Source organism: Pistacia vera, unplaced genomic scaffold (genome assembly GCF_008641045.1).
Source record: "Pistacia vera cultivar Batoury unplaced genomic scaffold, PisVer_v2 Contig160, whole genome shotgun sequence".
NCBI classification, from domain to species: domain Eukaryota; kingdom Viridiplantae; phylum Streptophyta; class Magnoliopsida; order Sapindales; family Anacardiaceae; genus Pistacia; species Pistacia vera.
The window spans coordinates 2,418,073-2,490,161 of NW_022195685.1; the positions used below are offsets into that span (position 1 = coordinate 2,418,073).

The following is a 72,089-nucleotide window of genomic DNA, read 5'->3' on the forward strand; positions in this document are numbered from 1 at the left end:
AGCCACTTTTGCACCCAAAATGGGTGTACTTTGTTAAGCGATCTATGACCACCAAGATTATCGAATGTCCCGCTGAAATTGGAAGCCCTGTGATAAAGTCCATAGCTACTTCTTCCCATATCAATGCTAGAATTGGCAATGGTTGCAGTAAACCCGCTGGAGAGCGCGTCTCATATTTCCCTTGCCGGCAAATTTGACACTTATTCACAAAGGAAGTGACATCCTTCACTAAGCTACGCCAATAAAATTCAAGATGACTCTACCCAAGGTTTTGCGAATGCCGCCATGGCCAGCCACCGGGGAAGAATGACATTCTTCAATAATTTGTTGCGTAACCCATCATCCTGCGGCACCACCAATCCTTATAAAATAGTAAGGAATCATGCATTGAATACCCACCAGCCATAGTTGGATTTTCCTGAACTTCCTTAATCAACTTGACACACTTATCGTCTTATTTTAGAGCCTCTCGTCGTTGCTGCAGAATATCAAAAACTAGTGTAGAAAGTGTTCACATTGCAAGGGACGAAGCCTCTCTAACATTCTTTTCTGTGTCCTCCGTGTCATCGTGACTACGTGATAGAGCATCAGCTACCAAATTTTCTTTCCCTGGTTTATAATGCACTGTGAAGTCATGTCCTAATAATTTGATGAGATACACATGCTACTCAAGAGTTTGAATCACTTGTGTCAGTAAATTTCGTTAGCTTTGCTGGCCAGTGCGGATTACAAATTTGCGACCTAAGAGATATTGCTGCCATCGCATTACGGCCTCCGTGACAGCATATAACTCTTTAACATAAGCCGAAGCTCGCTGCAACCTTGGTGTCAACTTTTTACTAAATAAAGCAATGGGGTGGGACTCCTGCATCAATACCGCACCAACCCCTGTACCCGAAGCATCAGTTTCCACAACAAATAAATCTAAAAAATTTGGTAATGTTAGGATCGGCGTTATGGACATTGCAGTTTTCAACTTTTCAAATGCCGCTTGAGCCTCTAGGGACCAATTAAATTTGTCCTTCTGAAGAAGGTTTGTGAGTGGCGTAGTGATGGAAGAATATCCCTGGACGAAGCGACGGTAATATCCCGTCAAACCGAAAAACCCTCTCAAATTTTTCACACTCCTCGGGGTAGGCCAGTCCATCATCGCCTTAATTTTAGAAAGATTCAGTTCGACTCCCTTCCCTAAGACAATATGTCCTAAATATTCTAGTCGAGTAGCTCTAAACAAACATTTTTCCTGTTTGGCAACCAAATTATTCTCTCGCAAGCATTGGAGGGCTATGGATAAGTGACACTCATGTTCGGTCACATTGCGATTATACACCAGGATATCGTCAAAATAATAATAATAATAAATTTCCGCAGAAAAGACCAAAAAAACGTGATTCATTGTGCTCTGAAAGGTTGTTAGAGCATTCATGAGTTTGAAAGGCATAATCACAAACTTATAATAACTATCATGAGTTTGAAACACTGTTTTATAGATGTCGCACTCATCCATTCGAATCTGATGATAGCCTGAACTTAAATCGATCTTGGAAAAAAAATATTGGCATCATAAAGTTCATCCAAGAGTTCATCCACCGTGGGAATGGGGAATTTATTCGGAATGGTAATCTTATTTAAGGCGCGATAATCCATGCAAAAATGCCAAAAACCATTCCTCTTCTTAACTAATAGTACTGACGAAGAGAATGGACTGCGGCTTGGTTGAACCAACCCACTACCTAACATCTCAACGACAACACTAATATTAGAACTCAAGCCCAAGGGAGAGCCCAACCCAAAAGACCGGCCTGATAGGTGGGAGAGCCCCTACACTTAAGTACCACATTTGGTAGATCTGAGATGCCGATGTGGGATCCTAACATTGCACCCCCCTTCAAAAGCCGATGCCCACAATGACTTTCACTCTATGACATTGTCTCGACGGTAGCCTTTTCCCCATTTGAGCAGCTTCACTCACCTATCAGTTATTCGATGCAACACCCCCTCCCAAGGAGAGCACACTGCACCTTAATTTAACTTATAGGTAGCCCTTTCCGCAGACCAACTCTCAACGAAAGCACCAATTGATAAATATCAGATCTGTTTTATGTGAGGGAACAGTACCTCCAGAATAATAGACAAGAGGAAGTTTTGGATAATTCTTCAATACCTTTTATTAAATAATCTCACCCTTAAATAAGCAACAATCCTAACATCACAAGGGCTAGAATTCCCAATTAAACAAGTCCAAATAAACCACCACACCAATGGTACTGACAACCAACCAAAACCAAACTCTAATTACTCAATTGAAAACAACTATCACTTAAACTAAACAACCAAATTAGGCATGGCAATGGGGTGGGGTGGGGCGAGGATCTCATTCATCGTACCCATCCCCACCCTCAAAATCATTCCCCACCCCCGCCCCATCCCCGTTACGGGGATGACAAGAATTCCCCTTCCCCTCCCCAAAGGAGAATGTTGGAGGCCCGTCCCCGCCCCGTTAATTTTATATAAACATAAATTAATTTGAGCATTACCAAACATAATAGTTAATTCTTGTCCACATGACAAACACTTAAATTAATCGTTTAAACATAATTAATTATACATAAATATGGGCCNCCACAACGACTTTCACTCTATCGACATTGATCTGACGGTAGCCTTTTCTCCCTTTTAAGCGGCTTCACTCACCTATCAGTTATTTGATGCAACACCCCCCTCCCAGGGAGAGCACACTGCACCTTAATCTAACCTATAGGTAGCCCTTTCCGCAGCCTAACTCTCAACGAAAGCGCCAATGGATAAATATCATATCTGTTTTATGTGAGGGAACAGTACCTCCAGAATAATAGACAAGAGGAAGTTTTGGATAATTCTTCAATACCTTTTATTAAATAATCTCACCCTTAAATAGGCAACAATCCTAACATCACAAGGGCTAGAATTCCCAATTAAACAAGTCCAAATAAACCACCACACCAATGGTACTGACAACCAACCAAAACCAAACTCTAATTACTCAATTGAAAAGAACTATCACTTAAACTAAACAACCAAATATACTAAATAACTGTGATTAAGCAACGTAATCTCTTGACCACTTCGGCGGCTGCCTGTTTCTCTTAGGAAGATTGTCTGAACTCTTAACATAAACACACATAAATAACATATATGAAATTAATTAAATTAATTTGAAATTAATTAAATTAATTTAAAATTAATTTTTTAAAGCATATAATTCAAATCAATAATATTTTACTTATAACTAAGTTATATAACCAGACAATTGCTCAATTCAAACACTTTTATTGTCAAACTTCTTTCAACTTTGTTAGAGTCAAACTTCTTTCAACTCGGTTGAAAACCAGTTGATTGATATGAAAAACAATATACAAGGAAACTCAAAATCTATACACAATTAATTTTTAAATATATATGAAGAATAAAAAATAAATTATCTTTTAGGTTTTGATAAACTATAAGAAACAAGAGTCAAACAAGGTTTTAATGATTTTTTTCTCTTAAAATTATTATTTATAGAAGTTTTAAATATAGTTATTTTCACAAATTTTTTATTTTTAGTGTCTATTTTTGAGTAAGGGTCAAATAACAACACTTTATAATAATAATACTAGTATCACAAACATCTCTCACTAACTCATGTGATAACTCGTAATTGGTTTGGTCAGATAGGATCTATTGTTGGGTAAATAAGACTTATATAAATTGACTAATTATAAACTGATTCGTCACATTTGTAAGAGAAAATTAAAGAGAAATGTTTGCTAGTATAATATTACTTTACTTTATAATATTCTCCCGATTGAATCGCAAATATATTGTTTCGCCGAGATACAGATTAAGGGGTCAGTGGGCCGTGGGCTGGGTCCAGTACTATAAATTCCGGCCTTAAAAACTCTCTTGTTTTTCTGGCAAATTCTCTCTGCCTTAAACCGAATTCTAATCTAATGGAACATAAAAAACAAAGAAACAGAAAGTTTTTCTGATCACGATTTCGAATTGGTAAAGTTTTTGTGTTTGAAGAAGAATGAATTGTAATTTAAAATTTTGCGAGCTCAATTTAGGGATTTAATCGTTCACAATCATGTGGTTTCCCTTCTGGAGATCCAGAGATCGATTCTCCTTGGAAGAACTCAGGTTTCGTTTCTTAATTTTTGATCTATTTTTATTCAGTTCTATCTTCAAAATTGAAGCCAAATTGCGGAACAAAATTTTTAATTTACTTAGAGTTTTATGGATCCTCTCTTTTTGATTTATTTGAGGTGAATTATTGTGCAGATATTTAACTGATCAGCTGCAGAAAGTTCAAATTGTTAATCAGGTTAACAAGGTGAGAAAATTTTATTTCATTACTTGTAATTTAGTCGTTTTTCTATGTTTTTAATGTGCTCAAGTTGTATTATTTTGTGAAGGATTTTGTTATCGAGGCTTTGAGATCAATTGCGGAGTTGTTAACATACGGGGACCAGCATGACTCGGCTTTTTTCGAGTGGGACTTCTCTATGGTTATTGTATATTGATGTTTATGTTTTGTTTTTTGCAATTTATGAGATGTTTATTATGTGTAGATTTTTCATGGAGAAGCAAGTCATGGGGGAGTTTGTTCGTATACTAAAAGTTAGCAGAACTGTGACTGTTTCACTTCAATTATTGCAGACAATGAGCATTATGATCCAGAATTTAAAGAATGAACATGCTATTTGTGAGTTGGTTCTTTAAGGAAGAATCTATTTACGTGTGGATACTTTAGTTCCTTCATGAATTTAATGGTTTATCATGTGGAAATTTTTGCAGATTACATGTTTAGTAATGAACATATCAATTACTTAATTACGTATTCATTTGACTTCCGCAATGAAGAGCTGTTGTCATACTACATATCTTTTTTAAGGTTTGCTTAACTAACTCTTATGTGGTGATTATACATTTTATTTGTTTACATTTTGTTTATCTTGACTGTTACAGTTTTTGGCCTTGTTATGCTGACTGTGTTGTCCACTGGCATGCATTGTGTTTATGGCAGAGCAACAAGTGGAAAGCTAAACAAGAATACAATATCTTTGCTTGTGAAGACTCAAAATGTAAGCTAAGCTATCTGCTTGTTTATGTATTGAATTTATTCCAAGATTAAATCCATTCAAAATCTGGATGAAGTTAAGGTCAGATCATATTGTTTTCTTGGTCAAAACTGTTGAGTATTTGGCTGGCATCGCTGTAATAGTTTTTTATGTTGATTTATTGGGTATCCATTCAACTGAGTAGTACAGAGAGCGGCACACTTGAACACCCATTACTTTATTGAACGATAGTATTCCAAAATTGGCATCAAAGGAGGTCGTAGGTTTCCAACTTAGCAGTGCATAGCATATTTTCTAAGACAATTCTTTGGCCACAGTGAATGATCTTGTTATATTAGTATCACATTTCTTCCTCATCGCCTTTTCTATCTTTGGTATGATTATCTAAACTTTTGTTCGTCTAGGAGGAAGTAGTTTCTTTTCCACTGTATACTGAGGCAATACGGTTTGCTTTCCATGAAGAGAACATGGTTCGCACTGCAGTACGTGCCCTAACACTTAATGTATATCATGGTCAGTTGTTTTATGTCATTTCTTTTTTACTTCTTCTTTAATATTCTTTGAAAGGTTAATTTCATCTGCCCCTGTGAATTCGCTAAGTCTTAAGTGTCCCTTGAAACTAAAAACCTCCTTGAAAAATATCAAAAACCCTATTAAATATCAAAAAATTGCTGGGGCACTTGAGACTTAATGATCTGTCAGGTTGGTGAATGAAATTAACCTTTTTCTAAAATTTAATTATACTATAGTCTATCAAATTTAATAAACTGCAATTATACTATAGTCTATCAAATTTTATTCTCTGATGCCCTTACTGTTTTTTCAGTTGGAGATGAAAGTGTCAACCGATATATCACTAGTGCTCCACATGCAGATTATTTTTCAAATTTGATTTCATTTTTTGGGAAGCAGTGCAATGGTTTAAATAAATTAGTCTCACAAAGTCTTAAGTAAGAACTAGAAGTTTTGATCTTTTATCGACAATGAACGTAATGTGCTTATCTCCTAAACAAGTTTCATTTGGTTATTGAAACAGAAACCCATCCCCAGATTCAACGTCTATAATTCTTGCTGCTGTGGATGAAATTGAGGACAATCTTTACTATTTTAGTGATATTATTTCTGCTGGAATCCCTGACGTTGGAAAGTTAATAACAGATCACATGTTGCAACTTTTGATACTTCCATTGCTGCTCCCGTCTCTACGGATAAATGCTGTTGATGTATGCTTCTTTACTCTTTCTATGCTTCCTTTCCTTTATTTTTGATCTTTAATTATCTTCATTATGGACCTGTTTGCAAGTTTTTAACAGTATTTTAGTTTATATGCTTGCCACCTGTTCCTTTTTAACGTTTGTAGCTTGACAATCTAGGAAAATGGCATTGGTGCTGTCACTTGCTTGTATCTACTTTGTTGCATCTTGCGCATTGTTAAAATCAAAGATTTGTCAAACATGATTGCTGCTGCTCTTTTCTGCTCACCAGAAGCCTACATTCAGAATTTTGAAACTAAACAGAATGGGTATATGCCTGGTCATGATTTTGTTGGTGAAAGGCAACAGCAAGATAATAATTGTCAGACTGAAGTGGACACTGAAGATGCTATAAAGAAGAATAACTTTAGTTGTTCTGATTTGACTTTGAGGTAACATGTCATTGGTTATGTTGAATTTAAATGATCAGTTTCCATTACCTTTTGATTACAAGCTTAATGTGATTCATGTCTTTGGTGCCGATAGAATAGATACCCTCATAATAATGGTATGGTTTTACATAATCATCACCAAACTAGTTATTGACAATAGTTTGGGGTTTTTTTTATCTCTTAAAGTCACAAATAGCATTCTGGTTTATCAAACTTAGTCTTTACTTCTGGAAAGCTTCTATTCTTCACTGACATTGAGGATTTCAAATGCTTATATCTTGTGCTTGTGTTTTTATGATGGAAACTATGTGTTCTGGACTAATAGTTTTCATTTGATAGTTCTGCTATACTTGTACATAATTATGTGTTTCCTCTGTACTTTTTCTTTGCCTTCCAACTATAGATTTAATTCATAAAATAATATTTCTTTTACTGGCTAGTTGAGTAAAAGCTCAATGAATTTTGCTTTAAATTATTGGTGTGATTGGATGAATGTTGTGAGAAAAGTTTGAAACTACATACTCGTTTGCAACAAATTCATGTTTTAAATATTAGCTTCAAATATGTTTCAAATCTCATCTTCAATATTTATTGTTTTATGGATACTACTGATAAGGACCATGAGCATTAATGTAAAGGATGAGTTGTCAACCTAGTCAATTATGTTCACTAGTTTTGTTAACTTCTGTTCGAAGTTTCCTTGTCAGTCAAAAGAAGAAAGGGTGGTGGATATGACATCCTGAATTATTGATGTGATATCATCATCTTCCAACTAGTCACTTTTGGTCATATTGTTTTCTATTATTTGTTCGTTTTCATATTGTTTTTTGTTAGAACTTAAATAGTATTGTTAGGTACTTACCTACAGCTTAAGCTTTTTGGTTTAGTGGTAACATGTAATTTATTAAATGGGTTGTATTGGGTTTTGGAAAAAAACTGAGATTCTTTTAATTATGCCTTTTAAGGTCCCTGTCAAAGAGAAGAAGAGGGGGATGGGCGGGGAAAGATTTGTGGAGTTACCATTTAACAATTTTAATCATTACTCAATGCTTCTTTCCCAAATAAATTCTCTGTGCTGTCCAGGTTTTAATTTTTTTTAATTTTTTTAATTTTTTTAATTTTTTTAATTTTTTTAATTTTTTTAATTTTTTTAATTTTTTTAATTTTTTTAATTTTTTTAATTTTTTTGGGTAAGTTATTGAAAGTAGTTTGGCATTGGTCATTTTACTTATTATCAAAGGACAATTTCTTTCTTTATACAATCTCTTTTTCTTTGTTCTTATGATTGAACAATCCAGTTATTCTGTTCCACACTTTCTTTTGTTGAGTGTTAGCCCAAATTAAAGTTTTAATAACAAGAAGTCCTACTTTTTAGTATTAGTAAAGTTTTAATAACAAGAAGTCACTCTAGATAAATTAAGAGGTATTTAGTAATGTCAATTGAGAACCATAATTTGTGCTGTACTCTTGCTGCCTATAAATTACAACATACATTCCCTCTATCTCTTTCCACATAGTTTAATTCAATTTTATTTCGTTGCTGTTGATTAATATTTTTATTAACTAGTGCTTTTGTCAGCTCCTCCCCTCTCTCTTATCCTATTGCTTGTTTGTATGTTGATTGTTGTCATGGAGAGTTTTGTCTTTTATTCTCTTAATACCCAACTCATTTACTACTTTTGAGTAATGACAAGAATTATATTTTCCAGTTTACTCAACTTCTCTTGAATATGGTCAATTGCTATCAGCACTTCTTTCCTTTTAGTATCTTGTATGATCTTAACATTGACATATATATTGTGTAGGGAGGCTTTGCTTTCTTATATTACTAGTGGAGATGATGTACACGTGTTGGGTTCTCTGAGTGTGCTGGCAACATTATTGCAAACAAAAGGTTATATTATTGAATTTATTCATCTTACTTCACTCCTCTCTATTTTGGTTTTCTGATTTGGTATCTGCATTCATAGAATTGGATGAATCAATGCTAGATGCCCTTGGCATTCTTCCTCAGCGGAAACAACACAAGAAACTCTTGCTAGTAAGTTGTAGTGAAGATTAATCTATTCATTTTTTTCAACATATATGATCTGAATTGATATTATATTATGTACCAGACTTATAATTTCTTTGGTTTAAAGTAGAAAAAAAAAATAATTTGGTACTTTAGTGTTCTATTAATTGTTAGCTTAATAAGCGTTGACTTTATTACTTGTTCTTGAATAGATTCGAATGAGATATTATGCATGCATTGACAAAGGAGTTGTTTTTTGATAAAACTTACATTGAAATTAGAATCTAAGCCAAGGACTTATATATTTCTAATCCTATCTTGATATATGTGAATGAGTTAATTATAAGACTAAGAAGTAGTCAAAGACCAGTAATTTGTTTTTATGGTTCTGAAATTGAAGCTACCTATTTTATAAGAATCCTTGCTATTAAAATCAGTAAGTTGACCTTGCCAATTCCACCTTTTTCTCTTTGTTTGGGGGGTGGGGTTATGGGTGGGTAGGTAAATTTTAGATGCTAAAGCAGCATGCTAAGAGTAATTTATTTTATTATTATTATGGAAGATGTGTGATTTTGTTGGAAGAAAAGAAACATGGAATCACAAATCTTGAAAATAGCCTATAAAGAAGGTAAGTATAAAGCAAGTCAAAATCTATTGTCTTACCAGTGGAAGTTTGCAAATTATGTAGTAATTGCAACATGCTTATAGACGAACATATTTAGAACTAAATTAGGCAATTATCCTGAAGCATGAAGAAGTATTGGTTGAAGAAACTTTCTAGTCTTGAGAAACATTTTATTTTTGTGAAACATTTGGAATACCAAGCATTACAAACTCCAGATGCCATATTGGGTAGAAATGGCTTTGCTTTTCGGTTTATAAGGCTAGGTAAGCAACATCATCTGTTAGGCTAATCTTTTGGCAAGTGCAAAAGTAGTATCAAAGTACGCCCAGGTGTTCACATGCTGTGTAGGCTATCCAAATCAACAAGGGGTAAGTTAGTCTCCTTATACAAGTTTCCTAAACCGACCCAGGGATCATCAAGGGGTGAGGTTTCCTAAACCAACCTATCCAAATCAACAAGGGATGAGTTATTCTTGGTATACAAGTTTCCTAAACCGACTCAGGGATCAACTAGGGGTGAGGTTTCCAAAACCGACCTAGGGGTGAGTCGGACTGGTTAGTGATAGTGTCAAATGTGAGGACGACGTCTTGTGATAGGGCGGGGTGAGGTTTCCTAAACTGACTTAAGGGTGAGTCGAATTGGCTAGTGATAGTGCCAGATGTGATGCCCCTTCTAAACTGACCCGTGGATGAGTTTTGGTCTTTGGCTTATAAGGGTGGGTAAATAGCATATACGCTAGTCTTTTGGGTAGTTGGCCAATACTCAGCCCATAACATATGGCACAAAACCTTTGCACCAAGCAAATAGCTGTAAGCATATGCTCATTCCTAAAGAATAGCTTCAATTAGTTAATAAAATTTAGAAGTAATTATCTTCATTATGGACCTGTTTGCAAGTTTTTAACAGTATTTTAGTTTTATGCTTGCCACCTGTTCCTTTTTAACGTTTGTGCTTGACAATCTAGGAAAATGGCATCGGTGCTGTCACTTGCTTGTATCTACTTTGTTGCATCTTGCGCATTGTTAAAATCAAAGATTTGTCAAACATGATTGCTGCGGCTCTTTTCTGCTCACCAAGCCTACATTCAGAATTTTGAACTAAACAGAAGGGTATATGCCTGGTCATGATTTTGTTGGTGAAAGGCAACAGCAAGATAATATTGTCAGACTGAAGTGGACACTGAAGATGCTATAAAGAAGAATAACTTTAGTTGTTCTGATTTGACTTTGAGGTAACATGTCATTGGTTATGTTGAATTTAAATGATCAGTTTCCATTACCTTTTGATTATGAGCTTAATGTGATTCATGTCTTTGGTGCCGATAGAGTAGATACCCTCATAATAATGGTATGGTTTTACATAATCATCACCAAATTAGTTATTGACAATAGTTTGGGGTTTTTTTTATCTCTTAAAGTCACAATAGCATTCTGGTTTATCAAACTTAGTCTTTACTTCTGGAAAGCTTCTATTCTTCACTGACATTGAGGATTTCAAATGCTATATCTTGTGCTTGTGTTTTTATATGGAAACTATGTGTTCTGGACTAATAGTTTTCATTTGATAGTTCTGCATACTTGTACATAATTATCGTTTCCTCTGTACTTTTTCTCTGCCTTCCAACTATAGATTTAATTCATAAAATAATATTTCTTTACTGGCTAGTTGAGTAAAAGCCAATGAATTTTGCTTCAAATTATTGGTGTGATTGATGAATGTTGTGAGAAAGTTTGAAACTACATACTCATTTGCAACAAATTCATGTTTTAAATATTAGCTTCAATATGTTTCAAATCTCATCTTCAATATTTATTGTTTTATGGATACTACTGATAAGGACCATGAGCATTAATGTAAAGGATGAGTTGTCACCTAGTCAATTATGTTCACTAGTTTTGTTAACTTCTGTTCGAAGTTTCCTTGTCAGTCAAAAGAAGAAGGTGGTGGATATGACATCCTGAATTATTGATGTGATATCATCATCTTCCAACTATCACTTTTGGTCATATTGTTTTCTATTATTTGTTCGTTTTCATATTGTTTTTTGTTAAACTTAAATTATTGTTAGGTACTTACCTACTTAAGTTTTTTGGTTTAGTGGTAACTGTATTTATTAAATGGGTTGTATTGGGTTTTGGAAAAAAACTGAGATTCTTTAATTATGCCTTTTAAGGTCCTGTCAAAGAGAAGAAGAGGGGGATGGGCGGGAAAGAATTTGGGGCTGGGTCCAGTACTATAAATTTGGGCCTTAAAAACTCTCTTGTTTTTCTGGCAAATTCTCTCTGCCTTAAGCTGAATTCTAATCTAACGGAACATAAAAAACAAAGAAACAGAAAGTTTTTCTGATCACGATTTCGAATTGGTAAAGTTTTTGTGTTTGAAGAAGAATGAATTGTAATTTAAAATTTTGCGAGCTCAATTTAGGGATTTAATCGTTCACAATCATGTGGTTTCCCTTCTGGAGATCCAGAGATCGATTCTCCTTGGAAGAACTCAGGTTTCGTTTCTTAATTTTTGATCTATTTTTATTCAGTTCTATCTTCAAAATTGAAGCCAAATTGCGGAACAAAATTTTTAATTTACTTAGAGTTTTATGGATCCTCTCTTTTTGATTTATTTGAGGTGAATTATTGTGCAGATATTTAACTGATCAGCTGCAGAAAGTTCAAATTGTTAATCAGGTTAACAAGGTGAGAAAATTTTATTTCATTACTTGTAATTTAGTCGTTTTTCTATGTTTTTAATGTGCTCAAGTTGTATTATTTTGTGAAGGATTTTGTTATCGAGGCTTTGAGATCAATTGCGGAGTTGTTAACATACGGGGACCAGCATGACTCGGCTTTTTTCGAGTGGGACTTCTCTATGGTTATTGTATATTGATGTTTATGTTTTGTTTTTTGCAATTTATGAGATGTTTATTATGTGTAGATTTTTCATGGAGAAGCAAGTCATGGGGGAGTTTGTTCGTATACTAAAAGTTAGCAGAACTGTGACTGTTTCACTTCAATTATTGCAGACAATGAGCATTATGATCCAGAATTTAAAGAATGAACATGCTATTTGTGAGTTGGTTCTTTAAGGAAGAATCTATTTACGTGTGGATACTTTAGTTCCTTCATGAATTTAATGGTTTATCATGTGGAAATTTTTGCAGATTACATGTTTAGTAATGAACATATCAATTACTTAATTACGTATTCATTTGACTTCCGCAATGAAGAGCTGTTGTCATACTACATATCTTTTTTAAGGTTTGCTTAACTAACTCTTATGTGGTGATTATACATTTTATTTGTTTACATTTTGTTTATCTTGACTGTTACAGTTTTTGGCCTTGTTATGCTGACTGTGTTGTCCACTGGCATGCATTGTGTTTATGGCAGAGCAACAAGTGGAAAGCTAAACAAGAATACAATATCTTTGCTTGTGAAGACTCAAAATGTAAGCTAAGCTATCTGCTTGTTTATGTATTGAATTTATTCCAAGATTAAATCCATTCAAAATCTGGATGAAGTTAAGGTCAGATCATATTGTTTTCTTGGTCAAAACTGTTGAGTATTTGGCTGGCATCGCTGTAATAGTTTTTTATGTTGATTTATTGGGTATCCATTCAACTGAGTAGTACAGAGAGCGGCACACTTGAACACCCATTACTTTATTGAACGATAGTATTCCAAAATTGGCATCAAAGGAGGTCGTAGGTTTCCAACTTAGCAGTGCATAGCATATTTTCTAAGACAATTCTTTGGCCACAGTGAATGATCTTGTTATATTAGTATCACATTTCTTCCTCATCGCCTTTTCTATCTTTGGTATGATTATCTAAACTTTTGTTCGTCTAGGAGGAAGTAGTTTCTTTTCCACTGTATACTGAGGCAATACGGTTTGCTTTCCATGAAGAGAACATGGTTCGCACTGCAGTACGTGCCCTAACACTTAATGTATATCATGGTCAGTTGTTTTATGTCATTTCTTTTTTACTTCTTCTTTAATATTCTTTGAAAGGTTAATTTCATCTGCCCCTGTGAATTCGCTAAGTCTTAAGTGTCCCTTGAAACTAAAAACCTCCTTGAAAAATATCAAAAACCCTATTAAATATCAAAAAATTGCTGGGGCACTTGAGACTTAATGATCTGTCAGGTTGGTGAATGAAATTAACCTTTTTCTAAAATTTAATTATACTATAGTCTATCAAATTTAATAAACTGCAATTATACTATAGTCTATCAAATTTTATTCTCTGATGCCCTTACTGTTTTTTCAGTTGGAGATGAAAGTGTCAACCGATATATCACTAGTGCTCCACATGCAGATTATTTTTCAAATTTGATTTCATTTTTTGGGAAGCAGTGCAATGGTTTAAATAAATTAGTCTCACAAAGTCTTAAGTAAGAACTAGAAGTTTTGATCTTTTATCGACAATGAACGTAATGTGCTTATCTCCTAAACAAGTTTCATTTGGTTATTGAAACAGAAACCCATCCCCAGATTCAACGTCTATAATTCTTGCTGCTGTGGATGAAATTGAGGACAATCTTTACTATTTTAGTGATATTATTTCTGCTGGAATCCCTGACGTTGGAAAGTTAATAACAGATCACATGTTGCAACTTTTGATACTTCCATTGCTGCTCCCGTCTCTACGGATAAATGCTGTTGATGTATGCTTCTTTACTCTTTCTATGCTTCCTTTCCTTTATTTTTGATCTTTAATTATCTTCATTATGGACCTGTTTGCAAGTTTTTAACAGTATTTTAGTTTATATGCTTGCCACCTGTTCCTTTTTAACGTTTGTAGCTTGACAATCTAGGAAAATGGCATTGGTGCTGTCACTTGCTTGTATCTACTTTGTTGCATCTTGCGCATTGTTAAAATCAAAGATTTGTCAAACATGATTGCTGCTGCTCTTTTCTGCTCACCAGAAGCCTACATTCAGAATTTTGAAACTAAACAGAATGGGTATATGCCTGGTCATGATTTTGTTGGTGAAAGGCAACAGCAAGATAATAATTGTCAGACTGAAGTGGACACTGAAGATGCTATAAAGAAGAATAACTTTAGTTGTTCTGATTTGACTTTGAGGTAACATGTCATTGGTTATGTTGAATTTAAATGATCAGTTTCCATTACCTTTTGATTACAAGCTTAATGTGATTCATGTCTTTGGTGCCGATAGAATAGATACCCTCATAATAATGGTATGGTTTTACATAATCATCACCAAACTAGTTATTGACAATAGTTTGGGGTTTTTTTTATCTCTTAAAGTCACAAATAGCATTCTGGTTTATCAAACTTAGTCTTTACTTCTGGAAAGCTTCTATTCTTCACTGACATTGAGGATTTCAAATGCTTATATCTTGTGCTTGTGTTTTTATGATGGAAACTATGTGTTCTGGACTAATAGTTTTCATTTGATAGTTCTGCTATACTTGTACATAATTATGTGTTTCCTCTGTACTTTTTCTTTGCCTTCCAACTATAGATTTAATTCATAAAATAATATTTCTTTTACTGGCTAGTTGAGTAAAAGCTCAATGAATTTTGCTTTAAATTATTGGTGTGATTGGATGAATGTTGTGAGAAAAGTTTGAAACTACATACTCGTTTGCAACAAATTCATGTTTTAAATATTAGCTTCAAATATGTTTCAAATCTCATCTTCAATATTTATTGTTTTATGGATACTACTGATAAGGACCATGAGCATTAATGTAAAGGATGAGTTGTCAACCTAGTCAATTATGTTCACTAGTTTTGTTAACTTCTGTTCGAAGTTTCCTTGTCAGTCAAAAGAAGAAAGGGTGGTGGATATGACATCCTGAATTATTGATGTGATATCATCATCTTCCAACTAGTCACTTTTGGTCATATTGTTTTCTATTATTTGTTCGTTTTCATATTGTTTTTTGTTAGAACTTAAATAGTATTGTTAGGTACTTACCTACAGCTTAAGCTTTTTGGTTTAGTGGTAACATGTAATTTATTAAATGGGTTGTATTGGGTTTTGGAAAAAAACTGAGATTCTTTTAATTATGCCTTTTAAGGTTCCTGTCAAAGAGAAGAAGAGGGGGATGGGCGGGGAAAGATTTGTGGAGTTACCATTTAACAATTTTAATCATTACTCAATGCTTCTTTCCCAAATAAATTCTCTGTGCTGTCCAGGTTTTAATTTTTAATTTTTTTTTAATTTTTTTTAATAATTTTTTTGGGTAAGTTATTGAAAGTAGTTTGGCATTGGTCATTTTACTTATTATCAAAGGACAATTTCTTTCTTTATACAATCTCTTTTTCTTTGTTCTTATGATTGAACAATCCAGTTATTGTGTTCCACACTTTCTTTTGTTGAGTGTTAGCCCAAATTAAAGTTTTAATAACAAGAAGTCGCTCTAGATAAATTAAGAGGTATTTAGTAATGTCAATTGAGAACTGTAATTTGTCCTGTACTCTTGCTGCCTATAAATTACAACATACATTCCCTCTATCTCTTTCCACATAGTTTAATTCAATTTTATTTCGTTGCTGTTGATTAATATTTTTATTAACTAGTGCTTTTGTCAGCTCCTCCCCTCTCTCTTATCCTATTGCTTGTTTGTATGTTGATTGTTGTCATGGAGAGTTTTGTCTTTTATTCTCTTAATACCCAACTCATTTACTACTTTTGAGTAATGACAAGAATTATATTTTCCAGTTTACTCAACTTCTCTTGAATATGGTCAATTGCTATCAGCACTTCTTTCCTTTTAGTATCTTGTATGATCTTAACATTGACATATATATTGTGTAGGGAGGCTTTGCTTTCTTATATTACTAGTGGAGATGATGTACACGTGTTGGGTTCTCTGAGTGTGCTGGCAACATTATTGCAAACAAAAGGTTATATTATTGAATTTATTCATCTTACTTCACTCCTCTCTATTTTGGTTTTCTGATTTGGTATCTGCATTCATAGAATTGGATGAATCAATGCTAGATGCCCTTGGCATTCTTCCTCAGCGGAAACAACACAAGAAACTCTTGCTAGTAAGTTGTAGTGAAGATTAATCTATTCATTTTTTTCAACATATATGATCTGAATTGATATGATATTATGTACCAGACTTATAATTTCTTTGGTTTAAAGTAGAAAAAAAAAATAATTTGGTACTTTAGTGTTCTATTAATTGTTAGCTTAATAAGCGTTGACTTTATTACTTGTTCTTGAATAGATTCGTATGAGATATTATGCATGCATTGACAAAGGAGTTGTTTTTTGATAATACTTACATTGAAATTAGAATCTAAGCCAAGGACTTATATATTTCTAATCCTATCTTGATATATGTGAATGAGTTAATTATAAGACTGAGAAGTAATCAAAGACCAGTAATTTGTTTTTATGGTTCTGAAATTGAAGCTACCTATTTTATAAGAATCCTTGCTATTAAAATCAGTAAGTTGACCTTGCCAATTCCACCTTTTTCTCTTTGTTTGGGGGGTGGGGTTATGGGTGGGTAGGTAAATTTTAGATGCTAAAGCAGCATGCTAAGAGTAATTTATTTTATTATTATTATGGAAGATGTGTGATTTTGTTGGAAGAAAAGAAACATGGAATCACAAATCTTGAAAATAGCCTATAAAGAAGGTAAGTATAAAGCAAGTCAAAATCTATTGTCTTACCAGTGGAAGTTTGCAAATTATGTAGTAATTGCAACATGCTTATAGACGAACATATTTAGAACTAAATTAGGCAATTATCCTGAAGCATGAAGAAGTATTGGTTGAAGAAACTTTCTAGTCTTGAGAAACATTTTAGTTTTGTGAAACATTTGGAATACCAAGCATTACAAACTTCAGATGCCATATTGGGTAGAAATGGCTTTGCTTTTTGGTTTATAAGGCTAGGTAAGCAACATCATCTGTTAGGCTAATCTTTTGGCAAGTGCAAAAGTAGTATCAAAGTACGCCCAGGTTTTCACATGCTGTGTAGGCTATCCAAATCAACAAGGGGTAAGTTAGTCTCCTTATACAAGTTTCCTAAACCGACCCAGGGATCAACAAGGGGTGAGGTTTCCTAAACCAACCTATCCAAATCAACAAGGGATGAGTTATTCTTGGTATACAAGTTTCCTAAACCGACCCAGGGATCAACTATGGGTTAGGTTTCCAAAACCGACCTAGGGGTGAGTCGGACTGGTTAGTGATAATGTCAGATGTGAGGACGACGTCTTGTGATAGGGCGGGGTGAGGTTTCTTAAACTGACTTAAGGGTGAGTCGAATTGGCTAGTGATAGTGCCAGATGTGATGCCCCTCCTAAACTGACCCGTGGATGAGTTTTGGTCTTGGGCTTATAAGGGTGGGTAAATAGCATATACGCTAGTCTTTTGGGTAGTTGGTCAGCACTTAGCCCGTAACATATGGCACAAAACCTTTGCAACAAGCAAATAGCTGTAAGCATATGCTCGTTCCTAAAGAATAGCTTCAATTAGTTAATAAAATTTAGAAGTAAATTAGGCTATTGTAGTTGGACAGTCTTCACAAATCATGAAGAACAGGGATGGCAAAAATGCGAGTTTGTGTTGGCATGAAATAGTTCAACCCAAGCCAAGCCAACCCATTATTCAAAAACTTTAAGAATGAGTTGGGTTGCTGAGGTGTTTGCGAGTTGCAAGTTACCCAACACCTAAATTTTAATATATATTTTCAATCTGATTTTTGTATTTTAAGTTCAACCTATTATACATACTCATATTTTGATTTCAAACCTAATATATTGCAACTAATTAAAATATGGAATTTAAATGTCTTTTTGACTTTAATCTATCACTCAATAAACACAATTACTCTCAACATTGCTAGATAAATATTAAGGTCCTTTTAGTTCAGTTTTTGTATTTTTAGTCCATCTTTTGTATTTTGAGCCCAACCTGCTAAACTACCCATAGTTTTTTTTTTCTTTTTTCTTTTTAAACATTAATTAATTTTTCAAATAATTTAGTATAAGTTGGAAGATATATAATGTTGGAAATATAAACAAGCAGATTTTATTCTATAAGGTGAAAATATACGTCTAACAATTCATACTTCCTTATATTGATATTGTTTTAGTATCATATGTAACTAATAACAAAATATATAAGTCAATCTCTCGATTTGGCAAGATTTAATTTTATATTTTGAATACAAGATTCAAATTTTATAATATTCTTTGATAATTTTGTTATGCAATTATGTACATATGATTACCCTACATAATTTTGTTCTAGGTCTATTCAGGTCCACATCTTACTTGCAACTTTAATGAAATTAGAGACGGATATTTTTGTGTAAAGGTGTTTGCTGTATGAAATTAAATTTTTATTTTTATTTTTCTTCTTTAATGAACTTAAAATAAATGTTTCTTCTGCTATTTCATCAGCTTCTCATGTTGATTGCTTATTTAATTGATACGTAATTCTTTTTTGTTCTTTTTGAATCTTACAGGAAGCTTTGGTTGGTGAGGTCTCTGGTGAAGAGCAACTTTTTTCATCAGAAAGTAACATGCTAAGGGATGGTATTGATAGTGAACTTGATGGCTATTTACTTAAGATGAAGGTATTATTGTTACATGCTTTTCCACGCTGTCTTTCTCTCCCTCTCTCTTTATTTGCAATATTGTCTGTGTCCTTTGCAATCACCAATGCAATTCTATTCCTTCAAATCTGTTATTGTCACAATTAATCGTCTATGTTGAAGTTGTCATTACCAAGAGATGTAGGACAAGTATACTAATGTTATATAACATCTTTACTTCCTGAATTTGTTTAATATTTATTCATCTTTTTTCCCCTCCTTAGAAACACAATTGGACTCCTGAGTTTCATTTGAAATATTTTTGAGTTATTTGCAGATACAAGTTTATTAATGTAGGACAAGCTTGAGTTATTTTAATTTTCTTGTTTTCAGTCACGATTATGTTCCTATTTTAATTAGGTTTCATAATTTAGGAAAAATTGATTTAATTAAGTCTGGGTTTCCTATTGATTTCTTATTAGATTTACTTTTCTAGTTAGGGATTTTAGTTCAACTAGGAATTTTATTTACCTTATTCTAGTGGTATTAGTAATAGTCTACTATAAAAGGAGTCATTATGTTACGAATTATTCATGTTTTATCAATCATTTTTAAGGTTTCCTTTGGGATTTCTTTTTGTTGTGGATTCAACATCCTAAGAAAGCTATGTGATAGCTTTTCTTTTATTTGTTTTCCGTTTCCTCTTTGTCATATGCATTATTGGTGAAGTTTTTTGCTAGTTATAAGGATGGGCTTGTCTTAATTTCATTGTTATAACCATGGAAACGTGTAATAGGGAAGTGTATCTGTTTAACTGTGGTTAATGAAGTTCAAGGCCTTAATTCTCCATGAACTATCAAATGTTGCAGTTTTCTAGGTAGTTTTAGTTTTAAAATTTCACAAATTTCAGCACATTCTCTCCTTGTGTACATTTAGCTTGTTCTGATTTTATGTTTTTTTTTTTTTGCTTGTTTTTAAGAGATGCCTGCCATATATTTTATAAGAATTCTTTTCTTGAAAGTATATCATACGTTATACTTCTTCTGTAACTAACAGGAACAATATGGAGTATTACATTCTTCTCTGAATTTGGGAACAAGCCCTCGTGTAAATAGACAACAGGTATGTTACATGCATGAGTTGAAACACCATTTATGAAGATGAAGTGTGGTGAAATGAAATCATAGCTACTTACTTATTTGGCAAATTTCATTAATATGATGAAAATTGAAACTACGGAAGTTTACATTATATAAACTGAAACTGCAGGAGTTGCCAGTGATTTTACCCACTGATTTATAAACATATTGAAAAATTTTGTTCAGTTTGTAATCAGCAATTAATTATTGTCATGGAATATGTTCTAGGTGCTTGATGCATTGGTTAGTCTTTTTTGCCGCTCAAATATATCAGCAGAAACACTGTGGGATGGTGGTTGGCTATTGCGCCAGTTGCTCCCTTATAGTGAGGCGGAGTTCAACAGCCATCATCTAAAATTGCTGAAGGTAAGTTGGGAGCATAAAATAGATATTTGGAGTCGCACAGCATTTAAAGTATCGATATTCTGCTAGTTTAAAATATAACAATTAAACTTCTGTTGACAGTTTAACTGAAATGAATTACAAGCAGTTATTAGAGAATATGTCTGAACTATAATTTATTGCATACTGAACTGTATACTATTGCATTGGCAATTTTTGGGAGATACTGCTATTGCAGTAATACACATAATGTACTCTGTTTGAAGTGACTTGAATTGATGCCCTATTGGATCTGTTCTGTTCTATTATGTTTTTCTGAGGGATGCCTTTGTGAGGAGAACTTTAACTGGATATAACTGCAAATACCCTAAAGTCTGAGTTGCTACAAGAAGAATCACCCCAAGGAGGGCTTACATCTTGCTTTTATTGTTTTGGGACTTATTAGTTTGATTGTTCTTTCGTTTACTGAGAACATTCACTTTAAAGGCCTTCTCATATTATTACCTCACAGAAATTTGTAACAACAAAGAAACTTCTCACAATGAATATGACAAAGTGTATATTCTTTGTATTGAAATAATAATGAGTCCATCTATAACTGGTTGAATTTTGACGTTATCTCTTAGCTTAGGCTTATATGCCACTACTATCAGGTGTTTCACTGGTTTGCCTTGGATAAGAGTGGTATCATTGCAATAATTTAAAGTAGTTTTTTCTGTTCTTTTCTTGTGGTTTTTTTAGTTTGACTGTTCTTACCTGGAAATGGTGAACTTTACTTTTCTTTATATGACTCTTCTTTGATTAATTTTTATGGTATATATTTTGTAAAATCAGTTTGCAATATATGTCACTGACACAGTAGACTTCTTGTGCACAGGATTCATACAAGAATTGCACTAGTGGTCTTCTAAAGGAGATTAGAGGTGCCTGGTCTGATCTAATTATGACAGTGATTTGTAATGAGTGGAAAAAGTGCAAAAGAGGTACTTAATGAAACCTTGAAATGCTTTGAATGATGAGTGTGGGTTTCAAATGCTTTTCTAATGTTCTTGACAAATCAATTTTGCAGTGATTGAAGCTTCATCTCCTCAGAAAGAACCCAAATGCATACTTATGCCATCACAGAAGTCTTCTTTTGAAGGTAGAATTGGACAACTGTTTGTAAATTAATGGTCTCAATTTGTGGATCTTGAAATATAACTTTTTTTCTTCTGTGGTTATTTATGTGGTTCGGATTGTTAAAGCCAAAATTCATTTAGCATATCTGTTGCACATACAGATAATATTCCTGGTGAATCATCTTTTTCTGCTGGTGAAAGACTCTGCGAGTTGGTGAAGGTTTGTGTCTCATTTTTGCTTAAATGGAAGTGCAAGACATTATTTCATATACTTTTTGACTGTAAATGCTTAGAGTTAGAAATTTGCAGTTCTCTCCCTCATGCTAACTCCGACCGTGCCTCCTCTTTATCCCTTTACCCTCCCCATTATCCCATAGATTTCACTGTTAAATTTGTTGTGATTCGGTAGATAAATTACAATAGTTCACCCTTACTTTTTTAATTTTCCATGATAGTCTTCTGTGAACATTATTCATTAAATTCTATTAGCACTTGTTGTTTGTGTGCATGGTTTCATTTGTTAATACTTCTTACCTTTTCTCTTTTAGGTGTTTGTACTTCTTCTTCAACTTCAAATTTTCTCCCTTGGTAGGGCTTTGCCTGACCAACCTCCTATTTATCCTCCATTTGATGTCCCCGAAAATTCTCGTGCAAGAAATGCTGGTGTAGATATTTCGGGTCCAAAGCCAGGCACAGAATTAAAAATTGGTTAGTTTTCTAACTGACTGTATAATATACATTTATATGTATACACTTGCACACATACACATACACACACGCATGCACACATATATATACATTTGGGTCCAGACAATAAGCTACAGACTTGAAGCGTGAACCTCTCTCCGTGTTTTTTTTCAGTTAACTTTAGCTTTAGGTAGACTTGTGCTAATAATAGATTTACTTTTGCATTCAACATAGTGTTGCAATTGCAGAAGAGAGGTCTGCATTTAGATCCACACTCGAAAAGGACGATATATATGTCTTTACAGTTTTTACGTAAATTATTACACAAGTTTTGGCTTAATAGATAACAACACTTTGAATAGTTGGGATTAAATTTGACTCGTTACATTTTTCTAGGGTACATTAATTATGGCTAGGGTACATTAATTATGGATATTAGAGGTGATCTGAGCCTTGTAAATGCATCAATCTAATATGATAATTACTTACCTATTTGTGTATGTGATGCAATTGATTATTATACATTTATAGAATTTTTAACTTCTCGTAGTTATTTTTTTGTTCCAAGAGTTACACTGCATTTCATGGTAAAATCACTCTGGTCACTTCCATATGCAGTTGATGCTGTGCCTTGTAGGATTGCATTTGAGAAGGGTAGAGAACGTCATTTTTTCTTTCTAGCAATCTCTATGGGCACGTCTGGGTGGGTTGTCCTTGCAGAAGAAACACCTTTGAAGCAGCAGTTCGGGATTGTTCGTGTAGCTGCACCTTTGGCTGGCTCCAATGTATGCATTTTTCTTTCTTTTCATCCCTGTTAGTTTATGTACTATCTATGGAGCATAGAAATCTTTTAGCTTGAAAAATAACTTCCCAATCATTCATCTTACTTAATCCAGTCATTAAGATCTAAAGTACAATATGTAAGAGTTATTGTTTTCAATTCTATAAGAAAATGTGTCATTTTTATTTCATAAGTCCTGACACACATTTATATTGAAATTGAGAATCATTTAAGTTCATTTAGTCTAATCGCTACCAATTGTGTTATAATTGGTGCAGAAAGAGAAGGTGTATGTTGATCATGTATCTCTGTGTGAGTTTGTTCATGCAAGAAAGCTAGCATTACGTTGTGCTTGGATTCCATTGTTTAACAGTACATGCAGAGAGTTTAGTAGCATGATGTTCAAAGACTCCTAATTTCCAGGGAGAGATCCTAATAATCTGAGTGGGATAGCTTCCCCCATTAGTTTTAGAGAACAGGTGGGGTGACTTGAACATATTTAAGGATTAAAAGAAAAGATATATATTGAGAGGGAAATTGAAATATCGAAACATGTGAATCAACATGACCTTGTTGGTTGTGCTTCGTAGAAAGCAAAAGATAGAGGATGCGAGGGAGCTTGTTGGTTGTGCTGTTTTACTAGCCAATATCCAATGCAACAGTTCTCCGATTCTTAGATTGTTAAAATATTTAAGCCATGAAAATGTTTGACTGTCATAGTGATCTACTGATTAAAAACTGTAGGAAAACAGTAAGTTCTATTAATTTTATACTGTTTGATGGATATTGTGGTAACTCCTTTTGCTCACTTCTTTGGTGTGTGAATTTTAACTCATCAGAATGGTAATAATGTTTCAAGTGTCTAATATTTCTGTTGTCTTTCTTCCTCCAGCCTAGAATTGATGAGAAGCATACAAGATGGCTACACATGCGGATCCGTCCATCTATTTTACCCTTTATGGATCCTGCTACATCTGTTAAAGTGAAAACAAAAGCTTTACTTGATGGGAGATGGACCCTAGCATTCAGGGATGAAGAATCTTGCAAATCTGCTTGTTCTATGATATTGGATGAGTTGAATCGACAAAGCAATGAATTAGAGAGAAGACTAAGACCATTAATAGACCTCGAAAGAGCTTTAGATTCCCTTGATATTTTTCCAGTGTCATCGGAGGCTTCCTCTTCCAGTATAAAAGCTTCTAATTCCTGGTAACTTGCTAACAGGTTTGAGTTTTGCGGCTAGTAGCTTGTTTAATGCTTGGGGTGGAATGTATTTTGTTTTCACCCTTTTGTATATGTTTTAAGAGGCAATCTTAGATAATACCTAGAATTGTATATTAGCTCCATTCATATTTCATTGTATACTAGCTCTTCTTGCCCTGCCATGGTCTGTAATTTATATCGGCCAATTCCATTCTTTAGCTATTTCTAACCTAGGCTTTTTTATTTTTACCCAATTTTGTAAGTTTTGTAACATCACTGTATATTTGAGGCAATCCCATTAGTAAAAGTTTTTGTGCATTTTTGTTTCATCCTTCTCCATGGGGGCTTATTACTGTACTCACTTGGGTTGAGTTAAGATCGCATTTAAGAGTCTGTTTGATCGGTTGGTCAGACACACAATGAATGAACGCATTGAATACTTTTCTTAAAGGATTGAATTGCAAGGTCATGCTAGATCCTAGATAGCCTAGTTAGTAAATTTGTGTATTATTTGCGAATTTTCATATTTTATCAGTTCAGTCCTATTATTCGTGAATTATATGCCTCAGATGTTTTATTCGCGAATTATTTCCGTATTATTTTCATATCTAAATGTTTGTCGAATTTTTACAAACGTATTTTTTACTATTTGTCATATCATATCCGTAAAATTCTTCTACTCGTATATTTGAAATGCTATATTGATTTTAACTAGGTGGTCTATGAAAGTACTAAAACTAGTATTGATATTATCGTATTTTTCAAAACGTATTATTGACAATGTGTTGTATAAAACCTGTATATACTCATACCATATTTTTTCCGCATTCGAATTTTTACAAACGTATTTTTCACCATTTGTCATATCATATCCGTAAAATTTTCGTACCCTTGTTTTTGCTGTACCGGTATTTACTATCTAGCAGCTAGAGTATCAATTTTGATGGCATTTGATGGGATATCTCAGTTCTCACCCTTGATTTCAATCGAAGTTATAAAAATTAAAAAGAAAACCGGTATTGCAACCCATGCATTTTCCCATATTTGTAACCCGACGCCCATCTTACCTAACCCAATTTTGGGCCTGAAATCAAATCCAATTTCAGTTCACGATCTCATTCTTAATTTTTAGAGGGGAAGTGATTTTTAGCCTCATCAAACTGATCAGTATTCTCTATTTTTAAATGTTTTCTTTTGGACAAGTTTAATCTAAATGAAAATTACTATAAATAACATTCATACTCTATTTTATATTTTTGGTTTAATTTTTACATAAATCCTAAGTTCCGATTACTATAAGTAATCATGCTTGATATGCTATTAAAGAAAGATAAAACCTGAATTTTGTCGTTGAATCCATCTTAGATGATTTTGTATTGGCTTTAAGTTGATCATTGTGTTACTCATTTTGTCTCCTGACATAGGTTTGGCTCTAACTGTGTGATTTTCTGGCAGATTACGTCTTCTCCTAGTAACGAGGACCATTTTTATCACCTCGGCTCTAATAAGCCTTATTGGACAACCTATCCTCCCACATTATAACCTACCAAAATGCCCCATTAAACAATTTGGGCTCGCCGGTCTCTCAAGGAGGGTTAAGAAAATAAATCTTAATACGAGACCCATTATACCTTGTTAAAGTGTGAGAAGCCTTGGAATCACTTCGGCCTTTGTGGGCGACCTTGACTAAAGTGGGCAACAACAAGGGTGTAAATAAAAATCTTAATTAAGTTTGAAATTAGGGAAAAAGGGAAGTGAATAGTAAGTTTCAAATTTGAAATTGGGAATAAGGAATGTAAACAAAACCCTAATTAAGTTTGTAATGTTTGAAATTGGGGAAAACAACTAATTAAGCATGACTATTTTAGGTATTAAAATGGGACTTATATATATATATATATATATTTTAAATAAAAATAAAAAAGAGGTGTATTTAACAATGGGGGATACTGATAAATTAGATGAGAGCTAAAAAACACTTTCATTTTTAGAGTGATGTCTCATTAAAATCTAAATCTCTTTATAAGCCCAAATCATAATTAATATCATTTTAAAAGTTGAATTATAAATCTTATATTTAATTCTGAAATTTCCCTTCAGTAATATTTTTCCTCTTATTTTTTTTTTCTGTTAACCCCACCATCCGTATTTTATTCTCTCGAGTTAAATTTTTGTTTCCGTTTTCATTTCTTAATTAAGAAAATAAAACTCTTTTATGGCATATCAATTACCATGGGATGAATGTTGAAACAATTTTTATTTTTCATCATTCTCCTATCAATAAAAAAAATTAAACAATAGTTTATACAGGGTTAAACGAATTTCTTAAATCAAACCTTATGTAAGAACAGTTAATGAGAATATTTATTACTATTTTATTTACATTTTTGATTCCATCTTTCATCTTTTTTTTTTTTTTTTTTTTTTTTTTTTTTTTTTTTTTTTTTTTTTAAAGAACTTGACAAAATAATTTCTGTACAAAGAATTTCAAACTACCATTTTTTTTTTTAAAAAAAATAAAGAGTTTATTTGTAGAGAAAAAGACGGTTTTTAATATATGTGGTGTACTAAAATAATAAATGTCATATATATATATATTCTCTATAGTGATATTTTATGTACGTAGTCATAAAAAATTCTAGTATTAACTTGGATTAGTTATAAATAAGAATAACTTCTACATTATAATAAATTATAATTTTTCAAGGTCTCATCTTAAGGAATTTGTTTCCATATAATAATAATTATTTGTATATTGCAAAAAAAAAAAAAAAAAAAAATGATGTTTTACAATAAAAGTTTAAGATGAAATAAAATATTTATTTAAAGTTGTTTGAGATAATGATTTGTGCTTTAGAGTTGTTATCACATCTTTGAACTTGTGAATATATAATAACTCGTTAGCACGAACATCTTCTTATTGAAGCCAAAATATTTCTAGGTTCTTAAGCATGTTTATAACTTCTTGATAGGAAACTTTTTTATATTTATTGTGATACCTAAAGACCATGAGTATCTTCTAACCACTTCACAAGATGTTTTTGCTTTCAGTTAAGGTTTGATTCTTTTATTTTGAACAACTCAACACAAATATTTTCGATCAATTGAGTTCGTGTATTAACATTGTGTGGCATGGTTGATTTGTTAGTGGAAGAAGAAAACATATAATTTGAATTGGTTGAAGATTGCATGAGTTAGTGTTATAGTGCAATGTATTTATAGAATTTATATTGAGAGAAATATTAAAGAGAATACAAAATTTTAGACTTTAAGATGACTTTGCATATTCCCAACACTATACTAGTTTTTTGAAACTATGTTTATCTTTTTTATCAATATTTATACCTTAGATTTAACATACTACATTAATTAATTATTATGTAGTGCATACTTTACTTTTATACTACTTGCATTAAGGATAACTAAGAGTCTGTTTGGTAGATTATTTGAAAAATGTTATTCTGAAAAACTATTTTAAGTTGAGTTGAGTTAAATTAAATCGAATAGAATAATATTTTGAGAATGTGTTTAGTTAGAGGTGGAAAAGCAACCCGCCCGCCCCCTCGACCCTACCCGACTCGCGGCAGGTTAAGCAAAGTGGCGGGTCGGTCCTGACCCGCTCGCCAACATTGGCAGGCCGAAATTGGCTAGCCCAACTTGGACCGCCAACTCTAACTCGCCGGGTTAGGCCGCGGGTTGGGCTGAGTTAACCCTCTTTTTGATTTTTTGATTTTGTTTTGTTTTGTTTTGTTTAAGTTTAAATGTTTAATTAACTTTTCAAATAAATAATTAACAATTTATAAATGAATAAATGTAATTGTTTTTAGTTAACTTCTTTTCAAATATCAATAATTAAATTAATTTTTTTTTTTTTAACACTCCAAATATTAATTCAATTTTAATACATTAAAATTGTAATATAAGAAAAATTAAATTTATTCATTTATTAAAAAATAAAATAAGAAATTACAATAATTATTGCCTCGTTAAAAACCTCACCAAGAAAAACCCAATGAGACAAAAACTTGGTAAGGAAAAAAGAGTGCAATAATTGATAATTAATTTACAAATTACAATTTACAAAACAACTAATTTTGGGGCTCACTAGANCTTTTTTTTTTTTTTTTTTTTTTTTAAACATGACAAAATAATTTCTGTACAAAGAATTTCAAACTACCATTTTTTTTTTTTTTAAATAAAGAGTTTATTTATAGAGAAAAAGATTTTTTTAATATATGTGGTGTACTAAAATAATAAATGTCCTTCTTGATATCTTTATATATATATATATAATATAACTTTTCTATAGTAATACTTTATGTAGGAATAACCTTTACGTAGTCATAAAAAATTCTACTCTTAACTTGGATTAGTTATAAATAAGAATAACTTCTACATTATAATACATTATAATTTTTCAAGGTCTCATCTAAGGAATTTATTTCCATATAATAATAATTATTTGTATATTGAAAAAAAAAAATGCTGTTTTACAATAAAAGTTTAAGATGAAATAAAATATTTATTTAAAGTTGTTTGAGATAATGATTTGTGCCTTAGAGTTATTATCACATCTTTGAACTTGTGAATATATAATAACTCGTTAGCACAAACATCTTCTTATTGAAGCCAAAATATTTCTAAGTTGTTAAGCATGTTTAGAGCTTCTTAATAGAAAACTTTTTTATATTTCTCTATTATCATCCTTAGGATTGTGATACCTAAAGACCATGAGTATCTTCTAACCACTTCACAAGATCTTTTTGCTTTTAGTTATGGTTTGATTCTTTCATTTTGAACAACTCAACACAAATATTTTCGGTTAATTGAGTTCGTGTATTAACTTTGTGTGGCATGGTTGATTTGTTAGAGGAAGAAGAAAACATATAATTTGAATTGGTTGAAGATTGCATGAGTTGTGTTATAGTGCAATGTATTTATAGAATTTATATTGAGAGAAATATTAAAGAGAATACAAAATTTTAGGCTCCGTTTGGTTCACTTTTTTGCATTTTTTAGAAAAGTTTTTCGAAAAAAGTTAAAAAAAGTTGAATTGGGCGGGTATTATGATGTAGAATTTGAAAATTAATAAAAATACCCCCTATGTTTGTTTATTTACAAAACACCCCTATAATAAAACTTTGAAAGTTAACAAAAACACCCCCAACCCACCCATTGAATAATCACAGTCGGCCACCACCGCCGGAGGGTGGCCGGAGTCGCCATATCGGCGCATGACCAACTGGATCTTGTCGGTCGTACGTCGATATGGCCTTTGTCGGCCAGATCCACGGTAGATCTGGTCGGCCAGATCTACTGCTAGATCTGGCCATTGACGGTTAGATCTGGCAGCATTTGCTTGTCAACGACGGCCAAAGATACGGCCGTCGTTGATGGTCGACGACGACCAAAGATACAGCCGTCGTTGATGGTCAATGGCGACCATATGTTGGTCATCGTTGACGTCGGCTAGATCTTTGGCCTTAGATTTGGCCGAAAAAGGCTAGATCGGCGCACTACCGGCCAGATTCAGCCGGTAGTGCACCATTATATCAAATTCTGGCCAACTTCCGGCAGTGGTGGCCAAACTCTGATATAATGTAGGTTTAGGGGTGTTTTTGTAATTTCAAAAAAAAGTATTTAGGGGTATTTAATTAAATTAACAAATTTAGGGGGTTTAAAAAAAGTTGAATAATATTGGATAATATTGTGAGTTTTTGGGTATTTTACTGTTTAACTTTTTTAGGAATACTAATAATAGTATTCCCAAAAACCAACCAAACGGAGCCTTAGACTTTTAAGATGATTTTGCATATTCCCAACACTATACAGATGTATGTACTAGTTTTTTGAAACTATGTCTATCTTTTTTATCAATATTTATACCTTAGATTTAACATACTACATTAATTAATTATTAATGTAGTGCATACTTTACTTTTATACTACTTGCACTAAGGATATCTAAGAGTATGCTTGGTAGATTATTTGAAAAAAGTTATTCTGAAAAACTATTTTAAGTTGAGTTGAGTTAAATTAAATCGAATAGAATAAGATTTTGAAAATGTGTTTGATATAATATCTAAAAATTATACAGAGTTCGAATAATAAAAAGCTGAAAAGTATTTGGTACATTTTTGGAAAACATTTTTTAAAAAAATTTAGATTATTTTTAAACATTTACATTTGTTAATTTAGCAAACACCCCCCCCCCCCCCCCCCCCCCCCCCCCCCACCCCCCCCCCTCCCCCCCCCCCCCCCCCCCCCCCCCCCCCCCCCCCCCCCCCCCCCCCCCCCCCCCCCCCCAAAAAAAAAGTTTAAATTAAAAAACAAACAAAACCACACCAACCCAGCCATTGCTGGCCATAATCATCACCGTCGGACGACAATAGATAGTTGTCAGACAGCATACGACCGACTGGATTTGGTCGATCGTGCGTAGATCTAGCATTTTTCTGGTCAGATCCATCGTGGATTAGTTAGAAAACATAAATTTATGACCATAAATGACAGCTAGATTTCTAGCTGGCGTTAACGGCTAAATTCTCTAGCCGTCGTAACGATAAAAATCTGGCTGCAGATCTAGTTGTTTTTGGCCAAATCCATGGTGGACATGGCTAGAAACAACCAGATCAGCCACTAATAAAATAAAGTTTAATATTTTTTCTTTAAATCAATATTTGAAGTTTATTATTTTTTCTTTAAATCAATATTTGTAATATCATTAAAAATCTTATTAGAAATCTTATTTTAGATATTTAAATATAAGATGAATACCATACAAAAATTGTCATTAGCCTTGTTACTATAAAGCCAAGCAAAATATTTGTATCTAAAGAATTAAGTTTGCCATTTATATTATTATTAACTGCTATCGATATAGGTTTGTAATCCTTTTCTAATATGATCTTTATCGAATCTTATGACAAGTGGCCACTAATACAATAAATCATGACTTCTACACTTTATTATAAACCCAAAACAGTGCAGTATTACACTATATTAATTAGGCGAAAGAAATTAGGCTTTTGTCCCAGAGAGATGAGATAAATTTTGGTAAATTTATACAAGCTATTAGCTTTATACCATGAATATGATTTAAGTTTTATTTTCGTAAATGTATAAATAAAAAGTGTATTCAATTTATAGCATGAATATGATTTGAGTTTCAATTTTACTTCAATATGTAATTATGATGAATTTTTGGTAAATGTATAATTATGAGGCTATTCAATTTATACCATAAATATGATATAAGTTTTACTTTTATGTCAAGAGCTGTTTATTAATTTAGAAATATTTATTAGACGAAAGAAAATACTCTATATAACAATGAATAAAAACTATAACATGGATTAGGCTACCAATCCATGCTATAGGCAAGTGGTATAATTATTAAAAGCTTCTCAACAATTAAATAAATGAAAGCCATGAATTTTAAACTAATGCTTATTACTAGTATTTTGGTCAGTATATATCAAACCTTTTCAGGAATTAACATTATAGCAGGCCAAAAAACCATGCTAAGTTAGTGAAATGTCTTGGGGTTTAATATTAACCCAAAGTTCCCAAACTAATCTTCAAAAGTGATCATTCTACTTTTCAAAGAACAATTTTAAGAAACGGAGGTGAGTGCCAAAATTAAAAAATTAATATACTTCAAAATTCTTTTATAATGATAAATATATAAATTTTAATATTTTCAATACAAGAAATGTGTTAAAAAAAAAAAAAAAAATCCTAATTTTCTAAGGTAAATTAACTAAAGAAACTAGTTTAATATCATTCATAAGGTAATAAAGAATTTAAGCTATCTCAAAATTTTCATTTTTTAAGTTTGTATAATTATTTTTATTTTTATTTATTTACAATCTAAAATTTTATTTAGTTTGTTTTTGCACGCAATTATTGATTAAATTATTAATTCGTATATGATGGGCTTTTGCTAAGCCTAGGGAGAGCGCTAAGTTTTAGAAGAAATTATTGATGATTGCAATAAAAATATTTTTTTTTCTTTTTTCTTTTAGAAATATAGAAAAAGATATTTAAAATAGTGAAAAATTAAAGAGATAAGTGCAAAGCATACAAAGTGAATATAAAAAATTTAGTTATTTTTTTTGTTATAGCGATTTAAAATTTAATAAAACGAAGTCGTTTATAGAACTACTAAGTAAAACTAAATAAAAAAGAGAGTAAAAAACTAACGAATTAGTATTGATCATTCATTTAATTAGTAACCACATATGATAAGATATTATAAAGTTGGGATAAAAGCTCAAACCAAAAGAGTAATCGTGCATGCGAAAAAGAGGAAAAGTAGTGATTAAAACCTAATGCATGATGTTTTTGCAGATATAATTTAATCAAACTTGACAATTGATGGCTCACTAATTGAGCAAAAAGTGATGGACCCAACTACAAAAAGCAGTTTAATAAGTAAGAAAATGAGGCTGATAATGATGAAAAAATGCCTTTCAATATCGTGTTAGTGGAAGTTAGATTATAATCATATGCTTAAATTTTAATTAAATAAAATGAACCACATATTTATCATGGACTATACTATATTGTTATTTTTTTTTATTTCCCTAATTTATTTAGGACAGTGAAGAGCTTTTATAAAGTAGTGCAAGAATGAATGGATTTTATTAATTAATCCAACACATGAAGATGAAATAATTGAATGTTGTATGATACGAAGACAGACCCCACTTCCGCCGTTGGATGTAATCATATCTTTGGTTGTAATGGTCAAAATAATGATGCTTAAACATGGAAATTTAAACTCAAAAGTAGCATTAATTGGCTTCTAGTGATAATGTAATGGTATTTCAATTAATAAATAAAATTTATATGATTTGTCTTTTATTGGTTATGATGATTGCAGTCAAAACAATATTAGTAACCATTATTTATTCTTTTGTGGTGAGTTCCACATCCTCCCTACCCTTATCCTTAGTGTCTTTTTTGTTATTTCTAAAATCTCATGGAGATTTCGGTTATTTGATTAAACTTGAAGGGGCTGGAGAAACGGTCCTGGTTAAACGATTAGCTCTTTGCTTCTTAGTCTCATCATTGCTTAAACCATATGGGTTATTTAAATCTTTCTTTTATTCGTTCATTGTCAAATCATTGTGATCAATACTGTCATTAATTTAGAAATCATATATAGATGTTGTAGAGTTATTCATCATGTCATTAAATAATCTTAATAAACTTTTGTCACCTTCTACTTTATTGTATGTTTGTATTTTGAATTTATGTTTCCATTTATCAAGCTTTTTATGGACTTCAAATGATTTTTGTAACAAATAATATGTATAGTATGTTTTCTAAATTCTGTAACTCTGCAAGCAATATGTATTTGCCGGTGAATGCTATGTTAGAGAACCAAAATTTTACTCCACGTTGGGAAAAGCAGTTTAGGTGTTAGACATAATAATGGATTCCACTTTACATAACCTTTACTTATTTTAGTATGAGACTTAAAACTACATTATTTTGTTTATGTTATCAACCCTGTTTATAAATATGAGACTTAATGTGATGTCTTAAATATATTTTTTAACGTACCAATCAAGTATTGGTTTTAATTTTTGCATTTTGTAAAATTAATTTGACAAATAATTAACAGTTGACTTTTAAAAATATATGCAAACGTTTGCATTTGATATTGACTATGTATATAAGATTCAATGTAGCGGAGTTTTGGAATGGGAAAAAATGTGGGTATAATGCAATGTTTTGAAACTTGGACCACCCTTTGACTTGGTCAAGGGGCTGGTTCCCAGGTTGCCTGGTTTGACCGGTTGGACCGACTAGATGGACCAGTGATGTCATGTTCAATAGGTTTAAAATCTAGCAAACACACCCCGTGATCTAGGTAGGAAACCACCAAGCAACCAGATATCGATGACGACGATCAACGACCAATCTGAGTTTGGGATGATGAGGGTTTTGATGTGGAGATAAAGGTGATGCTAATGGTGGTGTTAGGTGGGATGGTTGGCATCGGAAGCTACCAGAATTAGGGAGGAAGAAAGTCGGTTTTCAAGAATCAGACAGGTGGCAGCAACGATCGATGGTCAATTGGAGTTCAAGATGATGAGAGTTTTGACGTAGAGATGAAGGTGATGTTGATGGTGGTTTTAGGTGGGATGGTTGGCATTGGAAGCTGTCGAAATCAAGGGGGAAGCTATCGAAATTAGGAATTTAGTGACTTGGTTTAGTTACTATGATGGTTGGATTGATGGTTTGTTACTATTACGTCAGTCCAAAGCCGGTCCAATTTGGGCCATAAGCTAAAACCGTGTTTTGAGTGTTTCTGAATCGGGGAGGGGGGCAATTCTTGATCGAGCAGGTTGAACTGGCCGGTTCAGTCTAGGTTTCAGAGCACTGGTATAATGACACATACACATTCATGCTATCAATGATAGCATGAATGTCAAGGGTGTTGGCATAGCTTTCATTTGTTAGTAGGTACATAATTGTTGTATTCAAGATTTTTTTTTTCCTTTTAACCATCACCGAAGCAAAGAAATAAGGATTATCATAAGAGAATGAAAGAAAATTAACGAGAGATTAAGATGAAAAGGAGAAAACAAAGCACATCCTATTGTGAAAGTAAGGCCGTTACACATCTAAACGATGGATTTTACAAAGGACGACCCAATTACTCTAAATTAAACAGAAAACTTGATTTTCTTTGGAAGACATGAATCCTTGAATCCATCTTCCGAGACCTTTTCATTTTTACCCCCAAAACATAACTTAATTTCTATACCTTCCTTCCCGCCAATTTTAACTGTTTTCAAGCTTGTTTGGAAAATTTCCTTTACCCACTTATCAAACAAACTTTTTACAAATAAACCCCTACCATTTAACACCTCATCTATAACTCTTTCTTCAACACTAAAATTTACCCTGTTTTGGCCCCTGAAAACCTCCTCAAAACACTCCTTTAACTTTGACAAGAAACACTCCCTGATATCTTCATCTTTTGTCAAGTTTCGGTTGAAAACGAAGCGATTTCGGATGGAATCAAGGAAGCCATTTGAATTTGGAGGATTAGCTGTTGTTTCACGTGTCAAATCACTTGAAATAGGGCTTAAATCTCCAAGTTTTTCTTCAGTCTCATTATCTTCTCCATCGGCTTTCATGTTGAGATCAAGTGTGTTGAAACTTGACTGCCTTGAGAAATCTTTTTTTGTGCCACTCTCAGCATCCTTTTCTTCAATTCTTGGACTCTTGGTCTTGTTTGAAAAATCCCACTCAGCTTTCCTCTTTTGATCACAACTACTACTTCTTTCACGCACCTCCAATGTCATGTTTATGACACACTCTTCATTCTTCATCTTATCTCCGTCTTCAGATAAAATAAAGACTATTTCCCCAATGTTTGCATTTCTTGATTCCCCAAATATACCACTTTCAGATCCTTCCGCAAGGAGTTTTATGAACTTAGTGTCAACCAAATCAGCATCCTCCACAAAAACAACTAGCTTTTCATGCATTTTCAAGGCTCTGGAAAGAATTTCCGAGGCTGGAGCAGTATCATTTCTCTTCCTCATACTCATGTTCAATAGCAAATCAGCTGATCCGAAGAGTGATTCTGCTATACCGCGCGCCAATCTTCTTTTACCAATTATGTCGTCCCCTTGAATGAGTAACCAGGTCCCATTCTTGGCTAATTTGTAATCAGCCAAAGCTTCAACTATTGAAGGAATCCCACTTTGCCACGGGACCATTTCTTGCAACACCTTGCATAGATCACCTCGTTTCGTTTCTGTGGAAGTTCTATCTTTCTCTGAGAACAAAGAATTCCCAAGAGCAAGAGTGATCTTCACTTCTTTATCTCCACTGCTCTTCAGAGAATCCAAACTTGGTTCACCTCCTTTGATCTCGTGGGTATCATTTCCAAAATTGAATTCGATAGTACAAGACTGTTGTCGCCTGAATCTAGGTACAGAATGAAAAGTGTTATTAGCCTTTAAAGTAGCAGCAGATTCAGCAAATGAGATTGAATTTGATTCCGGGAAAATGGCGGTCTGACTAGACCACCAAGGATATGTTGATGCATAGGAATAGCTCTTTCCAAAACTATGACTCCGGGAAAATGTTGCTTCAGGAAAATGGCTTCCTTGGTGTACGCTCTGGCATAGTCTGTTCCACTTCTTTCTCAACTCCCCAATTTCATCCTAGAAATAATTCAAATGAAGAGTTTGAGTTATAAATTTAATTTGGAGAAAATGAAACATACCCACTTAATAAAAACATTGTTAATTTCGAACCTTTTGATTGGCATTTCCACTATGTGATTGTAGCCAAGGAGGCAAGAGCTTTTTCTGGCCTGATTTGAATAATTGAGCTTCATTTTCATAGTTGTAAGTACATTCTGCACAGCAGCTCAGCTTGTCTTCTTCTTTGTTAGTAGAAGGCTTTGTTTCCCATACTTGTGACCTTGAATCCTGGACACTGCAATATTAATCCCAACATGTCAATAATTGTTATTCCAAATGTCTTTTTTTAATGTTAATAAAATAAAACAAAAATATTTGTTTTTATAATACTGTTTCTCACAAGGGCATTTTTGTCAAAGCATCAAAACTCTAATAGAGTTATTTTGAGCTAACTAGAAAATAATCAAGAGTAGTGCATAGTAGAAATCTGGTAATTGAAAATAATTAGAGTAGTGTTTTTTATTTAACTTTTAAAGTTTAGATTTCTGGTAATAGAAAATAATTAGAGTAGTGTTTTTTATTTAACTTTTAAAGTTTAGATTTCTGGTAATAGAAATCTGTAATCTGCAGAGGCTAGCTATAAACCTGACAAAACAAAGTGAAAACACAAAGACAGTGATTCCTCACAGTTGTTTTGGACTCATTCAGCCATAAGCTGAAGCCTTTGGGACCAAAAAGGTGCAAATAAAAACAAAATGGAAGACATAACCCATTAATAAATAATTATTTTAAATCTATTTACTTACATAATGAATAAAATACAAATTAAATAGGGTAAAGTGTAAAGAAAGAATGAATAATTACCAGGAAGCATGGAGGCTTAGACAAAGTCCACCAGAAGGTACAGAAACTGCTTGAAGTGCCCATTGAATCTCCAGTGAAGGTTGCTTCATTTGGCACTTCATGTATGTTTGGTAACTTGCTGTTGCCACCAACCACACCTTTGTATTCGAAGTGATAGAATTTGATACTATCCTTCCTATTTCTGAAACTAGATGATTAATGGGACTGTAACTTGAGATTTCTCTGTTAAAACTTTCTTGATTATGATCGACTGTCCATTTTAAATCTCCTGTGTATATAATAGCACCACCTCCTCCTGATGTAAGAGAATCCACTTTCCTTTTGAGTTCAGTGACATTTGTTTCAATATCTTCCTTTTTCATGAACCTCAAACTCACTGGTGCAAACTGAAACTTTATGACTTGAGTTTTCTTCAACTCCTCAGGAACATCACCTCTCTCCACTCTCCCCATCAGTTCTACAACAAGTCCTTCAGTTATGGACGCACTATCTCCAACTATCACTGTGTTCCTCCTCTTGTTCTTCCTCACCAACACCTCAAACACCAACTTGATATCTTCCTTGCAGTTCACAGAAGAAGCTGATGAATCTGTGGTGAAGTTGGTTAAAAGTTTCTTTTGAGGAGAAAAGAGGAGTGGGTTTTGTTCAGAAGAAGAGTAAGAAGTCAAGAAATGGTTTTGCCAGAGAGTGTTAGGATTGATTATTTCTCTTTGAGTTTGATGATTATCAGTAGCAGAAGGAGAACAAGGTGATGAAAAAACCCCAGCAACACCAGAAGCACTGTAACACTGAAACACAGAAGAAGCTGAAGAGTCTTCTACGTGATTTTTGATAGCAGTGCTAGAGAAACCAGCTTCTCTCATAACCCTACTAACACTTGGGTCATCTAAAATAGAAATAATTAGCTGTTCCAACTCTACCTTAATACTCAAGAGAGGTTGTTGTTGTTGTTGTTCAATGCATCCTCTTCTCTGATGAGCTTGAGCTCGTTTGAGTGCAGCGATTAAAGCATTGGAAAGAGAGGGCTGGGCGTGCAAGAGAGGAGCAGGCGTTGTCGGAAGTCGGTTTAAAGCCACATTGAAACAAAGTTCAAGGGCTCTACACTGAAGAGGATGTGAAGTTTGATGATGATGAGGTTGAGATTTGAGACAAGCCCTTCTCAAAAGACTGGTTCTTGAGCTTAACAAAGTGGCTGCAACATGAAGAGGAGTGACCTGAGCATGGCCTCTCCTCCGTGCTAAACTTAGAGAATGCTTCAAAACTGAAGCAGCCTCCGCCGTGAGGGTCTGCTGGACCGTACAAGCTCCTGAGCGCATCACTTAGAAAAAACCCACCCCCCACACCACCCCCCCTTTGTGGAACACTCTTTCAGGAACCAAACTTTCTTTTAACTTGTTAATTTCTTCTCTCACCTTCACCACCCCACCTCTTTTGATTACCCTGAAGTTAGAAAAAGCTGATAAGCAGCTTCCTCTTTGATAATTTTATACTTGGAGGGAGAAACACAGAAAACTTGAAGGGAATAGAGAGATTTTGGAAAGATGAGCTTAGAGTTGGACTTAGTAAAGGAGTTTTAGAAAGACCAGACTAGACCAATCTACCTTCTTTATACTTCTTCTTATTGATTATTTAATTATTTTTTCTTCTTAATCCTCTGCAGCTTTATTTTTAGATAATTACATTGACCCCCTTGGGTTTAGGTCTAGTATTTCCGGATCTCGCAGTTTAAACTAATAGGACAAAGCCTCCCATTCTAATTAACCTTAATCCATGTAAGGGCACTCACACAACTAAGAAAAAAAGGGACAATTCACCCCTAATTCACTCTTTATTGTGTAAAAAATGTTGTTTGAGAGTTAAAATTTGATTAACAATTGTTAGTTTGAGGGGGGTATTTCCTAGTATTTGAAAGGNGACACTGCAATATTAATCCCAACATGTCAATAATTGTTATTCCAAATGTCTTTTTTTAATGTTAATAAAATAAAACAAAAATATTTGTTTTTATAATACTTTTTCTCACAAGGACATTTTTGTCAAAGCATCAGAACTCTAATAGAGTTATTTTGAGCTAACTAGAAAATAATCAAGAGTAGTGCATAATAGAAATCTGGTAATAGAAAATAATTAGAGTAGTGTTTTTTATTTAACTTTTAAAGTTTAGATTTCTGGTAATAGAAAATAATTAGAGTAGTGTTTTTTATTTAACTTTTAAAGTTTAGATTTCTGGTAATAGAAATCTGTAATCTGCAGAGGCTAGCTATAAACCTGACAAAACAAAGTGAAAACACAAAGACAGTGATTCCTCACAGTTGTTTTGGACTCATTCAGCCATAAGCTGAAGCCTTTGGGACCAAAAAGGTTCAAATAAAAACAAAATGGAAGATATAACCCATTAATAAATAATTATTTTAAATCTATTTACTTACATAATGAATAAAATACAAATTAAATAGGGTAAAGTGTAAAGCAAGAATGAATAATTACCAGGAAGCATGGAGGCTTAGACAAAGTCCACCAGAAGGTACAGAAACTGCTTGAAGTGCCCATTGAATCTCCAGTGAAGGTTGCTTCATTTGGCACTTCATGTATGTTTGGTAACTTGCTGTTGCCACCAACCACACCTTTGTATTCGAAGTGATAGAATTTGATACTATCCTTCCTATTTCTGAAACCAGATGATTAATGGGACTGTAACTTGAGATTTCGCTGTTAAAACTTTCTTGATTATGATCGACTGTCCATTTTAAATCTCCTGTGTATATAATAGCACCACCTCCTCCTGATGTAAGAGAATCGACTTTCCTTTTGAGTTCAGTGACATTTGTTTCAATATCTTCCTTTTTCATGAACCTCAAACTCACTGGTGCAAACTGAAACTTTATGACTTGAGTTTTCTTCAACTCCTCAGGAACATCACCTCTCTCCACTCTCCCCATCAGTTCTACAACAAGTCCTTCAGTTATGGACGCACTATCTCCAACTATCACTGTGTTCCTCCTCTTGTTCTTCCTCACCAACACCTCAAACACCAACTTGATATCTTCCTTGCAGTTCACAGAAGAAGCTGATGAATCTGTGGTGAAGTTGGTTAAAAGTTTCTTTTGAGGAGAAAAGAGGAGTGGGTTTTGTTCAGAAGAAGAGTAAGAAGTCAAGAAATGGTTTTGCCAGAGAGTGTTAGGATTGATTATTTCTCTTTGAGTTTGATGATTATCAGTAGCAGAAGGAGAACAAGGTGATGAAAAAACCCCAGCAACACCAGAAGCACTGTAACACTGAAACACAGAAGAAGCTGAAGAGTCTTCTACGTGATTTTTGATAGCAGTGCTAGAGAAACCAGCTTCTCTCATAACCCTACTAACACTTGGGTCATCTAAAATAGAAATAATTAGCTGTTCCAACTCTACCTTAATACTCAAGAGAGGTTGTTGTTGTTGTTGTTCAATGCATCCTCTTCTCTGATGAGCTTGAGCTCGTTTGAGTGCAGCGATTAAAGCATTGGAAAGAGAGGGCTGGGCGTGCAAGAGAGGAGCAGGCGTTGTCGGAAGTCGGTTTAAAGCCACATTGAAACAAAGTTCAAGGGCTCTACACTGAAGAGGATGTGAAGTTTGATGATGATGAGGTTGAGATTTGAGACAAGCCCTTCTCAAAAGACTGGTTCTTGAGCTTAACAAAGTGGCTGCAACATGAAGAGGAGTGACCTGAGCATGGCCTCTCCTCCGTGCTAAACTTAGAGAATGCTTCAAAACTGAAGCAGCCTCCGCCGTGAGGGTCTGCTGGACCGTACAAGCTCCTGAGCGCATCACTTAGAGAAAACCCACCCCCCACACCACCCCCCCTTTGTGGAACACTCTTTCAGGAACCAAACTTTCTTTTAACTTGTTATTTTCTTCTCTCACCTTCACCACCCCACCTCTTTTGATTACCCTGAAGTTAGAAAAAGCTGATAAGCAGCTTCCTCTTTGATAATTTTATACTTGGAGGGAGAAACACAGAAAACTTGAAGGGAATAGAGAGATTTTGGAAAGATGAGCTTAGAGTTGGACTTAGTAAAGGAGTTTTAGAAAGACCAGACTAGACCAATCTACCTTCTTTATACTTCTTCTTATTGATTATTTAATTATTTTTTCTTCTTAATCCTCTGCAGCTTTATTTTTAGATAATTACATTGACCCCCTTGGGTTTAGGTCTAGTATTTCCGGATCTCGCAGTTTAAACTAATAGGACAAAGCCTCCCATTCTAATTAACCTTAATCCATGTAAGGGCACTCATACACCTAAGAAAAAAAGGGACAATTCACCCCTAATTCACTCTTTATTGTGTAAAAGATGTTGTTTGAGAGTTAAAATTTGATTAACAATTGTTAGTTTGAGGGGGGTATTTCCTAGTATTTGAATGGTCAGGACCTTGCTTATTGGGCCAACAACCCCGGGATTTTGTTGTTTTACATTTCCACTTTTCTTTTTTCTCTTCATTTAGTTTTACAGTTACACTGAAGTATCTTTTTTATCATCCAATGTCGCTCTAAAGGGCAGTCAAACGTGTCACTAGATTTCGTTCTTGTTAATAATTAGGTTATAAAAAGGGTTAATTTCAATATTTATTTATACCCATTTGTTTGTTGGGAGTAGCAAATAATATTATAAATAAATAGTAAAATGTTAATGGCATGATGCACTCTATCAAATAAAATTTATCTCCCCAGACGATGAAAAGCTGCAAAAGAAAGATTTCAATCTAACCTTGTGATGTGTAATTGACAAAATTAATATTATGCAAAAACTAAAAGAACATGATTTTAATTAGGAATAGTAATTACTAGTTTTTGGTAATTAAATTAGTAAAAAATATGTGGGAATGGGATTTCATAAAAAGGGTGTAGAAATGGGACCTACAATTCAAATTTTTTTTTACTGATGATCAGACTCAATAGAGAGGCTTTGAATGGACAGACAAAGCCAGCAGAAATTCAAAAAAAGTAGAAAAGAGAAAAGGTGTAAGATAGAAGGCAGGGAGATAAAAAGGAAAGTTATTTAATTAATTTTCATAAACCCAAATGGGGTTGGTTTTGTTTTGAAAATGAGTCTCTCTCTTCACGCCAATCCTCGTAGAGAGACAGCATTTTATTCCCCAAGTACCCAAAAAGCAACCCTCTGTCTGCTATCCTGCATAGCATTATTGCCTTCTCTCTCTCTCCCTTCATTAAATCTGCAATTACCTTTTGTCTTAATCTCATTTCATTTCCAACAACTCACTTTCAAAGGTTAAATTTTGGTAGACAAATAAAGAAAAGTAAATGTTAAAAACAGAAATATACTGTTTTTAATGCATGAACAACCAACAATTATGTTCACATTATGCTTTGCTTATGTTACTCACTCTCTTATTTTGGTAGACCAAAAAACATCATCTGAAAGAATTTCCTGATCCACTTTCAGTATTTCCAACTTTTTTGACTACTTTCATCTCCTTTTCTTTTTCTTTTTTCGTATAAATTTTTACCTAACCATTATTATTCTCTTGTTGCTTTTCTTTCTTGTTTCTTACTGTTTTTTAAATATCAATTATATTAACTAAAATGATAAAGTATGAGGCATGCATGTCACTAAATTTTAAGTCTCTAAGCTCAATAGACATGAAAGATATATAGACAAAGGGATAAATAAAGTGGGGTGTTCTGCCAGTGCCGCCGGAAACGAAACGCAGAAAGAAGAGATGCTTAACAGATGATTGAGTTCATTTTCGTTTTATAATTAAATGTATCTTCTTTACACTCATGTGCTTGTTTATTTATTGATATGAATAAACTTAGTTTAAGCTTCCAGTTGTAATTTATGAAATCACATGTTATCTGCATATGCATGTAGCTTTGAATACACAGAATTTATAAACGTGAATAAAGTTTACATTTTCACGTATCTATCATTAATTATATTATATACTTTAGGTTTTATACATGATTATATAAGGATATCAATCACTGGACTTCATCATCCTGAATTAAGTATAAATAAATACCTTTTTTAGTCAGAAAATATATTTTAGATTACCACCATTACAAAAAAAAAAAACCTCTAAATAATTTATATTACTAATTCAGAAAAAGAAAAAAGAAAAGAAACCTAGATAAATGCGGCTTCCAAGAAAAGCATCTACACAACTTGAAAGGAAGATTCAAAGGGCAATTTCCCAAAGTTTTATAGAAATAAAAAGAAATTCTCCAAAGTTTCTGATCAGCCAAAGGAAGAATGCTAAATTGAAAGTATATGGAAAGCACATTCAAATCAAAGCTTGAGAGTACCAAGAATATCTGACTCAATAAAGTTGTATATATTCATCAATATATTTCCTTTATATATAAAATCAATCAAAGAATTTTTATTTATAAAGTTTTAATAGGCTTCTAGACATGAGTGCATTTTTCTCTCCTTTTCATACAAGGTTGAGGAATTTTGTTTACATTCTTCTCGTGAACAAACCAATGAACCATAAGAAAAGCTGAAAATTAATAATTAAGAAATGGATTACTACTTTGCAATATTGTTGGGAAAATCATTATAATTAATTTCAACAATTCATCATCATGAATATGATATTGCAACAATTTTTGTATCACATGCGTTATCTAACTAGGAATTATTAAATTAAATTTAAAATTATCTTTCTGGTCAAAAGAGGAGTAAATAACGATCCTCTCAATTCTCAAACATTATCTTAGAAGTTGAAGTTTTATACTTAATTAAACACAATCCCAGATACAATAACACTTTTACAGTCAAAGTCATAGATATCGTCTAGGTTTAATTTTCACGGCATTAACAAAAACCCTTTTGAAAACTCTTGTCGTTTACATCTTCTCATGATTGATATCTTCATCTAAAATTTTGCTTACTGTATAAAAGGAAAAAGGCTAGAACATTGAGTAATCCAATTGCTTTATGGAGCACTCCAAAAATGCTTTAGAGCTTTACGTGTGTATTGGGTTATCAATGCCCTTAATAAATATATAAAGAGGTGGTGATTTTATTTAATTTTGGGCGTTCAAATCATTGGGACATAATATACATTTTACAATATAAAGAAAACACGAATGAATTTGGATTGCTCTACTTAGAAGAAAGGTATCACTGGCTTTTTGAATTAATTGAGAGAATATCAATATGCAATTTCTTTGTAAAATGAATGCGACATCTTTCCCAATCTAATGATTTGGTTTGCATTTTCCAAAACAAATTTTCAATAAAGTTGGAAATTGGTAAATAATAAACTTCATTAAATGAGACATGTAGGCCCAATAACCACAAGATAAAACTACAGTCTTTCCACTAATATCACTGTTACTTCACAATCACACAAATGGGTACATTAATTTATTTTTTCATTAATATTTGTGATATTTAAGTCATTGAGTTTTTGTTAGGGTTATTCTTGGAAATTATCAGAGTTTTGTATTTACTTAAAAGACAAAATTAATCTAAATCCCTAAGGTATACCATAATTCAAAAACTCTTTAGTCTTTACCGTTTGTCAGAGTTATTTAATTTGTCATTTGACACGCCTAAACTAGTTAAATTCCTTATTTACCTTTCATTCCAAAATAAAATGAAATTAGTCAATTAATTGTAATTACAACTCATTTAAATATATATACAATAAATAAATAAAGAAACTCAAAAAAATCAAGAAACCCACACTTGAACCCTAAAATCAAAATATCCAAAACCCTCGAATCGACTTATCCATCTACCGTAAAAAAACCAATCAAATAAAAAACTTAGACCTAAAAAATCTAATCAACATCTTTAGAATCCTAATAAACCCTATTCATAAATGTGCTCACATTCTTACCACAGCAGCTATCAAGAAGCAATGGCACCGCTATAGCCCTAAAGCAAGGCATAAGGCTTCAAAACTAGGCGTGGCTTAGATGGAATAGCCATGGGAGACTAGGGGCAACTGCCATGAAACAACCGTTGCAAGGTATATGTTGCTACCACGAAGTGGTTGTCGCCATGTCCACAACCAAGAAGGAGCTACCGCCACAGTAAAGCACACGTTGCTACCAATAAGGGCAACTACTATAACCAACAAACCAAGTCCAAGTCCAACTCCAAATCGATTCATTCACACTCAACACAACCGAAATAAGAAAAAAAAAAATAATCAATGATTTATTTGTGGTTATGGATGTGATCTTTGTGTTGTTTATGATTTAAAATTAATTCAATGTTGGCGAATTGTTGTATTGTTTAGGGTTTGGTTTTGATGGAAAAGATGAGGATATTAGGGTTTGCTTTTGGTTTTGGGTGAAGATGAAAATGAGGGTGCTATGACCTTATTCTTTTCTTTTTCTATTTTTTATATATTTTTCTATTGAGAATTACTATTTAAGTCTTGGCTTTTTTGACTTAATGGAAAATGTCAAAATGCAAAAGAGAGAGGTAAAGAGTGGCTGAGATGCCAGAGTATGCCAAGAGAAAAGAGAGAGGAAGAACTTCTATATATTTGTATCATATTTGTTTACATGTGATCTGTCATATTTAAAAAAAAAAAAATGTAAATACAAGGATGGAAAATAATATTGTAATGAATGTACAATCACACATAGTCAAGAAACTGATTACCAGAAGTAAGCCTTAATATCAGCATCATACTTCAAGGCATAATCTCAGCACAAAGATTACGATTGTGATTACTACATTCCATCACTCGTTTGTGGTTTGTATATGCCATAAACTCCAAGCTTGCGAAGAAGATATGAGTGTTGTCTACTGCATAATGGTTTTGTAAAGATATTTGCTAGTAGCTCTGAGGTACGAATGTGTAGAGTCTTGTATTAATAAGGTTTGTTAGCTGACTAATTGTTGATTGTTAGTCTAGTTACTGTTCTATTAAACTCCTGTGAGCTTGTAGTTGTTCCACTTAACTTGTATAAATGTAAAAACAGTAGTTTATTTCTTATTAATAAAAATGAAGAATACATTTCAGTTTGTTCTAGATTTTTCAATTTCTCTTAGCTCTATCTACTGTAACTCAAAGCTTTACATGGTATCAGAGCCCTACGACCAACGTAAAAAATGGGTGAAGTTCCTGGATTCTATTCTATCTTGAACGAATATGGAATAAGTTCAAGCTCCAAAAGNTCGCTTTCTTGACTTGAACGCCATTTTCTGTCTCGTAAAACTTGTCAAAATGCGCCCAAACATCTGATGTATGTCTGTCTTTGGTTTCGACGGCAGTTGATGAATCTGCCTCAGCTTGAGATGAAGTTGGACGAGGACGACGATTACGAGGATGACTTCTAGAACAACCGAGAGCTGTTGGAATCGGGGGCATATTTTGAGGTGTATCAGATTCTGAGAATGGGAAAGCGGGACTATTTGAATCTCCTCTTGCATTTATGTTAGTAAAATCAGCAGAACTAGGACTGGGATAGTAGTTTTCTTCATCATTGTAATTGATGGGAGAGAAATATCTATCCATTGTAGTTGAAAAAAAAAATTGATGTAAGTGAAATAAAAATTAAAGAAAGAGAATTTGAATATGGAAATTGGGATTTGGAAAATTGGAAATATGAATTAAAAATTGCAAAAACTAATAAAAATTAAAATACGACCAAATTGATAACAAAGAGATTAAGAGAATAAATGAATAATTGAGAGACTAGAGATTAGAGAATATGAGAGAATGAGAGAATTTGAGTTGTGAGAAAAATGTGAGAGTTTAGGGCCAATTTATAGAAAAAAAAAAGGGGAAAGNCGTTGCTACCAATAAGGGCAACTACTATAACCAACAAACCAAGTCCAAGTCCAACTCCAAATCGATTCATTCACACTCAACACAACCGAAATAAGAAAAAAAAAAATAATCAATGATTTATTTGTGGTTATGGATGTGATCTTTGTGTTGTTTATGATTTAAAATTAATTCAATGTTGGCGAATTGTTGTATTGTTTAGGGTTTGGTTTTGGTGGAAAAGATGAGGATATTAGGGTTTGCTTTTGGTTTTGGGTGAAGATGAAAATGAGGGTGCTATGACCTTATTCTTTTCTTTTTCTATTTTTTATATATTTTTCTATTGAGAATTACTATTTAATTCTTGGCTTTTTTGACTTAATGGAAAATGTCAAAATGCAAAAGAGAGAGAGATAAAGAGTGGCAGAGGCGCCAGAGTATGCCAAGAGAAAAGAGAGAGGAAGAACTTCTATATATTTGTATCATATTTGTTTACATGTGATTTGTCATATTTAAAAAAAAAATGTAAATACAAGTATGGAAAATAATATTGTAATGAATGTACAATCACACATAGTCAAGAAACTGATTACCAGAAGTAAGCCTTAATATCAGCATCATAATTCAAGGCATAATCTCAGCACAAAGATTACGACTGTGATTACTACATTCCATCACTCGTTTGTGGTTTGTATATGCCATAAACTCGAAGCTTGCGAAGAAGATATGAGTGTTGTCTACGACATAATGGTTTTGTAAAGATATTTGCTAGTAGCTCTGAGGTACAAATGTGTAGAGTCTTGTATTAATAAGGTTTGTTAGCTGACTAATTGTTGACTGTTAGTCTAGTTACTATTCTATTAAACTACTGTGAGCTTGTAGATGTTCCACTTAAATTGTATAAATGTAAAAACAATAGTTTATTTCTTATTAATAAAAAAGAAGAATACATTTCAGTTTGTTCTAGATTTTTCAATTTCTGTTAGCTCTATCTACTGTAACTCAAAGCTTCACATGGTATCAGAGCCCTACGACCAACGTAAAAAATGGGTGAAGTTCCTGGATTCTATTCTATCTTGAACGAATATGGAATAAGTTCAAGCTCCAAAAATGCAGTTGGATCAAGTAGCTTCTTAAACTCCAATTTGATGTCTTCATCAAATTTACCCATCATTTCGCCCAAATTAATGAGAGATAATCAGCGATTCCGGAAATCAAAAATCTTATTCGCAGTTGGTTTACATGATCTCGAAGAACACCTCACTAGATTGAATCCTTGTCCTGCTCAATTTGTTCGAAGACAATTAGAAGAATCGAGCTCAGAATCAACTACAAAACCTAATCAAGAGTATGTACTTTGGAAGAAAACTAATAAGCTTCTAGTAAGTTGGCTACTTTCCTCAATTTCACAATCGATGTTTGTTGTAATCTCAAAATGTCAACATGCTACTGATATTTGGCTTACTTTGGAAAATGAGTTTGTTACTAAGTCTTAAGCAAAAACTCTACATGTTAAGAGTTTGTTACAAAATACAAAAAAGAACAATTTAAGAATTCATGCATATTTTGTCAAAATGAAAAGTTTTGCTGAAAGTCTATCAGCAACTGGAGTAGTTGTCACCAATGAGGAATTGTTGAACTACATCCTAGATGGACTCGAGTCTGAATTTGATGATGCTATTGTGAACATAACCACTTGATTGGGGTCCAAACTTGAACTTATTTCAGTATAGGAAGCTTAGATTATACAACAAAGGTTTGAACTAAGGCTAGAAAGAGCTAATGTAATAATGCACTCAGTTGTTAATACCGAGTTTCATGGTATTAATGCAAATATTGCAAACCTTTCAACTGAAATTACAACTAAGAAGGTTCAATCTTAACCCTCACAATGTATAGTATTGTTCAATCTCAGTTTAATGCTATGCAAGTAAATGTTCCTCAGTCTCAAAATGTTACTCCTCAACACTTTGTCATCGGTTACAATCAAAATCAATCAATGAACACTGCTTCTCAGAGTCAGTTCTGCTCTCAGCCTTTTTCTGGAGGTTTTACTGGTGGCAAAGGAAGAGGTAGAGGAGGAGGTAGAGGCATATTTATTTGGCAAATGTGTGGGAAAACTGGTCATCTTGCACCAAACTGTTATCATTGATTTAATGTTAATTTTTTTGGAAACGTACAACTTCTTGGCCAAGAATAATTATCAATCATCAGATTCTTTTCAAGGTCCATAGTATGCTTCTGGTCTTTCTGGCTTTCCATAGTACTCTCAAGGATTTCATTCAGGCCCACAGATGCATTCACAAGCTAATTTTACTCCTCCACATTATTCCAATTCTGGACAACAGATGCCAATACAAGCTACTGGTTTTCAGTCTCAGATGAATTCAAATTTTGGATCATCTAACATCAATACAAGTTCTCCTCCTGCTTCCTCAATCTCTTCAAATGTGCATAATCAAGTGTTCCTGACCTAATCACAATAGCAGAACCTTTCTCCTGTAGCAATCAACTATATTGCTACACCTACAACAGTTCGAGATGCTGCATGGTACATGGATTCTACGGCTACAGATCATGTAACCTCAGATTTCTATAAACTTAGAACTAGTTCTCCTTATACAGGTAGTGAGTAACTCCAGGTTGGAAATGGTGAGTTGTTGTCCATATCTTTTACTAGTTCAGCTACTTTACCATGTCAGTCTAGGTCTTTAATTCTTCATAATGTCCTATTTGTGCCTTACATCACTAAAAACTTGTTAAGTATATTTAAGTTTACTAAAGCAAATGATGTCATTGTTGAATTTTTTACTGATCATTGTGTGATAAAGGACAAGCATTCCCAAGCCATTCTCCTTCAAGGCCTACTTAAAGCTATCTTGTATCAATTGCAAAATTTAGCTACTACCACTTTGGTTCCCACAAGAGTCTTGGCAAGCTCATTCCATTCTCCTATTATCCAGTCCTGTGTCAATAAAAGTATCATTTTTCATATGTTGACTCATCAAATACTAGCTCTAATATGTCTTCTGTTAGTATTGCATTTCAATTTCCAAAGATTGTTTCTTCTTATAATGATGCTATTGTAGCTAATCAAATGAGTACAATTCAATCTTTCCTTGTAACAAAAACTGATGCTATGCTATGGCACAAAAGATTAGGTCATCCAAATGTAACTATACTCACAAAAATCTTAAAGGATTTGAATATAACTCATTCTATTAAATATGGATATTTCCTTTTGTCAATTTGTCATTTGGCAAGCTAACACAATCTGTGTTCCTAGGTCACGTCTAGATCTTCTAATCCTCTGATTTAGTTTACTTTGATCTTGGGACCATCACTTGTCCCTTCATGTAAAGGCTTTAAGTATTATGTTCAATTTCTTGATGACCATGGTAGATTCATATGACTATTTCCTTTAAAACTAAATCTGAAACACAAGTTGTTTTAACAATTTCATAAGCTTATAGAAAGACAATTCATACCACTTTGAAATGTGTCACCAGATTTGTGGGGGGGGGGGGGGGGGGGTGGTGTTGTGGGGTGGTTGTGGGCCTTATCTTAAAGAAAATCGTATAATCTTTAGGCATTCTTGTCCACACACTCATCAACAAAATGAGAGAGTTGAGAGGAAACATAGACAATTAGCTGAACAAGGTCTAACCTTACTTGCTCTAGACCATATACCTTTAAAGTATTAGTGGTTTGCTTTTCACATTGCTACCTACTTAACTAATAGATTGCCTTCACCAGTTTTGTCCAATCAATCCCCATTTTAGGTTTTATTTCATAAAGCTCCAAATTACTCTATCATTAAAGTATTTGGTTGTGTAGTGTATCCCTTCTTGAGACCATATAGTCCCCATAAGTTTAATTTTCAAACCGTTAAGTGTACATTTGTTGGCTATAGTTTGCATCATAAAGGGTATCAATGTTTGGATCCTACTAGCAGAATGTATGTTTGTCTAAATGCTAAGTTTGATGAGTCTAACTTTCCATTTTCTCAAACATTGTCACCTCCTACAGTTTCTCAATCTAATTCTGAGTCACCTACTGAACACTTAATAGTTTCGGACAACTTACAAAGTATTTGGCAAATACCTCACCCTGTTTTTGACAACTCACAAAGTGAGTCTCATTCTTCACAGAATGCCTCTTATCCCTCACAAAATTCCTTTTCAAGTGTTAGTCTTTATCCTATTTCTCAACATCTGATCAGATGACTTCACAGACTTCACAAACACCTTCCTATTCTTCATAAACATCTTCTTATGGCTCACCACACTTCTCTTCTAAAAGTCAGTCTTCATCTGCACATGATCAGTTACACTCAACAATGATGTCTTCACCTAGACCTAATATTGCTCATCTCACTCCCCTGTCACCTAGCCAATCCTATGATATTTTACCTTTAGTTGTTGACTTACCTTTTGATACAACTCAACCTCAACCTTCAAACACACATCCAATGATCACCAGGGCTAAAACGAAGGCTCATAACTCCATTTTAGTCACTCCATCTAAACTTGACACTACTGAACTAGTAACCACATTAGAAGCACTTACTTATCCATCTTGGAAACCTGCTATGCAAACTGAGTTTGATGCTTTACTCTCTAAGCAGACTTGGCAATTGGTACCTGCAACTCTAGATATGCACACAGTAGGAAGCAAATGTGTGTTTAAAGTAAAACAAAATTCAGATGGTTCAATTTAGAGGTTTAAGGCTAGGTGGTTGTAAAAGGTTTCCAACAAACCCCTAGCATAGACTACATGGAAACCTTTAGTCCTGTAGTGAAATCCCTTACCATTAAAGTTATCTTAAGCTTAGCAGTCCACTATGATTGGGATATCCAACAAGTGGATGTGAATAATGCTTTTTTAAATAGTGAATTGATTGAAATAGTTCATATGGTTCAACTTGAAGGTTTTTTAGTGCTCAATATCCTCACCATGTTTGCAAGTTAAATAAAGCTCTCTATGGTCTCAAACAAGCACTTAGAGCCTGGTTTGACAAGTTAAAAAAAAGCTTTCTTTATGAACTTTGTTATAGATTCTAGTTTGTTTGTTTTCAAACAAAAAGACCAAGTTTTGTATGTTCTGGTGTATGTTGATGATATCCTCCTCACAGGGAGTGATAATGATTTTATAAAAGAAACTGTTCACAAGCTAAATCAGCAGTTTGCTCTCAAGATATTAGGCTCTTTAAAGTACTTTTTCAAAGTTGAGGTCACTGGAGATGTATCCGGACTTCATATGAATCAGGAGAATATGCTAAAGATCTTTTGGTCGAGACTAGAATGATGGACTCTAAACCCTGGTCCACACCAATGTCTGTTGGAACAAAATTAATCTTTGAAAATAGTGAAGTTTATGAAAATCTAGCCTTATACAAAAGCATAATTGGTGCTCTTCAATATTTGACTCTGTCCAAGCTTGACATGACTTATTCTGTAAATAAGCTGAGTTAGTTTTTGAGAGCTCCTACTCAATTACATTGGCAAGTTTGTAAGAGGATTCTTAAGTATGTCAAAGGGACTTTTAATTATGGGATTCAGTTTAGCGAAATCAGCAGGTTCAACTTAGAATGTTACACAGATACCGATTGGGCCAGTAGTCTTCAAGACAGGAGATCAAAATTAGTTGTTGTTGTTTGTTCCTTGGTCCAAATCTTCTTCAATAGAGTTCTAGAAAGCAAAAAGTAGTTTCTCTCTCATCCACTGAAGCAGAATACAGAGCACTTGCTTAGGGCTCTACTGAGGTAACTTGGTTCAAAAGTTTATTCTGTGAAATTTGGCTAAATCTGTCTGAAATACCAGTCATTTGGTGTGATAATCAGAGTGTTGGCTCTTTTGCATCAAATCCTTTTTTTCATTCCAAAACCAAACATATTGAGCTAGACGCTTATTATGTAAGAGAACAAGTAACCACTAACAAATTAAAGGTTCAATATGTTCCCATTGAACACCAAAAGTTTGACATTTTTACTGAAGCATTGTCAGCATCCAAGTTTGAATTCTTGGTAGGTAAACTTGAATGTTGAAATGTGTTAACCAAAAAGAAGTATTGAATTAGATCTTTTTAGTTAATTATCTGATGTTACAATCCACTTTAGCTCCTTATCTCTGAAGCTTCAACTTGAAGTTCATTATCTTATGTTGTTAGTCTATTGATGATGTTCATTATCTGATGTTGCAGCTCACTTTATCTCCTGATCTCTGAAACTTCAACAATTGAGTGTTAAAGTATTGAAGTACTTCTTTTCAGTTCATTAGTTGATGTTGATGAAGTTCATTATCTAATGTTCCTGAAGTGTTTTTTTTTTCTTTTGGTGTGTGTGTGTGCGTGTGTGTGTGTTTGTTATTGTTTGTGTAAAGTAGACAAAAGCTTTGGAAGTCCATCTTAAGGGAGGATGTTAGTGAGGAAGTTGGAAGTTATATGGACGTCCATCTTAAGGGAGGATGTTAGTGAAGAAGTTGGAAGTTATATGGAGGTCCATCTTAAAGGAGGATGTTAGTGAGGAAGTTGGAAGTTATATGGAGGTATTTCTTAAGGGAGGATGTTAGTGAGGAAGTTAAAGTTATATGGAGGTCCATCTTAAGGAAAGATGTTAGTAAGGTTTGTTAGTTGACTGATTGTTGATTGTTAGTCTAGTTAATTGGTGTGCTGTCGTAGGCAACCAAAATTAAAATCTAAGAATACATATAGTAGTGCGAGTAAGGATCGTTCCCGCGGAGAGTGTCTAGCCTAGTTTTATGCTACGTGAACAAGGATGTGGGGGTTTGAGTATAACGAAAAATAATTTCAGGGAAAAAAAAAACAACTAAGGGACAATTCAAATCAAATTATCGAAATCAATCAAAAGAACAAACATTGGTCTAAGTCAACATCCACCATCGGAATTTTAGAACTGATCATCGATGCAAACATATATCAATTCATACTTTGAATATTCACTGTTGAAACTATTTTCCTATCTCTCCTTAGTTGCAGTTAATTAGGAAACAAGCGATCTAATTAATCTTACTACTAAACAACCCAAGACAAGCGCTAAAGGTTTAATCTAGAAGCAGCCTTAAGAACTAGAAAGATCGATGAAGCTGAACAACACAAACACAAGCGGTTGTATTTAATTTAGTTGAGCATTCTTCTTAAGATTTAATAATTCCTGACGCAGCAAATTCTTAACTCTTAGTTGCTCACAAATTAGAGGGATCAAACAGTTATGGATTTGATATCTAATTTAGCGATAGATTGCAACAAATAATAAACTAGTAGGCCTCCTAGTAATTAAATGAGACAATCATGAAAATAGGCATAGAAGAACATCCAATACTCAAAGTATATATCGAACACTAAAAATAGATTAGATCTCACAGTTTTATTGATTCCAAGGCCTTCGTTTCCTTCGACCAAGTTATGAAAATTTAGCCGCTCATGGCCATCATGAAACTCAAAAGGAGAGGAAGAAGAAAAGGGGAAGGAGAGGCGTGTGTAATCCCTTTTCAATCTGATCTCTCTCCCCCTCTTAAAAATATCCAATTCAAGTCTTTGAATTCTACTCAATCTCTTAAAAATATCCTAAGTTTTGTCCTAAAATAACATTTATCCAAATCTGATTAATTAAAAATAAAATAAAGTCCTACTATAACTAGGAAAGTGGTGTTTCCAGCTATAACTTTCGTGCACCAGATCTTCAAAACTTCCAATAGTAAACTGCATGTTTAAATTGCATGATAAGGCAGAATGTTCCAGAACATTAGCAGTGTAGGTGCGTCAACTTGAAGCCCAATTCCAACCTTGATTCAGCGAGTATCTCTCCAAACTCAAAACATGAAAGTTGTATATCTCTTTCTTGGTGTTCCACAGCATTTTGAATCATCTCAATCAGATTTTGGATGAGAGAGTTATGCCCAGATTACGAAGAAATGTTGAAACTATCTGAAATCACCTAATTAGTTTCGTTTTGCATTTAACTCCTCCATTTACATCCTAAATCAAAATAAAATAATAATGAGTACATTTAGGCACCAAATAAGTATAAAAGATTAGACATTAAGCAGGAAAAATATGACATTTTGCGTTCTCATCATTAATATTTTGTTAAACTACTGTGAGCTTGTAGCTTGTACTTGATCCACTTAGCTTGTATAAATACAAAAACAGTAGTTCATTTCTCATTAATGAAAAAGAAGAATACATTTCAACTTGTTCTAGATTTTTCTTTCAATTTTTCTTAGCTCTATCTACTATAGCTCTAAGCTTGACATCTTTATTATCCCTTCCTGAACCTTTCCCTTGATTAAGTGACAATCGATCTTTATATGTTTTGTTCTCTCATGAAATATTGGATTTGCTACAATGTTGTTTGTAGCTTTGTTATCACAATATAGGAGAACTAGTTTTTTTTACTTGTACCTTTAAATCTCTCAATAGCGCTAGAATCCAGGTGATCTCACACACAGTCTTAGCTATGGCTCTATATTCAGCCTCTGCTGATGAAAGTAATATTGTGGACTGTCTCTTTATTTCTAGGAAATTAATGCTCTGTCGAGTTTTATACTGAACCTGGTGAGTGATTTCTTTGTCATTAGACATGTGGCCCAATTAGGATAACACATGCTATGATATATAGACTCCCTTCTTGAGGTAAGAGAAGTCCTAAACTAGGACGACCTTTCAGGTATTTAAGAACTTTTATCACTACATCCATGTGAGATTTTTTCGGCCCATGTATAAATTGACTAAGAATATGAACTACATAACTGATGTTTGGTCATGTCATGGTAAGGTAAATAACTCGCACTACTAGCCTTTGATAGTGTGAAGGATCTTCTAGAGGTGGATCATTTTCTAAAGTCCCATTATCATACTCTTGAGTGGTGAGCTTGGTATTTTGTTTGATTAGGATGACACTTGGCTTGCATTCTGATAACCCAGAATCTGATACAAGTTCTAGGACATACTTTCATTGACTTAGTGAGATGCATGCTAGAGATCTAGCAATTTCTATTCCTAGAAAATACTTTGGCTCACCTAAATCTTTTATCCCAAAGTCCTTGTTGAGATGCTCTTTTAGGGTTTTGATGGCCGATTCATTGTTTCCTGTGATTAAGATGTCGTCAACATAAAGGATGAGGGCAATGAATGAGTTACCTTTGTGCCAAGAGAAGAGATCATAGTCGTGTTTGGATTAGACAAAACCTATGCTTGTAAGGGCTTTTGTGAATTTCTCATTCTATTATGTAGATGCTTGTTTCAGACCATAAAGGGACTTATGTAGACANAAAACAGATTAGATCTCACAGTTTCATTGATTCCGAGGCCTTCGTTTCCTTCGACCAAGTTATGAAAATTTAGCCGCTCATGGCCATCATGAAAACTCAAAAGGAGAGGAAGAAGAAAAGGGGAAGGAGAGGCGTGTGTAATCCCTTTTCAATCTGATCTCTCTCCCCCTCTTAAAAATATCCAATTCAAGTCTTTGAATTCTACTCAATCTCCTAAAAATATCCTAAGTTTTATCCTAAAATAACATTTATCCAAATCTAATTAATTATAAATAAAATAAAGTCCTAATATAACTAGGAAAGAGGTGTTTCCAGCTGTAACTTTCGTGCACCAGATCTTCAAAACTTCCAATAGTAAACTGTATATTTGAATTGCATGATAAGGCAGAATGTTCCAGAACGTTAGCAGTGTAGGTGTGTCAACTTGAAGCCCAATTGTAACCTTTATTCAGCGAGTATCTCTCCAAACTCAAAACATAAAAGTTGTATATCTCTTTCTTGGTGTTCCACAGCATTTTGAATCATCTCAATCGGAGTTTGGATGAGAGAGTTATGCCCAGATTACGAAGCAATGTCAAAACTGTCCGAAATCACCTAATTAGTTTCGTTTTACATTTAACTCCTCCATTTGCATCCTAAATCAAAATAAAATAATAATGAGTACATTTAGGCGCCAAATAAGTATAAAATACTAGACATTAAGGGGGAAAAATATGATATTTTGCGTTCTCATCATTAATATTCTGTTAAACTACTATGAGCTTGTAGCTTGTAGTTGTTCCACTTAACTTGTATAAATGCAAAAATAGTAGTTCATTTCTCATTAATGAGAAAGAAGATTACATTTGAGTTTGTTCTAGATATTTCTTTCAATTTCTCTTAGCTCTATCTACTATAGCTCTACGCTTGACTTCTTTATTATCCCTTCTTGAACCTTTCCCCTGATTAAGTGACAATCGATCTTTATATGTTTTGTTCTCTCATGAAATACTGGATTTTCTACAATGTTGTTTGTAACTTTGTTATCACAGTATAGGAGAACTAGTTTTTTTTACTTGTACCTTTAAATCTCCCAATAGCCCTAGAATCCAAGTGATCTCTCACACAGTCTTGGCTATGGCTCTATATTCAGCCTCTGCTGATGAAAGTAATATTGTGGACTGTCTTTTCATTTCTAGGAAATTAATGCTCCTCCGAGTTTTATACTGAACCCGGTGAGTGATTTCTTTGTCATTGGACATGTGGCCCAATTAGAATAGCAGCATGCTATGATATCTAGAGAATCTGATACAAGTTCTAGGACATACTTTCGTTGACTTAGTGAGATGCATGCTGGAGGTCTAGCAATTTCTATTCCCAGAAAATTCTTTGGCTCACCTAAATCTTTTATCCGAAAGTCCTTGTTGAGATGCTCTTTTAGGGTTTTGATGGCCGATTCATTATTTCCTGTGATTAAGATGTCATTGACATAAAGGATGAGGGCAATGAATGAGTTACCTTTGTGCCAAGAGAAGAGATCATAGTCGTGTTTGGATTAGACAAAACCTATGCTTGTAAGGGCTTTTGTGAATTTCTCATTCTATTATGTAGATGCTTGTTTCAGACCATAAAGGGACTTATGTAGACGACATAGTGTGTTTTCTCCCTGTCTGTGAAGGCTAGGAGGAAGATCTATATAGATTTCTTCATGAAGATCCAACATGCAGAAAAGTTTGTGTACATCCATGTGGATGAGACCAATCTTGAACAGAATGCTAGTAAAAAAAGCCTGATAGTTACATGTTTGGCGACAGGTGAGATGTTTCTTGATAATTGAAACCTTCTCATTGATGAAACCTTTTGACCAATCGAACTTGTTAGCATTCAATTGAGCATATTGACGATGTTTGATTTTGTAGACCTTTGCATCCAATGGGTTTACGGTGCAGTAGGTGAGGTACCAAGTCCCATGTATGATTAGAGCTAAAATTGTAAGTTCATGTGTCATAGCTTGCTGCAGTGGGTAGTGGGATGCGTCAGAAAATTGGGGGTTCACGGTGACAGAAAAATGGTGGACACATGCTTTGTTGTAGGAGAGAGTAGTCATAACTTATAATTGGAGGTGGGGTAAGGAACACCTGATAAACAATATGATGGGACAATATAGTCAGATTGTCCAAAAAGTGGTCTAGTGCTTCGAGGATTGTCGTTGAGAGGAGATGAGGTGGTACAGGTGATTCTGGAGGTGCTTACTAATGAAATGTTGGCAGACTGAGATAACTTTGTTGTGGAAGATTAGGATAGGACAGTAGGTGGGCATATCTTCTAGTGGAAGATTTATGTAGGGCTAGCTGCATGATAAAAGTAGGATCGTTGGTGGGACATCATCTCCAGAAATGTAGGCCTGCTTGAAGTACTGGAATACATCAGTTATAAAGGAAAAAAGTCTGTTAGATAGATGCCCTAGAGTCAATCAATATTGTAGAATTGAATTTGTAATAATGTTCATGATCAATAAAAGAATTTTATTCTATATCGCGTAAATCATCATTGTATGTATTGATATATGTCCTTAAATGATAGAACCATGATGAGGGTATCAAGGGTTTCAAATATGATAGTGAGAACCCTATGAGCACATATGGTGGCCATTCTAGAAACGTCCGTAACCCCAGTATATTTGAATAAGGGCACAAATAATACGGTAAGGTTATCATAGTGTTGAACGACCCTATCGAAAGGCAGTGATGATCTCACTTGTCAAGGTTGTTTGTGACAACCTGGTGAACACATGGTGCTTCTTAGGCAAGTTCACTGGACTGACCACCAGAGGATTCCAAATGGATGGTAACCCTAGTGTCTATGGAATAAAACCTCTAAAGAATGGTGGTGCCATGTGATCCTAGAATTGATATCACGGAGCGCCTTGTGCACCGATTGGTAAATTTGACACTAGCCCAACACAATTCTATTTAGAGCTATCAATACGGTAGTGATGGCTGCTCAAGGAGTGTATCAAGACTATGATGATGAAGAGGATTTATCACTTCCGGGTAAGGGGAAGTTATCTATGGCAATTTAGTAAATGGCAATGACACTAAAAATATGACCACATGGATTGAGTTGTTGTCTACCCATATTATTATTCAGGTCATTGGTCCAAACTGAAAAAATATCGAGAGTAAACGAGGTTGACAACTATTCTAGCTGGTCTGTTGAGATAACGATGATGAAAATATTGAATTGTATGGTAACCATATCGTTACAGGTAGTTGTTCCTAAATCTGAATCTATCGGTGGCCTGATATTGTAGGGGCCAATCTTGGTCTGTGTGTAGTGAGATGATTAATTGGGTGTATCGCGATACTACCACTCCGGTATGATAAGGAGCCTACGGTCACACAAATAAAAGATAAATTAAGAACCAGTTATAAGAAGGGCTTTTGTCTTTTTAGGCAAAGGGTTATTTGGTAATCTACACGTGCAATAATTTGCTGAGGTTAGCCTTTATTTAATTGATATCAAAATTAAATAAGTGAGATTACGTTTAAATATGTGTTCGCAATATTTAAATAAATTATCATTATGTTAAATGTGAATAATATATATATATATATATATATAATTAATTAGAGATAATGATAATTAAAATTAAAATATCTAAATGAGGCTGTTTGGATACAAGGGGTGTTTGGGTTGGAGCCAAGCCTATCCATGATGGAAAGGGCAAAGTGTGCACTATATAAGTGCAACACTTGTGAATTAATTAATTCAATTTCATTCAATCTTACCATAAAATATTCCAGCCCTCTTCTCTTCTTCCCAGCCAGATTGCCTTTTTGCTTTAATCAAATCTCTTTTGATTTCATCTTGGTTCTTAAGGTAAAGAGGATCTAGCAAACCTCTTTAGTTCCTTGGGGTTATCTTGTGTGGACTACATTGGTTCGATCCTACTCTTGGGTCGGTAGCGAAATCCTTCAGAGACAGTTGAGGCCTCCAAAGTGCGTATGATCTTAACTCTAGACTGAATTTTTGCAGATTCTATTTAATGTATAAAACTTATATTTGCCTGATCTTGGTTCTAAGGAACGATCCTGTGTCGTAAATTTTTTTTTTTTCGCGCCATGAATGATCGTTTCCTAACAATGTCTTCATGGAATATCACAATCAAGAGATCAAAAATTTGTCTATAGTATAATCAAAAGTCTTTACCCTTGTAATGCTCACATCGAGGTACTAGCTTTACGTATTCCCTAATACCCTTAGTTGAATTTTGTAAAGGTATCTTGAACAAGTGTGAAGAAAATGCCTTAAAATTTCATTAGGGGTAAAATGATCTTTTTCACTCATATTAGTGAAAAAGTGGGAGTGAAAAGAGAGAATTCATGGAGAGTTAATAAAAATGAGGGCATTATGTAATTGACTAAGGGACATAGATGGAATTCATAAAAGTGCAAGGGCAAAATGGAAAGTAGAAGTAATAATGAGATATTTGAGTTCATTCTTGAAACACTCTATCATTCTCTACTCCCTCACACCCACTTTCATCTCCAAATTCTCTCATTTTTTTCATCAAATTTCCAAGGCAATTTAGAGGATTTTGGTGTGGATTTGGTGTAGACATTAATCAAAATCCAAAGGTAAAGTTCTTGCAATATGATGTGAGATTAATTTTTAAGTGTGAATTTTATAGTTAATGCTTAGGGTTTAAGAAGAAGAGGAGATCTACCCAAAGAGATCTAGTTACTACCACAAGTCAAGGTAAGTAAATCAACCCTAAGTTTGATTTGAGTAAGTTAGGATTTGTACATGTAGATGTGCTTATTTTTGAGAAGTTTTGATGAGATGTGACGTGATGATAATTAAAATTCAGCCATGAGAAATGACTTTGCTATATGGTGATGATGGAAGTTTGGTTGGATTTAGAAGAGTTTGAGTAGACTTTTGGATGTAGTTCCTGGCCAGTTGTAGTGTTGATAAAGGAGTTTTGCTCCAAATATTGGTGGCTTGAGAAAGAAGTAGAAGTGTAACCAAATAGAGTTGAGGTATGCACCATTTGTTTGATGAAAATCCTAAGAGAAAACATGTTACCCTGGTTGCCCTGTCACAGCCTGACTTCTGAGTGATTTTTTTGGATCTTACCAATTAACTGGGTTGAGACCTAAACATAAAAGTTGTAGCCCTGCTCTAAACTTTGAAACAAGACCAAGATCTAGCAATCCGATTGTGTATAACTCGAGATAGTCTCTGAATATGACCTATGCAGAAGACTACCTCAAAATATTTTGTAGTCTAAAATCTATGATTGATTCAGTATGGGAATGTTGTTGGTAGAAAATATTAGTCTCTAATGATATTTTTATATGCCATAAGCATTCTCACATTCCACATTTGCATTTAGAAAGAAAGCAAAGAATGAGCATAGTTCCATGCAACATACACATGGATGAGAATAGAAAAGAAAAGAAAAAGAAAGAAAGAATTAATTTAAAAAGATAAGAGAAGAGAAGGTTGTTGCATGGGGAACCCATGAGTGGCAGAGAAGATAGTCCACATACACGTCGCCTTCAGTGAGCGGCCTCAGATTAGAAAGAAAGTAAGTGTACAGTAGTTAGACGTGTATGTGGATAAACTGTACCAACAGATTTATCTACATGCACGCCACCTTTAGTGAGTGGCCTCAAATTAGAAAGAAGAGTTGTACAGTCCGATAGAAGTGCATGTAGATAGGATGTACCCATCACATATGGCCACGGTTTCGAATCCATGTCTCAACGAGTCCGATCGGCATAGAATAGAAGAATAGAACAGAAAGAAAGAATAGACACAGAAAGAAAGAAAAGAATAGAAAGAAAGAAGAGAAACAGAAAACAAAAAAAGAAATTACATTCTTTATGCATTATGCACTATGCAGTCATTGCATTCATATATTCAGAATTAGTTTCTCCAATTGTGCTTACATGTTAGTAGTGAGAAACAGAATAGAGAAAGAATAGAGAGAAAGAACAGAAAAAGAATAAGGAAAGAAAGAGAGAGAAAAATAGAAAAGACGAGAAGTGTGATGTAAGGAAAGAATTCAGATATATGAGCAAGGAGATAGAAGGGTAGCATAGGGGGTTTACTTACTGAGCAATAGAATGCTCACCGTGTTTTCAAGTTTTTGCAGGTAGTAGATGAGATGCGGTTGCTTGGAATGTCAGATGCAGAAGGTGGGCAACATTGTCGAGCTTCTTGAGAAATTTATTTACTAAGTTAGTTTTGTATATATAGAGAAAAATTGGGCCCAGTATTTTTTCTCATCTACATGTAATTTTCGTAATATCATATCATACAATATATATATATGTACATATATAGCGTATATATATATATATATATATATATATATATATATATATATATATATATAATTATATACATAATGATATATATATATAATATAATCGTCTATAGATATGTATATACATATATATATGTACATATGTACATATATATATATTCATATGAATATTATATATGTATAGATGTACATATATAATATGTACATATGTCATATATATATAATATACTATACATACATACATATATATATATAATGTACATACATATTATATAATATATAATAGATATATATATAATATATTATAGTATACTTATTATATATATATTTATATTATTATAGTATATACTATATATACATATAATATATAATATATATATATATATATATATTAGTATATATTTATGTATATTATGTAATCTATATATATACATATAATATATAATAATATATATATATATGATATAATTATATATTTATATATATTATATATATATAATCTATATTATATTGATATAATATAATATATATATCTTATATATTATATGTATATATATATATAATAATAATATAGATATATAATATATAATTATATATATATAATATATATATATATATATATATATATTATATATAGATATATATATATATATATAACTAATATATATAGGGTTTTACTGTTTATTTTACGAGTATACTAGCTCGAGAGAGAGTCATTACATCCCTTTGCAGAATTGGGTAACCCATAAAGAAAATTGAGTAGGTAGGGACCAAACTAGTACGAGACCCAATAATAGCAGAATAGCAAAGACAACCAAAAACAGTAGATGGATGTAGTCGGGTGCTTTTCCTAATAATATTTCATATGGAGTTTTTGCCACAGAACTCGGGTCGACATTCGGTTGATTAGGCATGTGACTGTAATCACACATTGCCCCAAAATTTCATAGGAATGTTGGCTGGTTGTTTAAGGGCTCAGTACTTCTAGAAGGTGATGTGTTTTCTCTCAACACCCCGTTTTGTTGAGGAGTATGGTGCAAGAACTCTCATGAAGTATCCCAGGGATAAGAAAGGGAGGACATTAGGTTAAAAAATTCAATAGCATTGTTAGTTCGGACCCTTTGTACTGATGTATGAAACTGAGTGGTACCATTGATAGGAAATTCTTAATATAAGTAGGGTTTGTGTTTTGGACTACATTAGAAAAAACCCATGTTATCGGGAAAAATCATCTACTATAGTAAGGAAAAACCTAGATCCATACTTACCAAAAAAAAAAAAAAAAAAAAAAAAACAAAAACAACACCTAGATGTCATGATAGGGGTGTGGTAAGGTCCCCAAATATCAAGGTGGATGAGGGCAAAATGTTGTTTAGTAGTAGATATGCTGTGTGGAAAGGTAATGCGAGATTGTTTTGCAAGTGACAGATTGGACACTTAGGTTGTGGAATAGATGCACTGTGACCTAATCGTTGATAAAGAATGATAGAATTTTTATTTATATTTGTATTACAATGAACAAAATTATTGGTAATACAAGAAGATAAATTGTGAGAAACTCCATCAGAGGTCCAATAGTATAGACTATTATTAACTCCACCCAAGCCCATCAATTGCCCAATTGAAGGGTCCTAAAATTCACATGTAGTAGGAAGGAATTTCAAGTGGCAACTATTATCAGTGCATACCTTGGACACGGATATGAGATCAAAATGAAAAGCGGGAACAAAAAGAACATTTTTAAGAATTAATTTGTCACTAAGACAAAGGTTCCTATATGGTTACCGGGGCAATATTTCCTTTTGGCATATGAACAAAAATATTTCCTTTTGGCATATGAACAAAAATAGATGATGTTGTGGATTTATGTGAGAAATATTTGGTGTCACAAATAATATGATCACTAGCCACTAAATCAATAATCTAGATATTATCTTTAACAAAGTTCAGGCAAAAATATGTACCTACATATGATGCTGTGGGCTTTTAGGGAATTTGATTTATCATATGAATCAGCTGATTGTATTGCTTTGTGTTAATCATTGGGCAGTCAACTGATTTCTAGCAGGAACAGTGGTAACATAATTGGTTGAGAAATTACCATTTTTGTCCTTGTTGGCTGTGTTGGGACGCTTGTGTAGTTTCCAAACATGATCCTTAGTGTGCTTTTTCTGTTTGCAATTATCACAATAAAACCCCTTTTTCTCAAATTTTCTAGATCTAGGATTTAGGCCATTTAACCTTGTTGACCTATTTGGCCACCATTCTAGGTTGACTCGTTTGCCCAATTTGACCCGTTTGGCCTGTTTGACCCATTTAACCCTATCTTCTACGTGGCTACACATGAGCTGTTGGATTAGGCGAGTAAATATGCACCCTTCATTCTTTCATATAAAAAAGAGCATTTGTAGGGTTTGAAAACCCTATCGCTCACTCCCAAAGGTCACCATATTTTCTCTGAAATCAGAGACAGCGACTGCTCGGTTTTTACACCAACGAAGGCGACGACGTCCCCAGAATGAGGAAAACACACACGCCGTTGGCTCTCTTCTTGTACTGCCAATTGGAAGATCCGGCGAAGGTCTAGCGATGAAGATATGGCCATGATTTGAGTTTGAAAGGCCAGAAGCGCCTCATTAAGTTCTTGGAGAAAATAGCTTAGCCATTCTTGGTTGCGAATCCAATTGAATTGTGCAAGGGTTGCCGACGGTCCCTTAAGCTTTTCTTTGGCAACATCAATTTCATGCCAAATGGTAGATAATCTATTGAAATAATGGGTGAGAGTGGAATTACCTAGATTTATTTTGGCTAATTGGTGCCAGAGAGTGTAGATCTTTGTTAGATCTAATTTGCCATACATATCTTTAATTTTATTCCATATTTGTGCTGCATTTTCAGTTGGCCGCAGTCCAGCCACCAACTCTAAGGACAAGCAGTTGCTCAACCATGATCGTACAAGCATGTTGCACCTCTTCTAGTGGCAGTGAAGAGGTGAATCGAGTGGTGATGGTAGGACTATGCCGCCGATGAAGCTCTCATTTTCTTTTGCGACAAGGGGTTGTTGGAAATCATCCAAGTTGAATAGTTATCAAAACGAACCAAAGGTTGTTTGATTAAAGTGATTTTCGGCCCATTTGACGCCGAGGAAAAGAAAACATCGCTTGGTTTAGGGCGATTTCCAGCAGTTGGGATCATTTGTGAAAGTTTTAAATTTACCGAGTGAATTAAAACTTAAGTGGAAATAATTGCTAAGTTGATTTTAAGAAACCATTAAACATAAACATAAAGCAATAACATAAACATAAAGCAACAAACATAAACCAAAGTAAAACACACAAGATTTTTACATGGTTCGGCAAAATTCCCACATCCATGGGACCAAGTCTAGAATGAATCCATGGGACTAGGTCCAGAATGAAGCTAATCCACTAGGTTTACTTTACAGTTTAATTACAAAGTTAGAGATTAAGCCTCAATTGCCAAAACACCCCTGTTTTGCAACGCTTCAATCTCTACCCTTTGGTTAATCAATGTACAACCATAGCTAGCTACAAAAACACCCAACCAACTGGTCAGCCTTGAGCTCTTCTCAAGGTACAAAAACAAAGATGCACTTCAGTTGAAGAAGCTCAACAAGCTTCTCTCATCAGCAATGAACAAAACCATAGAGAGCAAGGACCCATTTTAGGTACTTGAAAGAAGGTATTTTTAAGCTTTACCTAAGCATGGAAACCTGACAAAAACAAAGGAAAAATTCAAGGAATTTTCAGAGAAATATCAGGCTTAACAAAAATTGCATTGGAGAAGAGTTTATATAACAAAATAGCCGGCCAATGCAAAGACAGGTGGCAAGAATAACTTTATTTAATTTACCTTCAAAAAAGTTTATTCCAATATCAAGATGCTACCTATCAAATAGAATAAAACTTTCCAGCACATTGAATATGAAATTGACAAGTGTTATGGACCACACAAATATCTCAAAAGAGAATATAATAACTCATGCATTCTAGAAGCATAACACGTGTTACCTAAATAAATCTACTAGATACGTTGTGATCACTCTGACTTAGAAGTGCTCACCTGATATAGCAGATAAGAAACATAATATGAGGTGGTCACTTTTAACACAAGGTCATCACACTGGAAATTTAAACAAGAATGATTGTGCAATATTCAAAGTGAAGTTTTCATACCATGAAAGTGTTACACCACTAGAATCATAAGTTGACAAAATAACTTACAATCCCCCCATTTGTCAAACTTATGAACGAAGCACAATCTTTTCATCCATAAACCCTTCTCAAAACATATCAACAATCAATCAACAAGAGACAAGAATTAAAATAACACAAAAACATATCTGCTAAGGACATAATCATCAAGGCATAGAGATAAGTATGAAACAAAGACAACAAGCAAAACATAATCGGTATGGTTTAATTAAAAACAGTTTTGCAAGATAAAAAATTGAACTAAATAACTCTCTCTCAATTAGTATACCCCCCCGAGTAACTAAACCAAGTTACAATCAAATGATTATCAATTAAGAGCAAAAAGAGGGTTAGTTTAGTTCAACAAAAAGAATTTGTGTTGAAAGAATTTGTTCTTTGCACATGAAAGAACAACATTAGCAATGGCAATTTAATCAATATCAAACATGCAGTTTCAAAAATATAACACCTTAAAAAAACGCTACACAAACCATAAACCATAAGAACAAAAACTGTATCAGTACTAACCAAAGCAGATTATAAAAGTTCAACAAGAAAGATCCAGCAAGTGCTCAGTTTTGCTTAGGGTGATCACATCAAAAGTAACAACCAGCAAGGAAAAGATTCATCTTTCACTCCCCCTTTTTGTTCATAATTTCTCAACCCTTGCGAGCACACAAAATTGAAAAAAATTCAAGCAACTCATCCATCAGGTGGTGACACAAATGTCAGTGTGAGCATATGAGGATCATTTTCAAAATTCAAATAAAAAAATCAATGAATGATGACTTTCAAAACTCATAGGAGCACCGTGAAACAAGCAGGTTATCACATGAATACTCAAGGTGGTGACATAAACACAAAGGCAACAGAATATAAACACTTAAATTTTTTTTTTTTTTAAAAAACAAGATGGTCATGAGATCAATCAAAATTTTCACAAGATTTAAAGAGACAAGTTATATTGATCTGATTAGAAGACACAAAAATCATTTCTCAACCTATGAAAGAAATGCATAAGGAGCATCTCATCAATTGAAAAATTCACAACTTAAAGTAATCACTCCTTTAAGTCATATATGAGCAACAAAAGCAAGTATTCTTTATCATATGTGTGTGAAGTGTCCTTAAGGGGTGAGTATGACTCATTGGTCAATTTTGAAATAAAAGCGACTTCCCCTTCCCTCATGCCTTTTCTTCTTTTGAATAATTCTTTTTCTTTTGAACTTAATTTGAACATTTCAGCTTCTTTTTCATAGAATAGAGATTAATGGGCAAAACTTTCAAGAGGTAACCAAGTGTACCTTTCACACTTGCAAGTAGGTAGCCCTCTACATGGTAGATTTTCCAAGGACATAGGAGTCTCTACATCCTAGAAAAGTACTCAAGTATGACTTTCACACTACACACAAGGTAGTTCTTTCACATTGTGATAGGAAATATGCATTAGGCACTCAAAACAGAAAGAAAGTCGTTATACCTTTTGGGGTGAAAATCAAGGTGGACACATCACTTAGCACACATATTTCAAAGATAGAATCAATTCTTTTATGACTCAACACAGATCACATAGACTTGTATTTTAAAAACCAGGAAAATATGTTCTCATGACTTATTTAAAGAAAAACTCTACGCAAGTTGAGTTAGTCCAACAGACTTCCTCAAATTCACAAAAGTTTGAAAGTCTAAAGCCTTTGTAAATAAGTCAACAAGTTGAGACTCTGTGTTTACATGTGCAAGTGAAGTGACCTTATCCTTAACTAAGTCATGAAGATGACCATCTCTATAGGAAACATGACCATTTTCCAAGCATTCAAGCTTAGTCAATAAAGATTTGTTACCTATCATGTGTCAAGAACAACCACTATCAATTTGAGAGGCATGCAAGGAGGTATGGGCAACAAGACAGTTAGCACTAAGCTTGGTTCCCCACACTTTTCTATTTTTGGAAAAAATGTTCTGGTGTGGTGACACAAGAGACTGGGGTGGTCACCCACAAGATCATAAGATAGAGGTGATAGTACACACACAGAGGTTGCCACAACCAAAAAGTTCAACATGAGGTGGTCACATAGCTTCAAGGTGGTCACCCTAGGTCTGTAGCAAGAAAACTGCAGAAAAACGTGAAAAAATAACCAAACCTAAAACATATAAAAAATGCGATAAAAACACAATCAACAAGTAAGGATCAACTTAAATAACTTTTCAAAACAAGCTTCGATACCAATTGAAAGTTCTAAATTTACCAAGTGAATTAAAACTAAAGTAGAAATGGTTGCTATATTGATTTTAAAGACCACTAAACATAAACATAAAGCAATAACATAAACCTAAACCTAAACCAAAGTAAAACACACAAGATTTTAACATGGTTCGGCAAAATGCCTACATCTATCGTACCAAGTCCAGAATGAAGCTAATCCACTAGGTTTACTTTACAATTTAATTACAAAGTTAGAGATTAAGCCTTAATTGCCAAAACACCCTTGTTTTGCAATGCTTCAATCTCTACCTTTTGGTTAAACAATGTACAACCATAGCTAGCTACAAAAACATCCAACCAACTAGTCAGCCTTGAGCTCCTCTCAAGGTACAAAAAGGAAGAAGCACTTTGGTTGAAGAAGCTCAACGAGCTTCACTCATCAGCAACGAACAAAATCGTAGAGAGCAAGGACCCATTTTAGGTACTTGAAAGAAGATATTTTTCAAGCTTTACCTAAGCATAGAAACCTAACAAAAAACAAAGGAAAAATTCAGAGAATTTTCAGTGTACTTTTATAGAGAAATATCAGGCTTAACAAAAATTGCATTGGTGAAAAGTTTATATAATAAAACAGCCGGCCAATTTAAGGACAGGTGGCAGGAGTAACTTTATTTAATTCACCTTTAAAAAATTTTATTCCAATATCAAGATGCCACCTATCAAAGAGAGTAAAACTTCCTAGCACATTGAATATGAATTTGACAAGTGTTATGGACCACACAAATATCTCAAAAGAGAATATAACAACTCATGTATTCTAGAAGCATAACACGTGTTACCCAAATAAATCTACCAGATACGTTGTGATCACTCTGACTTAGAGGTGCTCACCTGATATAGCAGATAAACAACATAATAGGAGGTGGTCACTTTTAACACAAGGTTGTCATACTGGAAATTTAAATAAGAATGATTGTGCAATATTCAAAGTGAAGTGTTCATACCATGACTAGTGTTACACCACTAGAATTATAAGTTGACAAAATAACTTACAATTTGAAAAGTAAATGGGTAGGGATTTGTACCCGTTTGCTATGATGGATCCTGGTTGTAACCTGGCATACCATACGGGTATGGGAATGGGTTTGGGCTATTGGGTGGATTTGGTGGGTTTGGGCCATTTGGGCCATTGGTTGTGTTTGAGTTGTGTAGGTCAATAGTTGGATTTGGGCCATTGTGTGGATTTGGGTTTGTGTGAGGGGATGGGCATGTATTGCTCGGAGTTGGCCTTCTTCTAAGTTTTGTGTGGGCTCATTTTGGGTTCATAAGGCTGTTGGTTGGCCTGTAGTGTTTGGGTTTTGGTTGGTTGCCATCACAAAGGTTTATGGTACCAAGTTACAATCAAATGATTATCAATTAAGAGCAAAAAGAGGGGTAGTTTAGTTCAACAAAAAGAATTTGTGTTGAAAGAATTGTTCTTTGCACATGAAAGAACAACATTAGCAATGGACAATTTAATCAATATCAAACATGCAGTTTCAAAAATATAACATTAAAAAAAACGCTAACAAACCATAAACCATAAGAACAAAAACTGTATTATACCAACCAAGTAGATTATAAAGTTCAACAAAAAAGATCCAGCAAGTGCTCACTTTGCTTAGGGTGATACATCAAAAGTAACAACCAGCAAGGAAAAGATTCCGCTTTCACTCCTCCTCTTTGTTCATAATTTCTTAAACCCTTGCGAGCACACAAAATTGAAAAAAATTCAAGCAACATCCATCAGGTGGTGACACAAATGTCAGTGTGAGCATATGAGGATCATTTTCAAAATTCAAATAAAAAAAATCAATGAATGATGACTGTCAAACTCATTGGAGCACGTGAAACAAGCAAGTTATCACATGAATACTCAAGGTGGTGACATAAAACACAAAGGCAAAAGACTATAAACACTTAAATTTTATTTTTAAAAAAAAACAAGATGGTCATAAGATCAATCAAAATTTTCACAAGATTTAAAGAGACAAGTCATATTGATCTAATTAGAAGACACAAAAATCATTTCTCAAACTATGAAAGAATTGCATATGGGCATCTCTCAATTGAAAAATTCACAACTTAAAGTAATCACTACTAAGTCATATATGAGCAACAAAAGCAAATGATTTATCATATGAATCAGCTGATTGTATTGCTTTGTGTTAATCATTGGGCAGTCAACTGATTTCTAGCAGGAACAGTGGTAACATAATTGGTTGAGAAATTACCATTTTTGTCCTTGTTGGCTGTGTTGGGACGCTTGTGTAGTTTCCAAACATGATCCTTAGTGTGCTTTTTCTGTTTGCAATTATCACAATAAAACCCCTTTTTCTCAAATTTTCTAGATCTAGGATTTAGGCCATTTAACCTTGTTGACCTATTTGGCCACCATTCTAGGTTGACTCGTTTGCCCAATTTGACCCGTTTGGCCTGTTTGACCCGTTTGACCCTATCTTCTACGTGGCTACACATGAGCTGTTGGATTAGGCGAGTAAATATGCACCCTTCATTCTTTCATATAAAAAGAAGCATTTGTAGGGTTTGAAAACCCTACCGCTCACTCCTAAAGGTTACCATATTTTCTTTAAAATCAAAGACAGTGACTGCTCAGTTTTTACACCAGCGAAGGTGACAACGTCCCCAGAATGAGGAAAACACAGACGCCGTTGGCTCTCTTCTTGTACTGCCAATTGGAAGATCCAGTGAAGGTCTGGCAGTGAAGATATGGCCATGATTTGAGTTCGAAAGGTGAGAAGCGCCTCATTAAGTTCTTGGAGAAAATAGCTTAGCCATTCTTGGTTGCGAATCCGATTGAATTGTGCAAGGGTTGCCGACGGTCCCTTAAGCTTTTCTTTGGCAACATCAATTTCATGCCAAATGGTAGATAATCTATCGAAATAATGGGTGAGAGTGGAATTACCTAGATTTATTTTGGCTAATTGTTGCTAGAGAGTGTAGATCTTTGTTAGATCTAATTTGCCATACATATCTTTAATTTTATTCCATATTTGTGCAGCATTTTCAGTTGGCCGCAGTCGAGCCACCAACTC

The 72,089-nt window shown here is 33.7% G+C and overlaps 3 protein-coding genes across 4 annotated transcripts; 2 read left to right on the top strand and 1 right to left on the bottom strand.

Annotated features, from left to right (window-relative positions):
* The first annotated feature begins 3,984 nt into the window (after window positions 1–3,984).
* LOC116125124 (protein TRANSPARENT TESTA 9-like) lies at window positions 3,985–8,809 on the top strand. Its single transcript, XM_031410840.1, has 12 exons — window positions 3,985–4,161; window positions 4,303–4,354; window positions 4,437–4,513; window positions 4,593–4,726; window positions 4,819–4,915; window positions 5,048–5,105; window positions 5,507–5,615; window positions 5,929–6,052; window positions 6,139–6,325; window positions 6,476–6,747; window positions 8,553–8,641; window positions 8,718–8,809. Exons 1-12 carry the CDS (start codon window positions 4,109–4,111, stop codon window positions 8,807–8,809), a joined length of 1,344 nt encoding a protein of 447 aa, XP_031266700.1. The 5' UTR covers window positions 3,985–4,108.
* A 2,874-nt stretch (window positions 8,810–11,683) lies between these two features.
* LOC116125174 (protein TRANSPARENT TESTA 9) lies at window positions 11,684–24,516 on the top strand. Of its 2 annotated transcripts, none has more exons than XR_004127290.1 (21): window positions 11,684–11,883; window positions 12,025–12,076; window positions 12,159–12,235; window positions 12,315–12,448; window positions 12,541–12,637; window positions 12,770–12,827; window positions 13,229–13,337; window positions 13,651–13,774; window positions 13,861–14,047; window positions 14,198–14,469; window positions 16,175–16,263; window positions 16,340–16,410; window positions 18,851–18,961; window positions 19,976–20,041; window positions 20,287–20,424; window positions 21,278–21,383; window positions 21,470–21,541; window positions 21,680–21,738; window positions 22,067–22,226; window positions 22,843–22,990; window positions 23,879–24,019. XR_004127290.1 is itself a non-coding variant. In XM_031410905.1 (21 exons), the coding sequence occupies exons 1-21, from the start codon at window positions 11,831–11,833 to the stop codon at window positions 24,197–24,199; spliced, it is 2,523 nt and encodes an 840-aa protein (XP_031266765.1). In that variant the 5' UTR covers window positions 11,684–11,830; the 3' UTR covers window positions 24,200–24,516. The 2 variants fall into 2 exon arrangements, 1 of the variants encoding a protein (XP_031266765.1); XM_031410905.1 differs by having other exon boundaries at window positions 22,824–22,990; window positions 23,879–24,516.
* A 10,257-nt stretch (window positions 24,517–34,773) lies between these two features.
* LOC116125143 (protein SMAX1-LIKE 4) lies at window positions 34,774–41,036 on the bottom strand. The gene is made up of 3 exons (XM_031410859.1): window positions 39,720–41,036; window positions 36,480–36,663; window positions 34,774–36,386 (listed from the first exon to the last, which is right to left on the bottom strand). Exons 1-3 carry the CDS (start codon window positions 41,033–41,035, stop codon window positions 34,872–34,874), a joined length of 3,015 nt encoding a protein of 1,004 aa, XP_031266719.1. The 5' UTR covers window position 41,036; the 3' UTR covers window positions 34,774–34,871.
* Window positions 41,037–72,089: the final 31,053 nt, after the last annotated feature.

Coding starts and splice junctions, on each gene's coding strand:
- LOC116125143 (XM_031410859.1), bottom strand. CDS start 41,035: ATGCGCTCAGGAGCTTGTACGGTCCAGCAGACCCTCACGGCGGAGGCT. Junction 36,664..39,719: donor CTAAGCCTCCATGCTTCCTG/GTAATTATTCAT, acceptor TTAATATTGCAG/TGTCCAGGATTCAAGGTCAC. Junction 36,387..36,479: donor GTGGAAATGCCAATCAAAAG/GTTCGAAATTAA, acceptor AATTATTTCTAG/GATGAAATTGGGGAGTTGAG.
- LOC116125174 (XM_031410905.1), top strand. CDS start 11,831: ATGTGGTTTCCCTTCTGGAGATCCAGAGATCGATTCTCCTTGGAAGAA. Junction 11,884..12,024: donor TTCTCCTTGGAAGAACTCAG/GTTTCGTTTCTT, acceptor ATTATTGTGCAG/ATATTTAACTGATCAGCTGC. Junction 12,449..12,540: donor AAAGAATGAACATGCTATTT/GTGAGTTGGTTC, acceptor AAATTTTTGCAG/ATTACATGTTTAGTAATGAA.
- LOC116125124 (XM_031410840.1), top strand. CDS start 4,109: ATGTGGTTTCCCTTCTGGAGATCCAGAGATCGATTCTCCTTGGAAGAA. Junction 4,355..4,436: donor TTGTTAATCAGGTTAACAAG/GTGAGAAAATTT, acceptor TATTTTGTGAAG/GATTTTGTTATCGAGGCTTT. Junction 4,727..4,818: donor AAAGAATGAACATGCTATTT/GTGAGTTGGTTC, acceptor AAATTTTTGCAG/ATTACATGTTTAGTAATGAA.